Source organism: Micromesistius poutassou (genome assembly GCF_964030765.1).
Source record: "Micromesistius poutassou genome assembly, chromosome: 19".
NCBI lineage: Eukaryota > Metazoa > Chordata > Actinopteri > Gadiformes > Gadidae > Micromesistius > Micromesistius poutassou.
Window position 1 is genome coordinate 13,794,297 of NC_140289.1, and position 64,969 is coordinate 13,859,265.

The 64,969-nt window shown below is 46.1% G+C and overlaps 4 protein-coding genes across 4 annotated transcripts in view; all 4 read right to left on the reverse strand.

The window, feature by feature from the left end:
• Positions 1-28,297: 28,297 nt before the first annotated feature.
• On the reverse strand, positions 28,298-30,008 carry tmem18 (transmembrane protein 18). Its single transcript, XM_084484172.1, has 5 exons — positions 29,878-30,008; positions 29,625-29,742; positions 29,343-29,397; positions 29,012-29,105; positions 28,298-28,933 (listed from the first exon to the last, which is right to left on the reverse strand). Exons 1-5 carry the CDS (start codon positions 29,968-29,970, stop codon positions 28,835-28,837), a joined length of 459 nt encoding a protein of 152 aa, XP_084340298.1. The 5' UTR covers positions 29,971-30,008; the 3' UTR covers positions 28,298-28,834.
• Positions 30,009-31,948: 1,940 nt separating this feature from the next.
• Positions 31,949-34,196, reverse strand: LOC311363758 (uncharacterized protein; the record flags this gene model as incomplete). The annotated part of the gene is made up of 2 exons (XM_084483726.1): positions 31,949-32,371; positions 33,906-34,196. The coding sequence occupies 2 exons, from the start codon at positions 34,194-34,196 to the stop codon at positions 32,237-32,239; spliced, it is 426 nt and encodes a 141-aa protein (XP_084339852.1). The 3' UTR covers positions 31,949-32,236.
• A 513-nt stretch (positions 34,197-34,709) lies between these two features.
• LOC311363729 (structural maintenance of chromosomes protein 6) lies at positions 34,710-52,603 on the reverse strand. Its single transcript, XM_084483694.1, has 27 exons — positions 52,546-52,603; positions 52,090-52,209; positions 47,390-47,522; positions 47,186-47,291; positions 46,551-46,687; positions 46,312-46,373; positions 46,145-46,225; positions 45,916-46,017; positions 45,644-45,763; positions 45,460-45,558; positions 45,021-45,167; positions 44,668-44,756; positions 44,394-44,558; positions 43,990-44,168; positions 43,523-43,724; positions 41,041-41,155; positions 40,801-40,955; positions 40,460-40,595; positions 40,288-40,368; positions 39,915-40,085; positions 39,553-39,690; positions 39,285-39,430; positions 38,844-38,969; positions 37,534-37,639; positions 37,238-37,390; positions 36,199-36,296; positions 34,710-35,146 (listed from the first exon to the last, which is right to left on the reverse strand). Exons 2-27 carry the CDS (start codon positions 52,186-52,188, stop codon positions 35,050-35,052), a joined length of 3,243 nt encoding a protein of 1,080 aa, XP_084339820.1. The 5' UTR covers positions 52,189-52,209; positions 52,546-52,603; the 3' UTR covers positions 34,710-35,049.
• Positions 52,604-62,621: 10,018 nt separating this feature from the next.
• The window catches only part of ak9 (adenylate kinase 9), a gene marked incomplete at both ends in the record, with an annotated part of 19,238 nt that continues 16,890 nt past the window's right edge, over positions 62,622-64,969 (reverse strand). The window contains 4 exons of the mRNA XM_084484320.1: positions 62,622-62,824; positions 64,078-64,266; positions 64,348-64,462; positions 64,838-64,940. Coding sequence (XP_084340446.1) covers positions 62,622-62,824; positions 64,078-64,266; positions 64,348-64,462; positions 64,838-64,940 — 610 coding nt within the window. The remainder of the gene's footprint in view (positions 62,825-64,077; positions 64,267-64,347; positions 64,463-64,837; positions 64,941-64,969) is intronic.

The window sequence follows — 64,969 nt, forward strand, 5'->3', positions numbered from 1 at the left end:
ATGTTGATGATGATACAATCCTTATAGGGGGTAACCACATTTTCACGACCCCGGCTTCCTCCATCACCTTTTTAAATAAATCGCCGTTTCTCTTTTTCAGACGGTGACAACAACACGACTACCGTCTCCTTCTAATTCCGGCTCACGGCCCCCGGAAAAGATCTTAAGCAAGCACAGAACGCAAAATCCAATTCCAATTCGATTGACCGTAAACATGCACGCTTAATGCGACTATCAATCGAATAATCTTAATCCGACTATAAGAAACCCAACTCGATTAGATTTTAGTTAGACTAAGGTGTATACATGTATCTTAATAATCCAATCATAGTTGGACTAACCCAATAATTTGATTTTCTTGAGTGTCATGTAAACGCAGAGTGTCTTTATCCAGATGTTATGCTCTTGTTCAAGTGCTTTGCTCGCAAGAGATTCTCTATATATGTCTCTTATTTTAGTTTGTTGTTGGGGATGTTGTACTTGGCGATCTCTTCTGGATATGTTCATGTCCATGCTTGGCATACTTGGAAGATGACCCTGGTCCAAGGCCTTTCTGACCTGCTTCGTCACTCTCCTCTGATTGGCTGTCTGCTTTGTCCTCAGTCGATATTGACCTCCTCTTATCTTTACCTTTAGCTAGGCTTATACTCATAGACGCCAATGAAGAAGCTGATCTTTTGAAGACTCTTTAGTGTCCGGTGTGTACTGGGTCAGCCTGCCCGACGTCCGAGACATGGGAAGCAGGACAGCCAAGCAATGAGTCATTGTCTGGAACAAGAACGTATCAAATGGAGACTTCACTGATTGAGATGTCCCAGGGCTCTGGACCCGAGACATATGAGTGAACCAGAGGCGACTGGATTCCAGAGCTCACTGAGTGAGACTGAATGATCCTCTCTAACTGGGACAGTTAGCTACATATCTGCTACAGCAAGAAGGACACATCGATGCGGTCAAATCCCATCGTGTTGGGCTGACATAGCCTGCCTATATACAAGTGGGATGCTGAATCAATGCAGTGAAATGATTATTGCATCTCTATCAATGTAAACGTTAACATGATGACGTGTTTTTTCACTAGCTAGGGGTCGGTCCATTTTGCAAAAAGCCTCAAAACTCGTAGGGTTCATTACATTCTCATGTAAACACTTGAATCGACTGTGAATATGTCTGATACATATAATTGTTATTGTCTTGTATAAATTAGACATACACATCATATACTATTTTAATTGTTTTTTGTCAGATTTGTCTTTTTCATTTTGTTCACATTCTGTCAATGATTTTGTTCCCCAGTGCACCTTGGGAGCCCTGGTCAGAAGAGGAGTGTGTGACGCTATGTTCCCAGTCGATGTGTGTGCAGACACGTGTGTGTGTGTGTGTGTGTGTGTGGGGATGTGTGTGTGTGGGGATGTGTGTGCATTTGCAGTTTGTAGAAGAGTGTGTCTGCGTTTGTTGGTGTGCGTATCTTTTTGTTCTTGTGTGGTTTGTGAAAGTCTGGGAAATCTTGGTGTGGAGGAATGCATTTTGTAGACAAATGTGTGTGTGTGTGTGTGTGTGTGTGTGTGTGTGTGTGTGCAACGCGCACGTTGATTGGAGATGTGTGTGTAGAGGGTTCTCACAAGTATGAGGTTCCCTAACCCCCTCTTCAACAAGATGTATGAGATAAGTCTCTGCATTAATTCAGACAATCTAACAATCTGTCCCCCCCACAGCTCATATCAAAGGCAGCGTTGTCACAGTGGAGGTGTTCCCCCAGAGAAGAGATGAAATGATGACCCCAGCCACTCGGCCAAACTTCAAGAACCACAACACAGTTTGGGTGTAGCAAGACTCAACTTTATTTATTCTACTTAAAAATCTCTCTCTCTCTCCCGCTCTCTCCCTCTCTCTCTCTCGCGCTCTCTCCCCCCCCCCCCTCTCTCTCTCTCTCTCTCTCTCTCTCTCTCTCTCTGTCTCTGTCTCTCTCCCGCTCTCTCCCTCTCTCTCTCGCGCGCTCTCTCCCCCTCTCTCTCTCTCTCTCTCTCTCTCTCTCTCTCTCTCTCTCTCTCTCTCTCTCTCACAACAATGCACTCTCCAAGGAGGCACACGGAGGAACCCTCATTTTCAACACTGTTTAATTCTGACGGCTGCGCCCACATGAACACAATATGAATGTTGATCAATCATGGATTATGGCCAACCAGGCCATAATCCATGATTGGTGAAAACTACTCCATCTGGCAATCAGTCTTGGCAATCATTTCCAAATAAACCAAACACAATAATGAGTCTGCTGTTTGTTTCTTTATCGCATATTTGTCTTTCCATGTGTATCTAATCTCGCACATTGCGGTGATATTGACATTGATCAGTCTGTATTCTTATTTAATCAGTTACAGTTTTTCACAATTGTTTAAACACATTAATTAAGACTCAGATTCCCATTCCAAACCACACCTTTTTCACAACACTACACACACTTATCTATATCTTGCACACTCTTCCTGGATTCCCTCTCTTGGTGTTCACACAGAACACACTGCCAATCACATTTCTAAACTCCAAAGCTGTTGTGCAATTAGCAATCTGCAATTTGCTATAGAAGGGTCACAGAAGAAAGACATGACACTAAAGTACAGACATTGAGTAGTATCACTCTATGAGAATGTTGATAATGGTGATGATGATGAACATCATCATGATCATTATTTAGGATATTATCCATCTTATGGTGGAAATGTACTGGATATAAGTATTGACCCTTATGGGTATGTGTATGTGTATGTATTTATGTAGGTAAGTGTATGCATGCATATGCAAACACACTGTATGTATGACATTTGTTTGTTACTCTTAAAAATGTGAGAAGGGGGGGCTTGATATAAGCTGAAGCTTCTGCCCTACCCTTTGGTTACGACCAATAAAAATTCATTCATTCGTTCATTTATTCATTCATTCATTCATTCATTCAGATGTTTTGTTTACAGTATTGCCTATTTTCTATCTCTTTCATTTCATCCCGTTTTCCTCCTGTTTGCTGTGATTTACAGTAGACTGCACATTTTGGATACAAATACAGTATTTGTTGTTACTGTAAAGTATTGTGTTGTTTTCTATTTGAGTATCGAAAAACATATAAAAACAGATATGTATGTTTGGTAATATGGTAATATTTTACACCCTACAGGTGACCGTGTAATACTGAACATGCAACAGCATAATACTGATGAAGCATTCATATAGTGTTTTCCATTCATACTATAGTGTTTTCCATTCTGCACACCAGTGTTCAATGGGTGCTTAGAAATGTCTACTCATATGATGTATGTGTTTGTCATTTGAAAAATATCATTTAGTGAAGAGTTAACACTGTTTTCAGGGCAAAAGTGTGCTTTTGCAAGAGAAGTGTAGGATTTTGCATTTTGTGTGTGAGTTTTGAGATTTGTGTTTAGGGTTTTGGGAAAGTGAGGGAGTCTATCAAGAAATGTGTTTACAGTTTTTCTCGATTGTATACACACAAAAAATGGAACTATGCACACAATTCTGAAAACTTGAAGCTCATGTATCAACTACAAGACCCCAGACTGCTAAACTCTAAGCACAATTCTCATCATTTAGCACACTTGGTTCAACTGGAAAACACTGGCCTTCAAAACACCACAACCAATTACCAATTGGTCTCACTCACTTCTCACCTGTTCAAACTCATCTGGCAAAACACTTCAGTCATGTGTGAGAGCATAAGAGAGGCCTAAGGTGAGCTGTTTGTAGAGGAGTCCTCTGGTCTGCTCAGGGTCCTAGGTGGGATACAGACTGATTTATATGTAGATGTGTTTCACCTCATTTATATTCTTATTTATTTTGCGAAAAGCTTTTTTTGCAGTCACTTCATCTGAACATTTTTACTGTATTACAGTAACAAATAAATATTTGCTTCGTTCCCTTTTTTGTACTTGTGCTCTGATTTCATCATTACATCCCTGAAAGTCTTTTTCTTACTGTAGTGTTTTTCATTTTACTTATCAGTGCAATTACTGTACTGTGAGTTTTGCCAAAATAGGTAACATTTGGTGTATTCTCAGAACAATATTGCAGTATCAACTAGGGATTACTAGCTGGGATTGTGAGTTTAGCCCATTGGAGCTCATTGGATAGACAAATTAGCATTGTATCCTATTCTGATACGATTGTGTCAATGCAATATTTATATGATATCTTCACAGTATTGTATTACAATATGGCAACAGTCTTTATACTGTATGTACCACCTAATTACAACTTTAAAAAAGGAAGCTATTTCTAAACAATTGTATACATTAGAATATGTAACACACACCAGTGTTTAATTGATGCTCTCTAAGAGATATTCATATATAGCTGTGTTTATCGTTTTGGTGGGAAAAAAAATCTGTTTTGAGAAGCGAGAACATGGTTTTGAGTGCAGTTTTTCTTTTTGAAAGAGATTTGTGGAGTTTTGACAAAATGGTTAACTCTTTTCAGTTTTGTGTTTAGAGTTTTGAGAAATTGATCTATAGTTTCAGAAAACGTGTTTAAATGATTGAGAAAAACTGTAAGCAATTGTGAAAAACTGTAATCAGTTTAATCATAGTTATCGACCATATTAAATTATCATCCTTATTATTATTCACTAATGTACAATGAATATGATTTTAAGTCTTTATTTGTTTATGTCTTCATAAATATGAGCAGATTATCTTCTGTTATGCAGAACACAGAACCATAAACCGTCGCCTGACTCTGCCTCCTCTATTCCTGTAGGTCACCTGACCTCTGACCCACAGGTCACCTGCCCTCTGACCTCTGACCCACAGGTCACCTGCCCTCTGACCTCTGACCCAAAGGTCACCTGCCCTCTGACCCAAAGGTCACCTGCCCTCTGACCTCTGACCCAAAGGTCACCTGCCCTCTGACCCACAGGTCACCTGCCCTCTGACCCAAAGGTCACCTGCCCTCTGACCCACAGGTCACCTGCCCTCTGACCTCTGACCCACAGGTCACCTTACCTGTGACCTCTGACCCACAGGTCACCTGCCCTCTGACCTCTGACCCACAGGTCACCTGACCTGACCTCTGACCCACAGGTCACCTGCCCTCTGACTCAAAGGTCACCTGCCCTGTGACCTCTGACCCACAGGTCACCTGACTTGTGACCTCTGACCCACAGGTCACCTGACTTGTGACCTCTGACCCACAGGTCACTTGCCCTCTGACCCACAGGTCACCTGACCTGTGCCTAACAGACCTCACAACGGCAGGGACGTCGAGCCGAGGAGAACTAGCAGAGCCAGGGCTATTCATATCCTTCCTGGTCATTGAGGAGTTAGACCGGACCACCACTCAAGAGGGACCTCAGCAGTCTGCCGGCTCGGTTTGGGTCACAAGGTCTGGGTATGACTGACCCGACGAGGTCCAGCGGTTCTGCCCATGTCATATCTGTAAGAGGCAACCAGAGAGCATCCACTGGGACTGCGCTAGGCTGAGGTCATCTGCGGTGAAGGCCTCAGTGAGTCAGTGAGTCACGCTGTCCTCCAGGAGAGATGTAGCCATGCTATTTTTCTCTGCTTCCTAGGGTGACCTTTATATCATGACTTTTGTAAAGTTGATCCTGGTAGCATTCCTTGGTGGCACTGACCATAAGCAGACTTTGTTTCACACTGTTAGATACCATATGTTGCACTTCATGTGCCTTATGGGTACAGGCACACCTGGAGCAGCCTCAACCCTGGGTATATAGGCTTTTAACTGGGAAGGTGTAGGCTCCTGTACTGGGAGACAGCCCAGGAAGTGGCCTTTATTGTAGCAAGGTTGACACTTGTTGATGCTGCTCTTAAGGGGGGTGAACTTCTCAGGTTCCTTCCAACTTGAGGACGTGGTTGTGGGGTCGTGGATGTTGAAGTCTGTTGACCTCCAGCCAGCTGACCAGTTCTTTGAAGACATCATTGATCCCCAGGGTCCTCCTTCAAGATCCCTTTTTTCAAACAATGTTGGATGAAGCCATCCAGCAGGGGCAAAGTCTGCACAGGAGCTGGACCCACGGTTCTGTTTGCTTCCCTTCTCTCCCTCGACCGATTGGTGCATTGAGGTAAGTGATAGGACGATCAGGGTAAGGTCCTGGAGGCTGCATGGTCTCCTGCCTTGACTGGAGACCATTCAGGAGGCTGTTCAGCTTACTTTGGAAGAGCTGATTTGGTTCACCATATATGGTCTTCAGGGCCTGGAGAGCGGAAGAATATGGAGTTAGAGAGTGCATGTAGGATTTGGCCAGCTTGTATTTGGTGGGGAGCGGATCCATCAAGACCTGGTTCTTATATTGTTCAGATGGATGGTTGTGGCTCCCCAGTCGACTCTTCAGTGCCATCTTCAGGAAGATAAAGATCTCCTTTCTACTGACACAGCCAGACCCTGGCCTATCGTTTCTAAGCTACATTCATCCGGGATTACTTGCCAAGCCCACAAGACAGTTAAATGGCAGGGGTCATGACAATGGACCCACATGGTAAACTCTGCCTCCTCTATTCCTCCTATCCGTGGTCACCTGACCCATCACCAGCTGACCGTGACCTTTTCTCTGTCGCTGTATGAGTGCCTGGTGGATGCAAGGGAATAGTGCGCAGCCCCAACCCCCTGGTGCTCCACAAGCGGCAGGTGGAAAAGGTGGAATGGCTCTTTTGGGATTCCATCCTGGAGAGCTCATCTTTCTGATCTGAATCGACGTCCTCATATGCTTAGTTCACATGATTTGATTGATTCATAAGTCAACAGATTTCAGTCAACAGATTTCCTACATTCCCTGCCATATGATTCACAGGATGACATGACTCATAATTCTTACACTTTTTATTCTAATTCAAACCTTTTGAACTGGTTTCTCCAACATTTCTAATGTATGTGATGCCTGTCTACCTCACCATCATGTCGAAAGCTTTGGATGTTAGAACAGAAAACCGCTGTGTAGTAGCCGCAATAGTAGTCACCATCATGGAACTTGGGGGATAATTGTCTTGGTTAAACCACTTCCTCTCATAGTTTGTCACTCCTTGTGACAAACCACAAGTCTTTCTTGCCAGTTCCACCCAAAGTCTGTGTGTGTGTGTGTGCGTTCTGCGTGCGTGTGTGTGTGTGTGTGTGAGAACACACAGAACAAACAGAACCGACTAACTAAGGTCAAACAGGACACAAAATACAAAGCACCAGTGAACAAAAAAAAAAATTATCTAGAATTTTTATTGCTTGTTTGTATTGTGATTCAAGTGGCTTTAATGTGGTCAGATTGGCCTGCGACCAGTTTGTCAGACAATAATTCAGATGACTAAAAATCATAGAGTGTAGAAACATTTTAGCAGCTTCTGTAGACATGGTGTACCATGGTGGACCAGAGTACCAAGACCAGAGGACCAGGACCAGAGGACCAGAGGACCAGAGGACCAGGACCAGAGGACCAGGACCAGAGGACCAGAGGACTAGGACCAGAGGACCAGGACCAGAGGACCAGAGGACCAGAGGACCAGAGGACCAGAGGACCAGGACCAGAGGACCAGGACAGAGGACCAGAGGACCAGAGGACCAGAGGGCCAAAGGACCAGAGGACCAGAGGAGAGGACCAGGACCAGAGGACCAGAGGAGAGGACCAGGACCAGAGAACCAGAGGACCAGGACCAGAGGACCAGGGGACCAGAGCAGAGGACCAGAGGACCAGAGGACCAGAGGACCAGGGGACCAGAGTACCAGGACCAGAGGACCAGGACCAGAGGACCAGGACCAGAGAACCAGAGGACCAGGACCAGAGGACCAGAGGACCAGGACCAGAGTACCAGGACCAGAGTACCAGGACCAGAGGACCAGGACCAGAGGACCAGGGGACCAGAGGACCAGAGGACCAGGACCAGAGGACCAGGGGACCAGAGGACCAGGGGACCAGAGCAGAGGACCAGAGGACCAGGGGACCAGAGGACCAGGACCAGAGGACCAGAGGAGAGGACCAGGACCAGAGGACCAGGACCAGGGGACCAGAGTACCAGTACTAGAGGACCAGGACCAGAGGACCAGAGGAGAGGACCAGGACCAGGGGACCAGAGGACCAGGACCAGAGGAGAGGACCAGAGGACCAGAGCAGAAGACCAGGGGACCAGGGGACCAGAGGACCAGGGGACCAGAGCAGAAGACCAGGGGACCAGGGGACCAGAGGACCAGGGGACCAGAGTACCAGGACCAGAGGACCAGGACCAGAGGACCAGACCTTAACAGACGGCTGGAGAAGCCGTCCTACGCCGCCCTTACCCTAATCCTAACACAAGACACCCCCTGGTTGATTCTTCTGATGGTATAGTTCCAATCTCATTCCAAATAATTTATGAATTTAGATTCATCTATAGCAACGTCAGTGGCACTGACACCAGTGGTGATGAAGTGAACGTCTGGTACTGGGACACTTGAAGAACAGCATCCCCCCCCTCCTTAGACCACCACCAATTTGCCTACAGGGCAAACAGGTGGACGGAGGACGCAGTGTCACTAGCCCTCCAGTCCACCCTGACACACCTTGACCAGCGGGACAGTTATGTGCAGATGCTATTTATAGACTATAGCCTTCAACACCATCCCCCCCATAAACTTGCCACCAAGCTGGACCACCTGGGCCTCAACACACACAGCAGCTGGGTCCTGGACTTTCTCACCGGCCGACCACAGACGTGTGCGCATGGGGAAACAGGTCTCCTCCAGCATCACCCTGAACATTGGTGCACCACAGGGTTGTGTGTTGAGCCCCTTCCTCTTCTCCCTCTACACTCTCGACTGCAAACTCACACACGAGGCCAACACCGTTAAAGTTTGCAGACGACACCATCGTGGTAGGCAGGATCACGACTAACAGCGAGGCTGCCAACAGGACAGCGGTAGAGCAGCAGCATCACGGCCGCTGACAGGAAGAGACTGAACACACTCATTAAGAGCCAGCTCTGGCCCGGGTGCTCGCTCCACCCAGCGGAGGTGGTTGGTGACAGGAGGATGATGGCTATCATCCATGTCGGAGAACACGTCCCACCGCCTTCACGGGACACTTACATCACTGAGCAGCACCTTCAGTGATAGGCTGAGACCCCCGCGGTGTGTGACAGAGAGGTACCGCAGCACGGTCTTTCCTGCAGCAGTCAGACTCCACAATCAGCACTGCTCTCACTGACTGACACACACACACACACACACACACACATATTGTATTTTTGTATTTTATTGTATTTTGCACGACTGTCGTCTTTATTTCTTTATTTGCACTATCGTCTTTGCTCTTTGCTGCTGTAACACTGCAAATATCCCCACTGTGGGACTAATAAAGGCTTATCTTATCTTATCTTATCTCAGAGAACCTGGTGAGCTGGAGCCCAGAGAACAACCTGATCCTCAACACAGCAAAAACCAAGGAGATGATCCTGGACTTCAGGAGGAGACGGAAGCCCTTCGTCCATCACCCCATCACCATCGACGGCGAGACGGCGGAGGTTGTGCAGAACATCAGGTACCTCGGGGTCAACAGCAGCCACGACCTGACCTGGACCGTCAACATCACGGCCACGGCCAAGAAAGGACTTGAAAGGCTTCACTTCCTGAGGTGCTTGCAGAGGGCCCGTCTCCCACAACAGCTGCTGGTGAGCTTCCTCAGGTCAGCCATCGAGTCAGTCCTCACATGCTGCATCACAGTATGGTACTCTGGCTGCACCGCGGAGAACAGAAACCTCTCCAGCGCACCATTAAGACTGCTGAGAGGATCACCGGCACCCAGCTCCCCGGACCGGAGGACATCTACCGGACCCGCTGCATCCGGAGGGCCAAGGGCATCAGCAGAGACGGCACACACACCCTGGACCCTGCCTCTTCACCCCCCTGCCCTCAGGAAGACGTTACAGGACACCGAGCGCCCGCACCACAAGACTGCAAACCAGCTTCTACCATAGAAGCTGGGACAATACTGAATTCTACCCCCCTCCCACATTGACAGTCCCCGTCTTATACACACACTGCACTACCAGCACTTGAGGACTTGGACTTTTGAAAACATTCTATTTTTATATTGTTGTTATTGTTGTTTTTATATTATATATTTATAATTATATTTATATTTATATAACTGTGCAGCTGGAGGACTGCTCCAACAAAATGTTGTTGTCTTGTACAATGACAATAAAGATTAAAGGAGACATATTATGGTGTTTTCCCAACAAGTAAAAATAGTATATGAGTTTCAGAAAGTTTTTGAAGCGGTATTCTGGAAATAGCTTTTAGGAAAAAAATCTTGCCTACCGCTATTCCCCTCTGTTTCAGTCCCTTCAGAATGTGCTGTTTCTGGTGTCTGTAGCTTTAATGCAAATGAGCTGCTGCCCATTGACCAATGAGCTGTCAGAGTGAACCACAGCATGGAGAAGAAGTGTTTGTTGTCGTTTGTGGACCCCCGGAGCTCTCTCTCTCTCTCTCTCTCTCTCTCTCTCTCTCTCTCTCTATATATATATATATATATATATATATATTTATTTATTATATATATATATTATATAATAAATAATAACAGTAATAATAATATATTATATATACTAGGTATCTATATAATATAATATCTAATATTACGGCGAAAAGCTATGTGCGCCTCGGATGATATTATGGATCATAAAGACGTGCGTCTGACGTCTCTGGTACTTCCACAAGTAAATTCATAGATTCATAGTGGGGGTTATCTCAGCCATGGTGGAGAAGAATTGGGGGAAAGGAACTTTGGCTTTGACTCCCTGAAGTCCAGATTGAACTGCCGCGAAATGGAGGAGAAAGGGATTGTACTCCCGGAGCTGAGCTGCCAGACTGCCGCCGAAGCTCTGGCGGCAGTCCAGCAGCTCCGGCGGGGGGAGCTCAGCGGCAGTCCGGCAGCTCCGGCGGACTCCCTGCCAGGCAGTCACACCGTGGCAAACTGACAAATGAGACATCTATTTTTGTATGGAATCTCCCTGCTTCTGAAATGCCTGAACATCTCCGCCCAGTGCTCGTCCACTGGTCCACAAAATCGTATCTATGCTCTGATTGGGGGGGAAGTGGGTAAAAGAAAACAACACCTAAATCCAGGAAAAGTGTTGTTTTCATAATATGTCCCCCTTAAAGATTAAAAGATTAACATATTTTATTTCCAATACGTTTCATTGTGCATTTGATCACACTTTGTGAGTCACTTCCTGTCGGGCTCTGCTGATCCCAGGGCTGCGTTTGGCAGACCATAATAAAGACGCTCCCGCTCAATGCCTCCCTAAAAGTTAAGTTAAACTAAGTATAATCAAACTATAAGAAGTTACCCAAACGGGAACGATAAAGAAATGTCATCAGGTGGGAAGGGAAAACAACACAGTGGAAGTGCCAGTCGACAGCAGGCCAACAAGGAAATGACCCACAGCGATTCCCAAGGCTCCAACGCCACCTGCCCAGTTGACGCTACTAATCTGGAAAATCACCAGAAAATAACATAGAATTTGTGATAACATCGAAATTCGAGCAGAACTCAGAGCGCATTACTGAAGCTGAAAATCGCATTTCAAGTGCAGAAGATATAATTGCTGATTTGGAGACCAAACGATCAGATGTTGAAGGAAAAATAGACGCTCTTACTCACCGGGTGGACGACGAAGAAGCAAAATCACGGCGAGACAATATTTGCATATTCGGGGTCAAGGATGGGACTGAAGGAATTGATGCACTGTCCTTCTTCGAGACCTGGCTGCCCAAAGTCCTCAACTTGGAGAACAAGAAGGGCCGGATCCACCTGGACAGGTGCCACAGGGGCCTCGGTCGACCCAAAGCTGATTCACCCTGCGTCGTCGTCATTAAACTCCACAACCCGAACGACAAGATGAAAATTCTGACAGCTTACAGCAAGACCAAAACGCTGGAACTTGATGGAACTAAAATCACTATTTGTCAGGATATCCCCCCAAGTGTAGTGCAGCAGCGCAGGAGTTTCAATGCCGTGTGCCAACAGCTGATTGAAAAGAATATCAGATTCAGGATGCACTACCCAGCCACTCTTCGATTCTCTTTCAACAAGAAGGAATACTCGAGGCTGTGGAGACAATTACACCGGTGCCATAGGTAACGTTAACCTTAAATTGCCCACAGTGAACGAACAGAACTTTCCTCTCTTCTTTTTCTCTATATGCTATTAATACTGACTGACTCAGGTGATTTAAATGTGTCATTTACATCGGTCAATATAGGCCAAATAATGAGCAAAGATGAGATGTTTACTTTAACTGTTTTATTTATTATTTTGATTTTTTCATATTAAAGTCAGATAATTAATTAACTTCTTTCTTTTTTTTGTGTTTTCTTTTTATAGCCTATTTATTTATTTGTATTCAGCTGCGGTAATCAGAACGCAGATATAAGGATAAACACTGTCGTGTTAAATGAAACTATAGCCGATGAAACGAAGGTCTACATATTATTTTCTTTCTTCTTTCTTCTTTTTTTTTGGTTCCACCTTCTTCTTGTTCATTTTTCAACTATGACCCTGAATGGGCTTTACATGAACAAAAGCGATACGTTTTGGAGGTGTGTGACGGGAGTAAGGGAGCGTTGGTATGTTCACTTGAGGAGGAATTGTGAACAGCAGCTGGACCTCTCTCATTGACTGTGAACTATTTCTCAGCCTCACGTTGAAGAGAACTCTTCATCCAAGAACAAGGATTATATGTACTATTCTAATAGACAGTCTACATATAATAGACTGGACTACTTTCTCATGTTTAAAAAAGATATGACAAATATTACAAAATGCACTATTGGAACAATTACACTATCAGATCATGCAAGGGTCACCTTAACAGTGAACTTCAATTCAAACAAAGGGAAATACTTATGGAGAATGAATAACTTGTTCCTACAAGATGGAGACCTAAAAGATACAGTCAAAAAAACACTTGGAATTTGGAACATTTGGAATTTGGAATTTAATGACACAGGATAAATTAACAGTATAATTCTATGTGAAGGAGCAAAAGCCGTTTTAAGGGGAGAACTAATAAGATACTCATCTGAAAAGAAAAAACAAAGAGAACTATTTAAAACGGAACTTGAAATACAAATAAAAGCTCTGGAAGATAAACATAAAAAATCACTCGATATGAAACTAAACAAACTTCTAAAGAAGAAACGTGGTGAATTTGATAAATTATTGACACAAGAAGTAGAGAAATCAACACAATCACAATAGAAAAGAAAAAACAAAGAGAACAATTTAAAACGGAACTTGAAATACAAATAAAAGCTCTGGAAGATAAACATAAAAAATCACTCGATATGAAACTAAACAAACTGCTAAAGAAGAAACGTGGTGAATTTGAAGAAATTAATACTACTTACTACTCACTAATCTCATAAAAAGTATAAGAAGAGGAAATATCACAACAAATTAAGAAATTAGAAAAGGCTCCAGGAGATGATGGGTACACCAATGAATTGTAGTTCAGAGAATTATTGGTACCTCTATTACTAAAAGCCTATAACTTTGCCTTAGAATCAGGTGTGTGGGCATCAACATGGAACTCATCTGTAATCACAGTTATTTATAAATATGCAAAAGCCTTTTTGGATACTTTGGATAAACCAGTGTTTGTCAGCTTGCCTGCCATTAGTCAGCGCTGGTTCACATGACACAGACTCATTTATGAAACATGTACAAGACAATAAACTCCAAAGAAATAAACCAAACAAAAAATAGGATTTTAAAACCGGGCGGGGACGGGAGAGGAGACAGGAGTACATCTGAGTTACGTTTTAAATTAGAGCCTATTCTCGAAAATTGAACATTTTAGCTATTGTGTTTTATCCCCCTACATTACCCCCCCCCCCCCCCACTGGTATCACTGAGACCAGTAGGAGGGGGCAGCCCCCCACTGGTATCACTAACCTAGTGATGGTTAGTGTGTACGGGGAATGGGTTAACCTAGTGATGGTTAGTGTGTATGGGGAACGGGTTAACCTAGTGATGGTTAGTGTGTACGGGGAACGGGTTAACCTAGTGATGGTTAGTGTATACGGGGACTGGGTTAACCTAGTGATGGTTAGTGCTTGGCACTTGGTTCTAACATCCTTACTGTACCCACAGTGATAGATTGTTTCACTTTCTTATGACAAATGTACATATTGTAAGTCGTTCTGCTCCTTGTGTTGCTGTGGGACGCCCCGTGGTCCACGCTGTGTGTCCTGTAACCCATTTTAGTGGTCCACCTAAAACCAAATGGGAACCACTGACATAGAACCACTGACATAGAACCACTGACATAGAACCACTGACATAGAACCACTGACATAGAACCACTGACATAGAACCACTGACATAGAACCACTGATATAGAACCACTGACATAGAACCACTGACAGAACCACTGACATAGAACCACTGACATAGAACCACTGACATAGAACCACTGACATAGAACCACTGACATAGAACCACTGACATAGAACCACTGATATAGAACCACTGACATAGAACCACTGATATAGAACCACTGACATAGAACCACTGACATAGAACCACTGACATAGAACCACTGACATAGAACCCAGCCAACTCCACTTCCAGTGTACAAACCCACACTGAGGCTCTGAGGCACTCTGGGTGACAGGGCGATGAATCAGAACCACACATCTCAGAGCCCCGAAGATGAGTAAGTGAAGATGAGTGCTGTGCAGACAGACAGACGTGAGAACACAGGACACACAGCCTACTGCTTTAGCTACTGCCATTATCAACTTAGACTGAAGAAAACAACCAAGATAGGGAGCAGCTCGCGGTGTCAGCTCCTCATCTGCTGGTCAGAGGAAGAGTCAGGGTGATGAAGGGGTGATGAAGGGGTGATGAAGGGGTGAGGGTGATGAAGAGGTGAGGGTGATGAAGAGGTCAGGGTGATGAAGAGGTCAGGGTGATGAAGAGGTGATGAAGGGGTGATGAAGGGGTGAGGGTGATGAAGGGGTGAGGGTGATGAAGAGGTGAGGGTGATGAAGAGGTGATGAAGGGGTGAGGGTGATGAAGGGGTGATGAAGGGGTGAGGGTGATGAAGAGATACTCATCTGAAAAGAAAAAACAAAGAGAACTATTTAAAACGGAACTTGAAATACAAATAAAAGCTCTGGAAGATAAACATAAAAAATCACTCGATATGAAACTAAACAAACTTCTAAAGAAGAAATGTGGTGAATTTGATAAATTATTGACACAAGTAGAGAAATCAACACAATCACAATAGAAAAGAAAAAACAAAGAGAACAATTTAAAACGGAACTTGAAATACAAATAAAAGCTCTGGAAGATAAACATAAAAAATCACTCGATATGAAACTAAACAAACTGCTAAAGAAGAAACGTAAAGAAGAAACGTAAAACGTAAATTATTGACACAAGAAGTAGAGAAATCAATACTACTTACTACTCACTAATCTCATAAAAAGAATAAGAAGAGGAAATATCACAACAAATTAAGAAATTAGAAAAGGCTCCAGGAGATGATGGGTACACCAATGAATTGTAGTTCAGAGAATTATTGGTACCTCTATTACTAAAAGCCTATAACTTTGCCTTAGAATCAGGTGTGTGGGCATCAACATGGAACTCATCTGTAATCACAGTTATTTATAAATATGCAAAAGACTTTTTGGATACTTTGGATAAACCAGTGTTTGTCAGCTTGCCTGCCATTACTCACCGCTGGTTCACATGACACAGACTCATTTATGAAACATGTACAAGACAATAAACTCCAAAGAAATAAACCAAACAAAAAATAGGATTTTAAAACCGGGCGGGGACGGGAGAGGAGACAGTCAGGATAACAGTTTTTATTTTTACATCTGAGTTACGTTTTAAATTAGAGCCCATTCTCGAAAATTGAACATTTTAGCTATTGTGTTTTATCCCCCTACATTACCCCCCCCCACTGGTATCACTGAGACCAGTAGGAGGGGGCAGCCCCCCACTGGTATCACTAACCTAGTGATGGTTAGTGTGTACGGGGAATGGGTTAACCTAGTGATGGTTAGTGTGTACGGGGAACGGGTTAACCTAGTGATGGTTAGTGTGTATGGGGAACGGGTTAACCTAGTGATGGTTAGTGTGTACGGGGAACGGGTTAACCTAGTGATGGTTAGTGTGTACGGGGAATGGGTTAACCTAGTGATGGTTAGTGTGTACGGGGAACGGGTTAACCTAGTGATGGTTAGTGTGTACGGGGAACGGGTTAACCTAGTGATGGTTAGTGTGTATGGGGAACGGGTTAACCTAGTGATGGTTAGTGTATACGGGGTATGGGTTAACCTAGTGATGGTTAGTGTGTACGGGGAATGGGTTAACCTAGTGATGGTTAGTGTGTATGGGGAACGGGTTAACCTAGTGATGGTTAGTGTGTACGGGGAACGGGTTAACCTAGTGATGGTTAGTGTGTACGGGGAACGGGTTAACCTAGTGATGGTTAGTGTGTACGGGGAACGGGTTAACCTAGTGATGGTTAGTGTATACGGGGACTGGGTTAACCTAGTGATGGTTAGTGCTTGGCACTTGGTTCTAACATCCTTACTGTACCCACAGTGATAGATTGTTTCACTTTCTTATGACAAATGTACATATTGTAAGTCGTTCTGCTCCTTGTGTTGCTGTGGGACGCCCCGTGGTCCACGCTGTGTGTCCTGTAACCCATTTTAGTGGTCCACCTAAAACCAAATGGGAACCACTGACATAGAACCACTGACATAGAACCACTGACATAGAACCACTGACATAGAACCACTGACATAGAACCACTGACATAGAACCACTGACATAGAACCACTGACAGAACCACTGACATAGAACCACTGACATAGAACCACTGACATAGAACCACTGACATAGAACCACTGATATAGAACCCAGCCAACTCCACTTCCAGTGTACAAACCCACACTGAGGCTCTGAGGCACTCTGGGTGACAGGGCGATGAATCAGAACCACACATCTCAGAGCCCCGAAGATGAGTAAGTGAAGATGAGTGCTGTGCAGACAGACAGACGTGAGAACACAGGACACACAGCCTACTGCTTTAGCTACTGCCATTATCAACTTAGACTGAAGAAAACAACCAAGATAGGGAGCAGCTCGCGGTGTCAGCTCCTCATCTGCTGGTGAGGAAGAGTCAGGGTGATGAAGGGGTGATGAAGGGGTGATGAAGGGGTGAGGGTGATGAAGGGGTGAGGGTGATGAAGAGGTGAGGGTGATGAAGAGGTCAGGGTGATGAAGAGGTGATGAAGGGGTGATGAAGGGGTGAGGGTGATGAAGGGGTGAGGGTGATGAAGAGGTGATGAAGGGGTGAGGGTGATGAAGGGGTGATGAAGGGATGAGGGTGATGAAGAGGTGAGGGTGATGAAGGGGTGATGAAGGGGTGAGGGTGATGAAGAGGTGATGAAGGGGTGAGGGTGATTAAGGGGTGATGAAGGGGTGAGGGTGATGAAGAGGTGATGAAGGGGTGAGGGTGATGAAGGGGTGAGGGTGATGAAGAGGTGATGAAGGGGTGATGAAGAGGTGAGGGTGATGAAGGGGTGAGGGTGATGAAGGGGTGAAGGTGATGAAGAGGTGAGGGCAGTATAACTGTAAATTGTTGTGTGTGTGTGTGCTGGTAAAAACAATGTTGTAGTGAGTGGTGTAGACTAGTTAATTAGTTTAGTATTATTTCAATACAAACTATTATTTTGTTACCGTTATACATTATCCTGTTTGTGGTTACTCATAAAAAAATGTTTTTTTTTTTTTTAATGGAAATGATACAAGTGGTGCTGGGGTTAGGTTCTCAATATTCTCAGAAATCTGATTTTGGATTATTAATCTAAAGTCTGATAGCAGACCAGTTCAAATCTGGGTGAACTTGTCATTCAAATGTTTTGTTTCATGTTCGTCTTTTTTAAGATTGAACCACTACCAGTTACCAGTCCTTTCTGGTATTGGCTGGTTTTCATTTATAGAATATATCAGTTATAGAATGTGATAAAGTCATTATAGAAATCGCCTTCAGGGGGAATTCCGCTATGCAGTGTGCAGAGTAGATGCATAGGCAGCTCGCTCCCACCACTGAACTTTTAGTTTACCTTTTAAACCTCTCTTTTTCAAGTTTTTTTGTTTTCATTAGTCTAGTGTAGAAAGCTTGCTATGGAAAAGAAAGTCTCTCTCTCCAAAGATATAGCAGAGCTATAGTCAAAGTGTGTAGACACAATGAATCAGTGAACAGCAGAGGCCCTGTTAAACACATCATCATTTCTACGAGTTTGGAGATAAACCAAGTAAATTGCTTGCTCACCAAATTTGCAGTCCTACTCATCAATGCACATTGCCCAGATTAACACAGATATTGGAACAGCCATTAACCATAGGAGAAAGGAGGGTCTGCACACAGTTTTTTTGCTCCAGAAGTAGATTTATTTATAAACAGGCAACGTTTCGATGGCTAGGGATCTTCAGGCATTGAGAACAATGGGTGAGAGGACTTATGACCCAAAAGGGGACGCCTGTCTAATCAACAGGGCGTACCCAAAAAGTGACAAATGGCACAACATGCACCCGAAGGCACTGGCTTGGAGTCAATGACACATCAAGAAAAGATAAAGAAACAAAAATAAAGAAAAAATAATAAAAAATAAAATATAAAAAAAATAAAGAACAAATAATATAAACTATGCATCACAATAAGCGTTTTTTTTTGTTTTTTTTTAACAAAATACACATTGATACAATATGATCATATATAAGCAGAGAAGCAAGTGTAAATTGCAGGCTATATACCAAACATGAACAATCAAAGAAAAGGTCTAAGGTCAAAATACATATTGAGGCCCTTTGGAGACCTGGTGTTTAACATGTGTATATAAAGCCTCCCTTCTAAGGAGAAGGTTATCTATGTGTCCTCCACGTCTGGGGGTGGAGACATGTTCAATTCCAACATACCGTAAGGTGGACAAGTTGTGTTTTAGCGCATTGAAATGGACAGCTACAGGATTTTTATGATCATTTAATCTTATACTGCTCCTATGTTCTGCGATGCGTGTTTTTATGCATTGCGTAGTCTTACCAATATAAGCAAGGCCATAAGGGTACTTTATCAGGTAAATTACGTTCTTAGTGTTGCAAGTGATAATTCCATTTATTTTGTCTTCCCTGTGTGTGGATGGCAATATGTGTTGCACTTATATGTGAAATTGCATTGCGCAGTGTGCACACCTGTAATTTCCATCAGGTAGTGGAGGGAAAAACTGCAGAGGCTTATCAGGTGGCTGGTCTGCTGTAAGGATCAGATCAGATCCGTTGGGTGAGCGTTTACAGGTAAAAGGGGGGGGCTGTCTGAATGAAGCGTCTTCCATAGATCAGAACTCACAATAACCCAATGTTTGTGCACAATAGCTTCAAATTCTCTGCTGAGTGGCGAGTATTGCAGAACGCAGGATAGTCTGTTATCCATTCTGTTTTTTCCTACCAAGACATTCATCTTGATTTACATTTTTAAAACAATCTGAGGCACATTGGATCCAGGACTCTTCATAGTCCCTTTCTCTGAAGCACTGAACCAGCTGGGAACTCTGTGGAACTGTTTTTTTTAGATAGGTCAGTTTTTAATGTGACCATCTTTGGAGCTCAAAAGATCTAAGAAGCAGATTTCAGTACATTTCTCTTATATCACATACTATTGTCTAGCACCACCACTATTGATGTGCGCACCACCCCTCTTTTTTAAGACAACCATTAACTCTCAATTGATTAACAATCAGTTCAGAGACTTTTATGGTTCATTATACTCTTCTGAGAGCCCAGATAACAAAACACAGTAAAAACACTTTTTGAGTTCCTTAGATATCCCTTCCATCTACTCTGAAGTGGCATCTAGTCTGGATGTACCATTTACAGTAAACTAACTTAGGAGTGCTTTAATGTTTATGCAGACTGGGAAATGCCCTGGCCCTGATACACTGTCCCCACTGCTACTTAACATGTTTAATGAATCGCTGCAAAGTGGCTCACTCCCTCTCACGTTACGTCAGGCTACTATTTCTCTTTTCTTTGAAAAATGCTGGCTAGACGGCGGAGTGTGTCCTTCCAACTATCATCTCCGAAGACCAAACAGGGTTTGTAAAGAACAGACATTCCTTTCATAATGTCAGACGACTGTTTGATATTCTGTAATCACCCTCAACCTCTGACAACCCTGAGCTTGTCATTTCAATGCCGAAAAGGCATTTGACCGTGTGGAGTGGCTCTACCTGTTTTACACATTGAAACGTTTTGGCGATACATTGATATCATGGATTAAGCTTTTGTATACATACCCTCTTGCCTGTGTCCGCACAAATAATGACTACTCTGACTATTTCTCCCTCAAACGTGGAACCCAACAGGGCTGCCCACTCTCTCCATTACTGTTTGCCATTGAGCCCCATAGCAGAAGCCCTCAGATGCTGGGTATCTCAAGAGGTGGCACCGAACATAGGGTAACATAGGGTATGTTAACCCTAACCCTAACCCTGTACGCCGATGACCTCTTGGTCTTTCTCTCTAGTCCAGACAAATCTATCCCCCTTGTACTGTTTTGAAAGAATTTGGGAATATCTCAGGTTATAAATTAAATCTGCATAAAAGCGAACTTATGCCAGTTAATGCGGCAGCCACAGCCTATCCCCTCTCAAAGTTACCATTCAGAACGTCTCTGGAGCACTTTAAATATTTGGGTGTCTGTATAACTAAAAACTATTTAAATTTAACTTTTCCCCTCTTTAAGCCAGGCTGTCCCAAGACGTCCACCGGTGGTCACTCTTGCCTCTGTCTCTTGCTGGTCGGATAAATTGAAATGAATGTACTGCCCAAGTTCTTGTATCTTTTCCAATGTATACCTATTTTCCTCCCTAAAACCTTTGTCCACTCTCTTGATAGCTCCATCTCATAATTTATTTGGAACAAAAGCACCCCTAGAATCAAAAATAAATTCTACAAAAACCTAAACAGTTGGGCGGCCTAGCTTTACCCAACATTCTGCTTTACTATTGGGCTGCAAACATTAGAACAATATTGCACTGGTGCAGCACCAACAGCCAATCTCCACCATGGCTGCAGGTTGAGGAAGCCTCATGTAGTCCCTCTTCTCTGATGTCCCTGTTGTGCCTCGCCCCGACTTCGTCACCAACCGCGCACTCCAGTAGTGTTGTAGTGAAAATCTGCCTTAAAATCTGGAATCAGTTCAGGTGGCACTTTAGGCTACAGGTAATACCTGTCTCGGCCCCAGTACATTCTAACCCTCTGTTCACACTGTCAGTTATTGACAAGGCTTTTTTGATCTGGAAAGACCTAGGGATTGTGTCAATAAAACAGCTTTACATTAGTGGTATATTTGCTTCCATATTTGCTGCTAACTTTCAATTTGCAGCCCACTCATTTCTTTAGATACTTGCAAGTCAGAGATTTTGTTCGCAATCATTTTCCTGGCTTCCCTGCCCTCCGTCCCCCCACTCTTGTTGATACAATACTTGATGTTAACCCCAATCTCAAAGGTACCATTACAATACTGGACAATACTCTTCTCTACTCTTCTCAAAAGTCAGACAACAACCTCTGATGCTTGGCGCTATGCTTGGTCTGCAGAGCTTGGTGAGGATAAAGGTCCGGCCGCCTGGGAGCACTGCCCTGTGGTGGGTCCACTCATCGTCTATCTGTGCTCGCCATGGAGTTGCAAAGTGATTCACAGAGTTCACTGGTCTAAAAGTAAGCTCGCTCGTATCTACCCTGACATTGATCCAAACTGTGACAAATGTCACCAATGACCAGCCAATCTCAGTCACATGTTCTGGTCTTGCCCCACCCTTGCTCCTTTCTGGACTTGCGTCTTTGACTCCCTCTCAGCCATCACATCTGCCAACATCCAACCCTGACCGTTACTCGCTCTGTTTGGTGTCCTTCCCATTGGCCTCTCTCTGCCATCCTATTTTGCTGAACTTGTTCCCTTTCTCGCACTGCCATCAAGACGTGCCATTCTGTTGCGGTGGAAAAGCCCTTATCCCCCACTCAATCTCAATGATAAAGGATGCGCTTCATTTTATGAGATCGGAGAAAATTAAACACACTCTTCATTTCTCAGAACGGAAATTCCATAAAATCTGGCAACCTTTCCTGGATCATGTCAGATCTCTCCAAATATACAATGACCCTGATGTCTAGACAACCTAGTTATACCCACCCCCCATAAGCAGTAGTTTGTAGCACAGTAAGTGTTTTTATTTTATTTATTTTTTATTATTTTTATTTGTATATTATTTATTGATATAATTAAATTTTTTAGTGCTGTTAGTGTTATTATTATTTTATTTTGTGTCTTTGTAACCAAATGAACATGCATGACTTGTATACGTATGTCTCTGTATAGTAAGGCATGCATGGCCAATACTACCATTAATACATGTGTCAAAAGCCATCCTACCCGATCTCATTGGTACTTCTCTGTAAGGGAGGGAAGGGGTGGGGGGTGGGGCTAAACTGTCTCTTTGTTAGTACCTTGTTTCACACAAGGTTTCAATTTCACTTTATGTATGAGGAAATGTATATATGAAATGTATCTGTTATGCTCAAAATCTCAAAAATAAATCATAAAAAAAAAATGAAATCCCCTTCAGTTTTGAGAGGTTGCCCACTGCAGAGCCAATGGATTGGATTGGAGATTGCCTCGTCCAGCTCCACCTCTAGGTCCTAACCCTAACCTCGGTCCAGACACGATCCCAGCTCAGGTCCATACCAACTCACTCAAACACCTTGGTAGCATAAGCTAGCATCTTGTGCAGCCACGGAGAAGCTCTTGGTGCCAATTGTCACGCCAGGAAATTAGTCAGAGCACGCCAGAAGCCCGGCAGATGTGGTGAATTAACATCAAACTACTGGATCCAACATCAGGTTCTCAAATACACACAAAAAGTACTTTGCTTGGATAATGCATTTATTAATTACAAAAGACTTTATTTTATTACAAAACTTAAACCTTAACCAAGGCACAAACACGACACCATGATATTAACTACTTTTGGTACTTTTTTATTATTACATTGGATTGCACAATAAAAAAAGAACCATTACTATTACTAATAATAAGAAATATACAAACAAGCATGTTCCTGTGAGGGATATAAACCCTGGAAGTATTATACAGTTTCCTCACCTCTTAATAACCAGGATAAAGAAAAATGAAACATAAAAATAAACATGTGCACAGATGAATCACAGCTCCAGTCTCAAAGTGCTCACAGGCCTGATACGATGAAAGACATTTGAATCATTTAATAGAAATAGTGTCGATGGTAAGGGGTGCTGGCCGGTGAATCGAGTCATCGTCACTGCAACACTCGTAAAAAACAACCAGAACAAAGAATTAGAAGGGCAATGTGCACACAACATGTAGACAACTGCTAATGTAGTGCCTACACAAACACTCATCCACACAATCAGAACCATTCACACACACACACTGACACTCATCCACACAATCAGAACCATTCACACACACACACTGACACTCATCCACACAATCAGAACCATTCACACACACACACTGACACTCATCCACACAATCAGAACCATTCACACACACACACTGACACTCATCCACACAATCAGAACCATTCACACACACACACTGACACTCATCCACACAATCAGAACCATTCACACACACTCACTGACACCTACACTCATGCGCATTCAGCATCAATCCCGTTACCAGCAGCCCATCACCCCTAGGTGTCCATGAAGGACTGGAGAGAAGGTCTCCAGCTGGATGTGAATATCTCAGCAGTCCTCTGGTTCCAGACTGTTCCAGACTGTTCCAGGGCGCTCCATAGGCCAACGCTCTGTTTGAGAGGAGGCCAGCTCCCTACTTCAACAGTTAGTTTTCTGTTTCCAGTCAGCCCTATCCCAGCCCAGCCCAATCAAACTAAATGGATCCATAGAAAAACGATAAGAAGGAAATGGCTCCTAATCGTCAGTGTGGGGTTTAGTGATGAGCTGAGTCAGGGAGCAACGACCAGCGCTGAGTCACCTGCTAGGCTGCTGGGACGTCTGAACTGATGGATTCATATAAAAGAACAGTCCCGGTTTAGTGGTTTGCTGTTCTTCAAAAGGGGGTCAAAACATTTCATTGAATCAGTCACAGATTTGTAAAGACGGAAACATGAGTCTGCTTGAGGAAGGATATGGAGCTGTGTCAATGGGGGTCGGGTGTATGTCAGTGTGTCTGTGTGATGGGGGTTAGAATGAACTGAGACTATCCCACCATATTCTGACCCAGGCAGGAGAGAGATGTGTTCTTCTGACACACCAACCCCCTCCTCTGAGACAGCTCTGAGACAACTCTCTATATAGGACAGACGCAGTCTCAGCCAAGATCAAATATTATTTGATCTATTTGATCTGTTTTTTAATTATGACAGGACAGGACATGTCTGTCCTAATTAGAGATTAGGACAGACAGTGTGGGTGGTAGCTGTCCGCAGTCTCAGCCAAGATCAAATATTATTTGATCTATTTGATCAGTTTTTTAATTATGGGATGGTATCATACTTAAAAGAATGGACCTCAATAAGACCTTGAAAGAAATTGTAATACAGTTTGTCACACACAGTGCCTTACTTCCTGAAGATCCTCCTGCATTAATGTTGAGGATACTGCATAAACACACACGGGAACAGTACTGGAACCCACAGCAAAGGTTTACTACTCTTACAAAAAGGTTTAAACATTAAGTGTTGAATTATGAAAAAGCATTCATTTTGCCAAAGACGTCGCCAAACGCTCATGGCATTTAACAGATCCAGGTGTTCCTCGCGCTGATATCAAGTAGCCCCTTAATGTAGTATAGGAGTATGGCGGTCGGATAGTGAACTACATTACTCAAGGATAGGAAATTGCTTTCCTAACTAAAAGAAGGACTACTAAAAGCATCTCAGATACATCTAGCGTTCTTACCGTGCTGTTTTGACGCAGGCTTTATAAACGTTGACATCACATTGAAAAATGATACTTTAATGCTGCTTTTGGAATCAGAAAAGAACCATAGGCAATCAGTCAAAAAAGTGAAATTAAATATTTTCCTATTGATAATTCACTCTCACACTCCTGTCCCTCATATTTATGGACATGGATCCCAAATAGTATGATTGGATGAAAATAATTGGGAGCCATTAGGGAAGAAGCCAGCGTTGTTATTGGCCTTCATTCGTTGAGCCTAGCGGTTACTTTGCACATGTTGCAACATGGCCGCTCCAGACTATTAGAGCCATTCAGTGTTTGCCGGACAGTTTCTTTTAACAGGTGATATTATAACAACATGTATTGTAATAGTAACCTGTATTAATCTATTTAATTTGGACAAAAGTTGAAGCTGTAGTTAACTATACAGTCTACTCTAGCTCCTATTTCCAACATGGATAAATTCACATTACAAAACATATGTATGTTTTTATTGGACTATATTATTTGTAACCCACAAATCCACAAATATTGTGCACTTGTATGGGATGCCATTTGAGTCAATCAAAATAAATATAATGATATGGAAATTAAATTAATAATTGAGCCAATAAATCAATCTGACATAACCACACTCATTGGAATATACCAGATGGAAATGTGGCATTATGAAATAAATGTGGCATTAAATAAATAAATGTGCCATGATGAAATAAAAGTTCCCTGAAATAAATAAGTTGTTTTGAAAAAAACATGATAAAAAAACATATAATTCAATATATTGATACATTTCTATAATTATATAAATTATACTATAATTATACTTTATATATTTATTTCCTCATTTATCTTTTTCATAGATATTTATATATTTAATATTGACTCAAATGGCATTCCATATTCCTGTGGTTTGTAAAATGACATCCGCAGAATATTTCATGATCCACAAACACAAATTGTTTACTTGTATTGAAAAATGATTCAGTTGTTATTATATGGTTGATGAGTTAGGTTAAGGGTTAGGGTCAGAGGTCAATGCCAGGGTTATGGCGGCTTACAACACATTTGTTTTGTGGTACAAGACTGCAGTTAGCTACCGAACCTTTCACCACCGAGGGCTGGAGTGGGGCTGGACTGGGGGACGGGGGCTGGGCCCACTAACCCAGAGACCAACCCACAGCCAGAAACACTGAGCAGCCTCTCCATCTTTTAATTCAAGGGAATACGCAATTATGTGTAATTGGGTTTTTTAGGGTTAGTGAAGCAAGCTAACAAAAGTATCTCCTGGGATTGTTAGTTGGTACAGCAGGCCCCCGGCGCGGGCCCCCGGCGCGGGCCCCAGGCTTGCTTCATGTGAGGCTCAGAGCAGGAGTTGACTCATTCTCTGCTTTTCCTGATTTCTGACTTAACATATCCGGTTAACCTGGAAATGCAGTGAAATAGTGCCCTGAACATTACACAGAAATGTTGTGTTGTTTAAAAGGGAAAGTTCTGTCATTCACTTTAAAACCACTCATGAATCAGATACGTTTCTGGGTAGTCTTTAATGTGTCCAGCTTTCTGGGTATTCTTAAGTGAGTTCTTCCCTGCATGTTATTCAGAAAGGGGCTTAATGAAAGACAAAAGGATTTGCTTACTGATGATGGCTTACAGATGCCGGCATAGAATGAGATTCACAAATTGCACATAGTTTCCCTGTCTGGCTTGAGCCCATCCTGAAGAGTCAAAGCATACCTCAATGTACACGCTGCACTAAGACCCCTCATACATGGAAGGACTTCCAGCAGCAGACCGTGTGGACCAAGGAGATGAATTGTGTCTTGTTTTGTCACAGACAGGATCCATAGCAAAAAACATGAATTATTAATTAAACCCATTGCTTTGCATTATTGCTCCAGGAGAGGGGGTGGGGTAGGACAGATTTCCAGATTGCAAGCAGAGTGAAAATTCAGGCACATGCCAAAAGCTCCATTAATACTCAATACTCCCATGAAATTCAGCAGTGATGCCCTGGAACACGTTCAGAGCTGTGGATGTTTTGTACCATGCTGAAAGCTGTCTCCCTCCACAATCTCCCTCAATCTCTTTCCCAAATGGAACGTGTCTGCTCAAACTCCCTATGAGAACACACTGGTCCTTGACAACTGCAATGCATTCAATGCTTCATGACACTCACAGGCAATGCTTTAACCTGCACACAATCTTTAAGGCTAAAGCCCTCTAGCTGATGGATGACTGCTGCAATACTTTATTTATTTTTCTATTTTATTACTTTTAACATTGTATACTAATGCACTTCATCCCCTTAATGGATGGGTTGGCTGTAAACCGAATTGCCCCTCTGGGACTAATAAAGTAATCTGAATCTGAATCTAGTGTGTGCAGTAAGGCGGTATGATCCCATTTCTACCACTGCATGTTGATGTTGATGTGGAAGTAAATGCATCTAAAGTGAAAGTTGGGGTCGCAATCATTTTCAGAGCTGGATACGGGTCACAGGCCGAAGCCACTGGGAACACTGGGCTCAGGCAGACTCCCATTCCCCAGGACCATAGACGGATGACAGGCGGGGGAGGTGTGTGTGTGTGTGTGTGTGTGTGTGTGTGTGTGTGTGTGTGTGTGTCAGAGCCTTCCTGCCGCACTCCTCCACAGATAACTCCATCACTCAGGTCGGCAGCGATGCACCAGGGAGGACGGGCAACACCGAACGCATCTGGGAAAACAAGTGAGAGAAATAAGAAAGAAAAGAGGCCAGCTGCAGTCCTCTCTGGGGCCGTAGAGATAAAGGCTGAGCCATGAGAAAACAGAAGTTAAATCAGCGTCAGTGTTGCTCCTCTTAATGCTGCTCAGCTCCTCCAAACATTCTCAGACAGAAATCACTTGACCTCCGGCAGATCTGTCCCATCTGCTCGGTAAGAAAACAATAATTGTTGACAAGCAAAGCAAGATATTACTATATGAGGGTTTTCTGATTTTAGTCTCTGTATAGGTGATACTATCACCATATTTGTTAAATGGTGGTGATACATTTGTTTTGTGGAAACAGATAATAAATAAAGCTATTTTTACCATATATTTGTTATGTGGTGCAGTTAAGGCCAGATTTTTTTTAAATGAAGCAAATTACAAAAAGAGGATCCACACAAATCTTCCAACATCATTAGTGCGTAGAGGCTTTCTGGATATTGATCAAGTCTGAAATATATGTGTCATTGACTCCATGTATCCCGATTCTTCTGTTCTGTGTTAGTATTGCTCATGAAGGCTCATTTAGGATTCACTCTCAAGTTGCTTCCGTCCGTGGAGACTGATCCTCTGCAGCGGGCTCTGGTTCAGCGCTCAGGACACATGTTGTTCACACGGCCCTCCACTAGAGGGGCTGTTACGGTAGCGGCATGTTCCGGTAGTTTGATTAAGTAACAGTAGCAGAATATTAGTCATTAAATCATATTTACCCATATGCTTTATTATAATGGTTTAAAAGAAAAACATGAATACAATAAATTATACAAAAGCAAAGTCCTTTTCTTAAGAAATCCTTTTATAGGATGAGGCCGTCCACCTAATGAAAAAATCCAAAATAAAACCACCATTAAACCCTATAGCCCGTGTCCTTTGTTGACCTTGTAGTCAAGTCAATTACAGTTCTGGTACCACAATAAACTGCATGTGGTCCTTTTTCAACACAGGCTTTGGGTCCCACTGCTTTGTGGAACGCGTCTCTCCCATCTCCCACCCGTCCAGAACCGGGGGCCACGCAGTCTCAAGTAACATCTCCGTAGCAGCTGGGAATCACTCCGTCTTCTTCCTGCCCTCTCTGAGGGCTCTTCTCTTGAGCTGCAGGGTCTTCAGTTCAGTCATGGTGGAGAAGGTCCGGTACACCCAGACCACCTAGAAACAGACACGGGCACATACAGGCTTAACATACGCTAGGGTTGGGAGCATTAGTGGTGAGATAACAATACTGACCACAATGAGGATGGTGTTCAGCAGCAGGGGGATGGAGAACACCAGAGATATGAACATGCCCGTGGAGTCAAAGTACTGGAAGTTTGAAAACGACCTGTGAAGAATAAATCATCTGTCAATAATTATGGCATTACATTTTTTGCAATCACAGGCCGCCCTACTTGTAGGAGGATTAGGATTGTTTAATAAACATTCCTCTTTGGCATCTCCCCTAGGGCTGAACGATTTTGGAAAATAATCTAATTGCGATTTTTCCCCCTCAATATTGCGATTGCGATTTAATATGCGATTATTTTTTCAAGGTCCTCTTCTCGTGTTTGTAACAGCTTACCTCCAGTTATTGGCTGCCAACTCGTTCAGATATTCAGCGCTATAAACCATTGCAACTATGAAAAAAGACGTATACAACTATGTTAGTATCAGACGCAATATTCAACAGGAAAGGCTTTATTCTGGGCTGTTTAAATGATATATCCTGCTTAAAAAAACATATACACATAATACACGTAGGTGCCTACTCATTCACTGGAGAACACACACACACACACAAAGTATTTAGATATGAACTATGATTGAATAATCCCGCAGAATGCCGACCTGCTCATCCACTCACCCATGAGCAGGAACTGGCAGATCTGCAGCCGGTAGAAGCGACACGTCAACAGAGTGGATCCCAGGCAGATCGCGTGGAAGCTGAGCAGCCCGAGCAGCCAGGGCTCCGACCACTGGACCTACGACACGAACCACACAAAAACAACGTGTCGATACGGCACCGACAGCCCATTGAACTAGAGAACTACCACGAACCACTAATGGCACACTGGTCGTGATATTCTGAACAAACCCATCCTTAAAACAAGACTTACCGACATAAGAAACGTCCATATCGACGTTATCCTCACATTACTGAAACCATCTATAGGAATTGAGCTGGCATTGTGTACTTTCTGGTGTGTCATTTTTATAAAGTCACACTCGCTAGTGTTGGATGCCTGGGGTAAACAAGAGTGCGGAAATGAAACTATACGGGCGCACAGGATGACGTCACCCGAAGCCCCCCCTGCTGGTCTGAAGCCCTCACTGCACCCTGAAGCACTCGACCCTAACCATAACCCTAACCCTAACCCTCACTGCACCCTGAAGCCCTCGACCCAGTGGCGGTTTTAGGTACAGGCGATACGGGCAGACGCCCGGGGCGGCATTACAGGGGGGGGCGGCACGAGCACACACAAAAAAAAAGATCCACGCATCGATCATATTGATCAACCAACCTGCTATTGCCTTGGGGCTTCCTGTTTGAGGGGGACACACCCGGTACAGACTCCTCCTCCCCCTCCCGGTCCCCACCGCCGCCCCGGACTGGTACAGCTCCACTGACCTGCGGCCTCTACTGTGGACCCCCACCCAAAGAGCCGGAAACCTAAAGGCGCCCTGGTGCGGGCCCCCCTCTCCACTGGTCTGAACCATGAAGGCCCCCTGGTGCGGGCCCCCCTCTCCACTGGTCTGAAGCGCCCTCTCTCCACAGCAGAGGCTTTAACCAGAGGAGGACAGCAGAGCGTCTGAACAGATGATGAAGTACCCTCACCCCCAACGAGAGAGGGGAGTCCCCCCCCCCGGGGTCCCCCTGTATGGCGACGGGTCCAGAATGTGTTTTATTGTGTTGCATGTTTCCTTTTTTCTTACCCTCCAGCACTTATTTTTTATGTACTTATATATGCACCGTTTTTATTAAAGTCTTTACTTATTTATTCTGGTTGGAGTTTTATCTTGGGGTGCCCAATGTGTGTGTGTGTGTGTGTGTGTGTGTGTGTGTGTGTGTGTGTGTGTGTGTGTGTGTGTGTGTGCGTGTGTGTGTGTGTGTGTGTGTGTGTGTGTGTGGAACTTTATTTATTTATCTTACCTATGAATTATCTGTTATTGTCCTTATTTTACTATTTATATTCTTATTTATTCGTACCTGCTTTTTATCCACTTCTTCACTCTGTGGTTTTTAATACTCCTTCTTAACGTGGATTTTTATTGCATGCACCTGCATTCTTCCTAAAACCTTGCAATGTGCCCCTGTTCCTTCTCCTTTTAAACCCTTTATGTATTTTATTTATTTACCATGAATTATTCCATCTTCATGTGTATGAGAGAGAGACAAACGCATCCTTTCCAACCAGTTTATTGTAAGTTAGACTTTTATTTTCTTATTTATCGTGTTATAACTTTTATTTTTGTATTGCCCCGTCCGCGGCCCCTCTAGGACCCGTCAGGCCCCACCGGCTCCGGCGCTGACCTGCTCTGATTTGACCTCCTGGGGGCGCTATAACACAACTTAACAAATGACAACGTCAATCTAAAGATGTCCCTTGCTCTGCTCCCTCCTCCCACCTTTTTTTAACCTAAAGTGAAAAACAACAAAAATATAAAAATAACACAAAAAAACAATTAGATAGGAAAAAAATATTTAAAAAAAATATACAAATATACAAATGAAATAAAAGGTATGGGGGATGATGTGCCAGTGCACCCAGAGTCATTTTGACTAACACAAGCTGAACAATACATAAAAACCTAACCTCTAACCCTAACCCTAACCCTAACACTCACCCTCACCCTCACCCTAACCTAACCCTGACCCTGACCCTAACCTAACCCTGACCCTGACCCTGACCCTAACCTAACCCTGACCCTCACCCTAACCTAACCCTGACCCTGACCCTGACCCTCATCCTAACCCTGACCCTAACCTAACCCTGACCCTGACCCTGACCCTGACCCTAACCTAACCTAACCCTGACCCTAACCCTGACCCTCATCCTAACCCTGACCCTCACCCTAACCCTGACCCTCACCCTAACCCTGACCCTGACCCTAACCTAACCCTAACCCTAACCCTCACTGCACTGGGGAGAAGCTATGGATGCACTAAGTTACCCTAACTCAGTTACATGGGGCAACTTCTAAATAACTTGACAGATTTCTGATACTTCTGAATTATTTTGCATTTAAATTAATATTTCACAAAACAACACATTGTAAAACAATTATATCAACACAGATTAATACATTTGAATGTGACAATAGTATATTCAAGAGGTATGACATCAAAACAGCGTATACAAACTTAATCAAAAGTTTTCCTTCAATCTCAAGAGGACACTCATGTTGAGAGTGTTGCTATGGCTCATGTTGAGAGTGTTGCTATGGCTCATGTTGAGTGTTGCTATGGCAGCGCTCTCATCCTCTGCCCGGCTGAAACTCGGGGATGAAGCAGGTGGCCGCCGCTGTGAGGGGGGTGGTGTAGGCCAGGGCGAAGTGGTGCAGACCCAACATGAGACACTTCCAGCCGCCCCGCCATGCCCGGCCGGCCCTCTGCAACGCAGACACACCGTCACACCATCACACCGTCACACCATCACACCGTCACACCGTCACACCGTCACCGTCACACCGTCACACCGTCACCGTCACCGTCACACCGTGACACTGTCACCGTCACACCGTCACATCGTCACCGTCACACCGTCACACCATCACACCGTCACACCGTCACACCGTCACCGTCACACCGTCACACCGTCACACCGTCACACCGTCACCGTCACACCGTCACACCGTCACCGTCACACCGTCACCGTCACACCGTCACCGTCACACCGTCACACCGTCACCGTCACACCGTCACCGTCACACCGTCACCGTCACACCGTCACCGTCACACCGTCACCGTCACACCGTCACCGTCACACCGTCACCGTCACACCGTCACACCGTCACACCGTCACCGTCACACCGTCACACCGTGTCACCGTCACCGTCACACCGTCAGGTCTCTGTGGACCTGTCTCACTCCCTCCTGTGTGCTGGTGGTGGGGGGTGAGACAGGTCTCTGTGGACCTATCTCACTCCCTCCTGTGTGCTGGTGGTGGGGGGTGAGACAGGTCTCTGTGGACCTGTCTCACTCCCTCCTGTGTGCTGGTGGTGGGGCGGGGGAGTGAGTGTTTTCCTGTCATAAACATGAAGCTGGTCCACACAATAGCAGCCGGATGTTAGTACTGGGAGGCTTTTGTCCAGCGGAGAGGAAGCCTCCTCTGAAGGCATGGAAACAAACCAAACATAACCTGTGCTCTTCATTTAGAGTCAATCAGGGATTTATAATGTTGAGTTTGAAAGTGTTCATTTGTTAATGAACATATCAACATTTGATGATGTCCTCACCGTTTCTGCACCTCATGTTTGGCCAAGGTTTATCATCTGCTATCGGCTCAGGCCTATAGCAGATGACATGTTTATAGCAGATGACATGTTTATAGCAGATGACATGTTTATAGCAGATGACATGTTATAGCAGATGACATGTTTATAGCAGATGACATGTTATAGCAGATGACATGTTTGAGCTGTCAAACATGTCAGTGAACAGGCGGCCCTCACATGTGCTGTTATTCTACTTTTAAACCAAATTCCCAGCATTTTCTCAACACCATGTTGTTCTAATGCGATAGAACTTAATAATTGGTATTAATAGGTGTAACAGATTAAATGTGGGCTTATGAACAGATTAAACTATTTAGTTGAATTGAGTTAATGGTTGTGATCTGAGATCTGCTGTAAAACACATGCCTTTGTCCACTACGAAACTTCATTCACGAGAAAATGATTGAATTACTCTGAAACAAAATTAAAATGGTAAATGCATTGTAAATATTTTTTCATTTTTGATTATAGTCATTGGTATTTCAATCCGACTTAATTTATTTATAATTTATTTATTGGAAGCATGTAGGCTACAATAAGACCACAAGCAGTAGACAAGAGGTGATACATTGACACTGATACTCAATAGTTAATCGTATCTGGAGGTTTTACAATGTAATATTTTATCTCATATCCACTCAGTTCTCACCTTCTTTACTTTCTTGTATTTCTCCTTTTTCTTTTGCCTCCTCGCTTCTCTAGCTTCTTGCTCTGCTTCGTTATCCACCAAAGGCTGGTAGCGCTCTGAGAGGAAGGCCAGGTGAACGTCTCTGAGGCCCCTGGCCGGCCGCCCGGAGGTCTCCTCCTGCCGGCCGTCGGGGGCTGCGGGGCGCCCCTGGAGGTCTGCTCCGTCTACCTGTCGCTCGTAGCTCGCTGCCCTCAGACCCAATGACTCTACATTCCTGTCAAACAGCTGTGTGGCAAAAGACTTTGGCTTCATCTAGGCCCTGGTGACTCCGAGTGGATGGAGACGGGCCGTTCCCTGGTGACTCCGGAGGGGAGTGGATGGAGACGGGCCGTTCCCTGGTGACTCCGGAGGGGAGTGGATGGAGACGGGCCGTTCCCTGGTGACTCCGGAGGGGAGTGGATGGAGACGGGCCGTTCCCTGGTGACTCCGGAGGGGAGTGGATGGAGACGGGCCGTTCCCTGGTGACTCCGGAGGGGAGTGGATGGAGACGGGCCGTTCCCTGGTGACTCCGGAGGGGAGTGGATGGAGACGGGCCGGTCGGAGGTACTTTATCAGGCTAAGTTCTGTGCCCCTGAGTGGGTGTGTCGAGGAACTCAGGGCTCATTTCAGACCTTAAAGGCACAGTCCTCTTTCTTACTAACTTGGACAAATACCAGTATGAAAGTTAATGCCCTGTTGCTCAATGTGTATTTATGGAAATTTTTTATTATCATCTCTGAAGGGATGTTAAAATCAAAACAGAACAAAAACAATGCAGAACAATAATAAAGTGAGGGGCCAGATTTATTTTACAATTTTATTTGAAACTTTCCAGCTAACTTGTAAGCCACTTAAATTAAACAGAATACACAACTTTAAATTCTAAAGCAACTTGTAACGACAAACTGAGGAACATTTAAAACTGCTCAACATTCAAAGTGATCGGCCCATGGGCCGCTTCCTGAGGCTGGACGCCTGGTGGCTGGACGCCTGGTCTCTGGACGCCTGGTCGCTGGACGCCTGGTCGCTGGACGCCTGGTCGCTGGACACCTGGTCGCTGGACGCCTGGTCGCTGGACGCCTGGTCACTGGACGCCTGGTCGCTGGACGCCTGGTCGGGACCCCCGCTATGCGGGGTCGTCCCGGCTGGAGCCCTGGTCGCGGGACCCCCGCTCCGGGTCTTTCATCCTCAGGATACGGATGAACTTACTCTCAGGAAGCGAGCTGGGAAACAACAAAGAGAACGAGTGAAGAGGAGGTGAGGGAGCAGTGATCACTGAGGGGGCCTCAGTCTCTGAAGGCCTCAACAAGAACTGCACATTCAGGCCCTCATATCTTGCAAGTAGCCTTTGAGCAAGCTGGAATACAACCATCAAAACAAATTGATAATATATGTAATAATAACATGACTACTTTGACATTATCCACAATGGTGGTTTAAGCACTAACCATTTCCTAATCGTGTGCAATATTTACATTGAGGGCGTTTAGCAGACGCTTTGATCCAAAGCCACTTACAATGAGTACATTTGTCAGAAGAAGGAGTAACAACAATATATCACTGTCGGTACAGTAAGGATGTTCATAGAACCAAGTGCCAAGCACTATCACTATGTTAACGCATTCCCCGTATACACTAACCATCACTAGGTTAACCCATTCCCCGTATACACTAACCATCACTAGGTTAACCCGTTCCCCGTATACACTAACTATCACTAGGTTAACCCATTCCTCGTATGCACTAACCATCACTAGGTTAACCCATTCCTCATATGCACTAACCATCACTAGGTTAACCCATTCCTCGTATGCACAAACCATCACTAGGTTAACCCATTCCCCGTATACACAAACTATCACTGTTAACCCATTCCCTGTATACACTAACCATCACTAGGTTAACCCATTCCTCATATGCACTAACCATCACTAGGTTAACCCATTCCTCGTATGCACAAACCATCACTAGGTTAACCCATTCCCCGTATACACAAACTATCACTGTTAATCCATTCCCTGTATACACTAACCATCACTAGGTTAACCCATTCCTCATATGCACTAACCATCACTAGGTTAACCCATTCCCCGTACACAACAGAGATAGGTAGGATAAGATACTACACAACTAAGTACTATAACTAAGTACGACATCCAATAAGTGTGTACATTAAGTACCAGGACCTATGACACCCAATAAGAGCGTGAGAGGGGCGTGGCTATGCAGAGTCTGGGGGTCAGGGTGAACGGGGTGAAGCGGAGGCCTGGGTCACCTCATGCTCTGTGGGGTGAGGAAGATGAACTGCCTGTAGCGCTGGCTGTCCGCTATCTTCAGCATCATGTCCATGGAGATCCTGCGGTTCACCATATCCTACAAGTTAACACACGTTTATACAGAAATTAATATAGGACAGAGCGAGTGACTAGAGACTAACTTTCTATTTATAATAACGATATATTACAATACAACCCCAGGCATGGAAAGCATTCATAACATGTTGTTGTTCTTCTTCCAAAAGGCTCCAGCCAAATGTTTGGATAAAACACAACTTCCCACTTGAAGTCTTGACTCAAGACAAGTCTCGTCACTTGTCTTGAGTCACACAACACACTCTTACCCCTTACTTTATTTGTTATATTACAGTCTATTTTAGCTCATTGAGAGACAATTTATTTCAGATTAGTCTTGTTTACAAATTGGACAAGGTTTCAAACATATTAGTACCCATCGTGGAAATATCAATCATAACTATAATTTACAGTTATATACAAATGATATTAACCTTGTTTATATAATTACTAGTCAATTTAAAAAGGAATTGTATACATTCTCCCTGTACCAAGAGATAGCGCCCTTCCTCTGACAGGAGTGAAGAAAGTCCCAGTGGAGCCACAAAGTCTGATACTCCACCGCTTCCCCCATAGTATAGAACTCACTTGGCCTCTCCCGCCAATCCTAAGCTCTCCACGATGGTCACTCCACTCACCTTTGTATTAACCCACGAGGTTGAAGTTTCCCTATAAGAATCCTGTTCACCCACTCACTGAATGTATCCTTGGTAACTTTGCTGTCTGTACTTTCCCCTGATCATACTCCAATATTAAACAAATATTTTGCTGGCCGACGTGTCCTAAAAAGTTTTCAGTACCGCACAATTTTATTGATATTTAGAAAGAAACCTGTAGAACATGAATGATGTAATACTCTAGTGCACGGCAACGCGTGCATACACAAGAAGGCCCAGTGTGTTTCTATAGATCTATATTCCTGGCCTTGGCCCGCTGTGGGAGATGAACCGCGGTAACGTTTACCATGTAGACGTCAAACTCATCCAGGCAGCGGAAGGGGGCCTCGGTGATGGCCCAGAGGGAGAGCACGAAGCACACGGTGGAGAAGGAGCGCTCGCCGCCCGACAGAGAGCGCATGTCACTCAGCTCCGCCTTGTCTCCCTCGCCCGGCTGCACCTGCACACACACACACAGAGAGAGCGAGAGCGAGAGCGAGAGCGAGAGAGAGAGAGAGAGAGAGAGAGAGACAAGAGGACGCTTTTAAAGATATCCTTTCCTCTAGGTAGAGAGTTTTAAAGGAGAGGAAAAAGCTTTCTTACGGAGATGGAGAGTGTCTCGTCGTTGTGGTTGAAGGTCATGCTGCCCGTGTAGCCCCTCTGGGACAGCAGACTATCAAAGTAGTACTTACAGCGAGCAGACAGCATCCTGCAGACGGGGCGGTAGGGAGAGAGGTTTATGGTGCGATCCTTTTCTATGGCACGCCCACCTTCCCAGTGGGATCTCCCACCTTCCCAGTGGGATCTCCCACCTTCCCAGTGTGATCTCCCAGCTTTCTTGCGGCCTTGAGGCACGCCTCAGGATCCGACCAGTGCCCCTGGTCGCGATCCCCGTCACACTCGACGAACAAAGATGGCCGCGCCCCTAATTAATAAAGTTGAGATGTATTTTCTCTCTCTTTGTTCCACGTTGGTGTCTTTAATGTCGATGTACACTGCTCTTACACACTTTGTTACGTTGCTGCTTTAATCCGGTCACCAATGTATGCATTGCACGGTCTTGCTGTGCGTGCAATACAATGTAAAGTTGTTTTCGAGCTGGTTTGCTAAAGAGCCTAATGTTGCTAACAACAATGACTAGCCTGCTACTACTGCTACCACCTCCAGGCGTCCATTATTCTCCCACTCGTCGCACACAAAAGACTACTGGAGCACGTTTAAGGTGGGCAGAGAGCCTGGAAGCTACGTCACGTTCTCGTCACGCAGGTCGGCGTACCAGCACGAAAGGCCCAAAGGATAGCACCACTAGGCAGAGCAGGGCAGATCTGTTTAAGGTTGAGTGTCATCCTCATCTGGTTATTATGCTGCCTGGTCTTTACAGTTGGACGACGACCTGTCCGGCCCCATATCAACATTCAAGAACACGAGTCTCTAGGCGCTAAGGGTCAGCCGGACTTGGGACTGCTACCAATAGAGGAGTACCTAGATGAGCTGTGACTCACTCACTGGCTCTCACTAAAGTCACGTCAGTGTGTGAAATCTCCAAATAAAGACATGAATCCAATGCAAATTAGATGAGACAAACAGGTGGCGATCTTGTGAACCCATTGTAACATTTGGACATTTGACCCCGCCATTAAAAGATATGAGCCAACCAATCGCAATTGCACCATACAGCCACCAGATAGCGCTGAAGGACATGTATTCTGATTGAAGGACTTCTTTCCTCTGGAACCCTCTCATAGCTACTAAAAATGGATATGATGACACCATGTTTAGTAACAAAATGGTGCCCATTTTTCTTTCAAATTGGGGGTAGGGGCTGACCCCAGTAAGGGGTCATTTGGGGTTGAAGAGGTCAGAGAGAGCCGCCCCTCTCCCCCAGAGGACAGAGCAGCAGGAGGGGAGCTGACCTCCGCAGTGAGTTGTAGGCCTTCAGGCGGTCCGTGATGATCTGGTTGAGGGTCCTGATGAAGCTCTTCAGGCACTTCATCTGCTGGGCCGTGTCCTTGTAGTTCTCAAAGGCCTCTTTGTACTGCCTGGTGCCAGAACAAGGAACACACCGTTGGTACCGGAAACAAGGGCTTCATGCACATCTGAAAAACTGATGATGCAATAGCTGTCTGACGAGGCAAACAGAAATAATCTAAATAAATAATGACAACTTAAAGACTAATCTAATCCATTGCCAATGGTTACCCTGGAAGTCTTAAATGTGCTCTACCAACGATGACAGAACATTATAATACATTATTTAGTTATCTTTGGTCATGGATTAAATCCTATTCCGAACAATAGGACAGCCCTTTGTGATGACAAAGGCATAAGGTCCGGTGGCTGTGGGCAGGACGTACTTGACGATCTCCTCCCGGTTGCCCTGCTGGGCCTGCTGGGTGCTGATCTTGGTCTTGAGGAGGCTGATCTCGCTGTCCAGACTCTTGGCCGTCCGGCGTACCTCAAGGCGCTCTGGACAGATCTCTTTTGCCATGGTAACTGACGCCTGGCCAACCATGTGACACGCAACGTTAAGACTTTGGGACACTAAAACAAGAGGCCACAGACTAGGTCTGGTAACACCTTCGTATTTACTTGTATCAACATTTGTAACGCTCGTCATCGTACCGCCAGCTCATACTCCTGGCCCTCCAGGCTGGCCTGGAGGGCCAGGATGTTGTCCAAATGGGTCTTGCGCTTCTCCTCGTAGTGCTTACTGTGGTGCTTGCATTTCATCACCTCCTGGTCGCTCTTACTCAGCTCCTCCTGCAGGGCCGCCACAGAGAGGAGCAGCTCAGACGATGCACTGAGGCACAACAGAGACTATGGACTTTCATTTGGATAGTTGCAAGGTCATATGGAGATTTAAATTTAGAGAGATTTCAAACATTTGCTGCCATCAGATAAAATAATATGCAAGAGAGAGTTTATAGGCTTAATCCAATAAAGGTAGATAGAAACAAAGCATATACAGTCCTCAGGACTGGTACCTTCATGGAGTCGGCCTCCTCGGCCACGGCGCTGATCTGCTCCTTCAGCTTCCTGTACTGCTGCTCCGCCTCCTCACAGTCGGCCTTCAGCTGGACCAGCTGGGCCCGCGCCTCCTCACACTGCGCCTGCTGCGAGGAGGTCTTACCCACGATCTCCTGCAGGTCCTCCTCCTGGGGACACAAGGAACACACGTGATGCACTCATCTACAATACCAGCCCTCGTGGTTCAGCCCTCATGGCTCAGCCCTCATGGTTCAGCCCTCATGGTTCAGCCCTCATGGCTCAGCCCTCATGGTTCAGCCCTCATGGCTCAGCCCTCATGGTTCAGGGGTCTCTGTGGTTCAGGGGTCTCTGTGGTTCAGGGTCTCTCACCAGGGGCTGGAGGTCCTCCGACTGCGGCTCCTCCGTGTTCTGCAGCTCCGTCAGCTCCTGCTCCAGCTTCCTGCCCTTCCCCTGAAACACCACAGAAGAAGAAGAGCAGGTCCTTCAGACTGAACCCTTCTTCATGAGAGCTCCGTGGTGGCAGAAGGCCCTTTTGTTTCACCTGGGTTTTCTTCTGCTCCACGTGCGCTTTCTTCAGCAGGTCATCGTTCTTCCTGATGTCCTCCTCCACCTTCTGCTTCCTCTGCTGGTAGCGCCCCACCTGAGCCGTCTGGTTCTCCATCTCCCGGTGCAGGTGTCTGGAGCAGGGGGGCGGAGGACGGAGGCCATGAAGGAGAGACAGGAGTGTGCATTCAACGCAGCCTTCTAAAAGGTTAACGTTTGGCAGTTAAAACCAAGCGTAGAATACCAAATATCCCCGATATGAACTGAACAGTAAACATTGTCAGCGAGTTGACAGTTCTTTCATGCACTGGGGGTTAGGATGTGGAGTAGAGATCCCACCTGATCTCCTCCTCCACATCCCCGAACAGGAAGTTGGCTCTGGTCTGTTCAGCAGTCCAGAATCGGTTTTCGAAGACCGTGTCTCCCTCCGAAGAGAAGGCTTGAGTGCAGTTCCTCGGGGGTTTGGCCATCACTGCGCGAGCCTCAGCTGGGTTCTAGTACAACAAAATACAACACACGCTGAAAGGGTTACCTTGACGACAATATGAGTTAACAGCGTGCTTGTGATGGACAGTTTACCTTGATCAGTAGGATCCTCTCGATTCCCCGTTGGTCGATGAGGCAGTTGGCCACCACAGGATCCTCGATCTCCAGAGACTGCAGGACTGATGGATAAGTAGGGTGGTTTACACCCCTGGAAAAGAAACAGAACGGGACCAATGGCATGGAGATGAACGTGGAGAGCAGATATGGACATCCATGTCTACTACAGATCATTTAATACCGGTCCTCTCCAAAGTTCTAGAGAGACTTGGCCTCACATCTCCAGGCACCTCTTTCACAAGGTCAATGCTATGAAGCCCACCAAGCCAGTGTCCGGACCTCACACTGCACAGAACCCACACCCCAGGTGTGTGGTCAATCACCTGCAGGTTAAAGGACCCCATCCCACGGTGTGTTGAACAGAAACAGTGTGTCCGCGAGACCAAAGGCCCAGAAGACGTTTCAAGAGCCGCTGTTCAGCAGGGATCCAACACGGTTTACAAAATGCGGTTTGTGCAAACAGTTCTGGGAAGGAGGGGGGCGTGTCTCAACCTAACACAACTTTGTGATACTGAGTCTTTGTATATGAGCTTCATAATGAGTAATGCTTTAACGCAGCCGCAAGGGCTGTGATTGGTCCGCTCACTACATCATTTCCGGAAATACGCTTTGTATGTGAAAAATCAAAGGCAAAACATGTAACTTTTGCCTTCAAAGATGGAACCCTTTTTTTTTTTTACTCACTAGTAATCGGTAAAAAGTGGAGACGTTTTGTATTCGGTCATCATAGACTTGGAATGTAATGACCCCATGCAGAACCATAAAGGCTCACGACTACGTCCAAGCGACTACGTGGTCATTGCGTTGCGTGAACGTGGAATCATAATCAGCCCTTTAGTTGACCATCATGTATTACCACGTTTATGGGGAACACAACCTAGTAATTCAGCACCTTCAACAGAGACATGCAGCGAAACGGCAGGCTTGTGGAGCACTGACAGAGGCAGACGCCAGCCAAGCCACAAAGAGCAATAAAAAGTGCAATGAAGCAGGTGACAGCAGCAGTGGCATTTGTCTGCACAGCTCCTCATCATCAAAGTGGGTTCTATACAGTGTTTGGAATAACGCCGTTTAAAAGAACTGCGTTAGGTAACGCTGTTATTTTTTCAGTAACGGGGTAATCTAACTAATTACTGTTTCCGTCGTTACAACACCATTAGCGTTACTGAACGTTAAATGCAGTGCGTTACTATGAATTGATTGAATAAACTGTGTAATCCGAACGCACCCCTGGCTCCACACACATACTGCTAGTGAGGAGACCGGGTGGGTTAACAACGAGATAAGCGATTATGATTGGCTAAGGCAGAGTCATGTTTCATGGTAGCCAATCGGAGCCAGTGTTTTTACACACAAGCCAGGTCACACGCATCACACACACACCAAACAGATTTGAAGAAGCAGCAGAGATGGCGAGTCCGGAGCGTTCCGATGAAAAGTTGGCATTTTCAAGGTGGAGATATAAGCACTACTTCCAATTCATTGAGGTCAAAAGCAAGAACGTGCATGTCAAGTGTACATTATGTCCGGAAGGGAAGACTTTGTCGACATCCATTGTAAGCAACTCTAATTTAATGAAGCATCTCACAACGAGTACAAGTACCTGTCTGTTCTACTCATTTCAAATGACTTGTGAAAACTGCTCAGAAAAATCTAAATTCTTTGACATATAGCAACTTTTTTTTTTACAGTAATGTAAATAGTTACTTTTATTATAAAGTAATTCAGTTACTAACTCAGTTACTTTTTGGAACACGCAGTGAGTAACTATAACTAATTACTTTTTTAAAGTAACGTTCCCAACACTGGTTCTATAGTGACATTTAAAAATTTCCCGCACATGACATTTACATTCAGGGGATTCTGCAGACGCTTTTATCCAAAGCAACCATTCATTCACACATCCAGTCCAGTTCGCTCAGGGACACCTCGACACTCCTGACCCACCGCCCTCTGACCAGCACCGCCCTCTGACCAGCACCGCCCCCTGACCAGCGCTCACCTCCCTCTGACCAGCGCTCACCGCCCTCTGACCAGCGCTCACCGCCCTCTGACCAGCACCGCCCTCTGACCAGCACCGCCCTCTGACCAGCACCGCCCTCTGACCAGCACCGCCCTCTGACCAGCGCTCACCTCCCTCTGACCAGCGCTCACCGCCCTCTGACCAGCACTCACCGCCCTCTGACCAGCGCTCACCGCCCTCTGACCAGCACCGCCCTCTGACCAGCACCTCCCTCTGACCAGCGCTCACCGCCCTCTGACCAGCGCTCACCGCCCTCTGACCAGCACCGCCCTCTGACCAGCACCGCCCTCTGACCAGCACCTCCCTCTGACCAGCGCTCACCGCCCTCTGACCAGTGCTCACCGCCCTCTGACCAGCACCGCCCTCTGACCAGCACCGCCCTCTGACCAGCACCGCCCTCTGACCAGCGCTCACCGCCCTCTGACCAGCGCTCACCTCCTGCTGGTGTCGTGGACGCGGTCCAGGAAGCGGCTGGTGATGATGCCGGGCCTCTGGCCGGAGGGGAACACCCGGGACATCAGGCCCTGCAGCACGCTCTCGTCGTTGTGGTTGTCGCAGGTGAAGGACTGCAGCTGGCCCTTCAGACACACCTCCACAGCCAGGGCCATCACGGGGTCCTTCAGGCTGATGCAGTACCCTGCACACAGGACCGAGGGAGGGAGAGGCAAGCTGAAAGTGTTTCATGTGTTTGGATGAGGTCCTTTTTGGCAGAGACTTGATCAAGATATCATGCCAAGTCCACAAGGGGCCAATCACAGAGCCCGCCGCTGCCTCGTCCAATCACCACCTTCGCGCCTGAAGGTTTCAAAGTGAAGCCGCATGTGAGACGGCCATTGAATGGGTGATCCTCCTTCAAAGTGACGGGGGGCATCTGGGGCCCAACAGCCAGCGGCGTCTCTTACCCAGGGGGCCCCGGGGCCTCTCTTTGAGCTGGCCGGCCCGGTGGGCGTCCTGGATGGCTTTGAGCAGCCCGGGCATGTGCTCGCCAAAGCGCCGCAGCCGGTTGGAGCTGCTGGCTTCCAGAGTCTGCAGGTTCCTCCTGTTGGCGTCGATGGACCTCTGGAGAACGTTCTGCTCGTTCCTGGAGGTGAGGGGAAAAGACATGAGCAGGGAGCACTAAGGGCTCCTCTTCCTGACTCACTGTATCTCCTCCACAGCCCTGGTTGATAGACACCTCTATCGTACTGAAATGGCATCAGACTAAAACGGTGTCCAAATGAAGATCACAATTGAGACGGCCAGAAAGGGTAACCGCTATCGTCAACCCCACCACCCACGGACTGCTGAGCACGGTGCGGTGGGCCACCTGAGCTTCCCCAGCTCCTCCTTGGCCCGGTTGGTGGCCTGCTGGTACTGGTCGATCTGCTGGCCCAGGGTGGAGTCCTGGTGGCCCAGGTCCTGCAGCTCCGCCTGCAGCTGCTGCACGCGCCGCTCCTTCAGCTGGCTCTCTGCTCCGCTGGCCTGGCTGATGCTGGGGTTATGAAGGTTATGGTTATGAAGGGCACAAATAGAACATAACCGGTCGACTTTCAGTTATGAAACAAACGCGCAACAACGGGAGAATAAGAAAGCTGAAGTACCTGAGCTTCAGCTCCTCGATCCGTGAGCTCAGCTGGCCCCGGTCCGTCTCCAGGTTCTTCAGGCTGGTCTTACATCGATGAAAGGTCACCTTACACACACACACACACACACACACACACACACACACACACACACACACACACACACACACACACACACACACACACACACACACACACACACACACACACACACACACACACACACACACACACTTTTTAATATTAGCAAAGTGCAGAAGGAAACCAGAACCAAACCAAAGCCTCAGGACTCAGTCCGTGTTTGACAGATAAAACATGTCACAGAGCCCCGTTTCAAGAGCCCAGCCTCAGCAGGGTGGCTCAGGACTGACCTCTCCCGCCTTGCGCAGGCTCTCCCGTCTCTGGGCCACCCCCTTCAGCTGGGTGCACTGTGGCTGCAGCTGCTGGATGCGCTCTGTGATGCCGTTCAGCTGCTCCTGGATCTGCTTGTATTTGCACTCCCCCTCAGTGACCTTGTTCTGTGCACACAGTAGGGAATGGACTAGATTGTTATATGTAGACAATACTACGGGTGATATAACCCAACCAAAACATGAGGTTAGTAACACCCATGTAAATATTGCTTTATGAACTACTAGAGAAGGGGAGCCATTCTGAAATGGGACATGGGTACAATGCCAGGGCGAACTTGGGTTCAACATTGCAGAATCTTCACAGCACAAACAAAAGTCTGAGTCATTCAAAGGCAATACGGTTAATAAATAAATAGCTTGTATTTACTGAATAGTGCCATGAGAGCTATTGTCGTACCTTCCATTCGTCAACTTTGTCATTGAATTTCCGTGTGGAGAGCTGGTCCGACTTCAGCTTCTCCCGCATGGGCAGCAGCTCTGCCTCCATCTCAGCCACCTGCCACACAACAGAACATGAACACACCTAACGGCCCCATCAAGACGACAGAGCAACACGTGGGACCAGAGAGCAGCAGTCCTACCAGGCACCAGGCCATCTGCTTCTGCAGCTCCTCCAGCTTGGCCTGCATGTCGTCCAGCGAAGACAAGCTCTTGTAGCTGTCCTCCTTCTCCAGGTATGTCCTCTTCAGATCCCGCAGACACTGTAAGGCAGTCATACGCCACTGAGCACCAGGTTGCTGGACAGGCCGTTCTGGCTTCATGGGTGACACAGCGCCCAACGGGACACCGGTACCCCCTCGGTGGCCGTGGAGAAATGGATCAGGTTGTTCTGGTTAAATGGTTAGGTGCTCACCTCCCCATTCTGCGACACTTTCTCCTCAGTAAACTGCTTGGCTGTTTTAATGGATATGAAGTCAAATTTCATCTGCTCCAGCTGAGTGGCCTTCATGAAAAACTGAAATGGTTGAAAAGAGAAAGTGTAACAGCGATGAAATCGTATATTCTTATTCATATGTTCAATAAAAATAAGTCTGAAACACAGAGCGTCAATGGTGATGTGATGATATTAGAATGTCCTGTACCTTGTACTTGTCCCCCTCTCCTTTAGAATGCAGGAAGTGTTTACTCATCTCTTGAGTGAGGATGGACACAGGGTTGTTGACCTAAAAAGTACATTGCCAAAAACAAACTAGTCAATCTGGATTCACAAATGAACTAAGAGTATGAGAGAAAAACTAAAGTATTGTACCTGAATATTAAAATTGTCCAGAATTGACATCAGCTCTTCTTTTTTGGTCGACACGATTTGGCCTATATCAGGGGAGAATTTAAACTGCCACGGTCAGGAAGTTAAATACTGACTTCTTAGTATTACTACACTGAATCAGTGATGATCAGAATCTGGTATTAGCTGTGGATTTGTAGTGCATGCTTTATACAGATGTATATGGCAAATATATATATATATATTTCTTATATTGTTGTTACCCGATTTGCTCTTGAGTTTGTAGGTCCTCATGCCGTCCCGTGTGAGCTTGAGGTCTATGGTGACCGCTTGGCCGTAGTCCTCCAGCTTGTAGGCGTCTCGGCCGGTGTTCCGCAGCGTGACCGACACCTCGGCAGAGCTGGGAGAACCATGAGCCTTAAGCTGGGTACACGCTACAGCATCACTCACCCCGCTTTGTGCCCATTCCCCCTTCCGACTCTGTTCAGCAAAGCCCTGATCTTTTACTGGTGTTACATTTTTGAAAAATAATAATAAAAATAAAATATTAAAACCTGTTCAATATTTATGATTGTCACGTGGGAAAGAAGCAAACCAATTGGGAACAGCGCTGACCGGTAAGCACACTGAAGCCGTGATGGAAAGAGTGAAGTGTTACGGAAATGAGATCAGTTGTACTTATGTGGAGACGTTGTCGTGTTTGAAACTGCCACAGCGTTTGTCATGCGAGACAGAACAAAGTTTGGATTAGCCTAGGTCACGGTATATTTACGTTTGATTGAGGAGTTTACGTCACAACATCTCTCCCCAGGCATCACAAAGTGGGGTATTGCCAATAAAAAAGGCCATTATGCGTTGTGAATTCCCATTATTTGGAGAGCTGCGGCGCTTTCTTTACCTCTCTCCTTCCTTAACAAAGCCCTTAAGGGAAGCGCCTCTGTTGGTGGCCTGGGCGGTCCCGCCAAGGGCTACGATCAACGCCGTCAGGACAGCACTCTTTCCACCTGACGCACAACAACACGTCAGTTTAGTTGAAGCATTCGACAATGTAAACCCTTGGCTACGAGTCGCACACATGTTGTAAACCATGGGTCGCACTCACTTCCATTGTTGCCAACGACAAAGTTGACATTGGAGCCGAAGGTGAAGGGGCCCAAGAGAGTGTGGCACATGAAGTTCTTGAGGGTGATGCTCTCCACGATGCCTGCTTCTCCCTCCTCAGCCGTGATCTGGAGCTGAGCACAGAAACCACATGTACCTTTAACATGTCTTACAGGACGCAGATGATCACCAGTGAAACAGGGGCTTAGCTTTTAACATGTCTTACAGGACGCAGATGATCACCAGTGAAACAGGGGCTTAACCTTTAACATGTCTTACAGGACGCAGGTGATCACCAGTGAAACAGGGGCTTAACCTTTAACATGTCTTACAGGACGCAGATGATCACCAGTGAAACAGGGGCTTAACCTTTAACATGTCTTACAGGACGCAGATGATCACCAGTGAAACAGGGGCTTAACCTTTAACATGTCTTACAGGACGCAGATGATCACCAGTGAAACAGGGGCTTAACCTTTAACATGTCTTACAGGACGCAGATGATCACCAGTGAAACAGGGGCTTAACCTTTAACATGTCTTACAGGACGCAGATGATCACCAGTGAAACAGGGGCTTAACCTTTAACATGTCTTACAGGACGCAGATGATCACCAGTGAAACAGGGGCTTAACCTTTAACATGTCTTACAGGACGCAGATGATCACCAGTGAAACAGGGGCTTTCTACACACTTTTTCATTTGGTGGCCGCTAACAGATTTGCTCTCACCCCATTTTGCCACAGTCATCATGGCCTTTGCTCACGTCGCATTCAGGAGTGCAAAATCATTTGAAAAGATGAACTCACTAGAAATAAATTGTCCAATGTTTTGATTGGTGGTTTCTTTCTTTCGTCAAAAATAATATTTTTTCTGGTAATTAGGTTATGTACCCATTTATTATGTTGCTTTTAAAGGGCTGATCCGTCATCCAGAATAGTGTTGTTTGTTTGCGTGCTCTAATCTCAATCAGCACTAGTGCAACAGTGCAATTGAAATTTTGTACAGTACGAAGCACCTTTTGGCTGTGTGTCTTAACTGGAACATACGTATGGGCCGTGGTTCCAATGCACTCATTAATAAAAAGCCTTCATTACAACCCATCATATTAGACACACAACAAGTCCGATCAGATGTTCAGTCCTTCCTCCTACGCAGCACTGCCCACACCCTGCTCCCTGGCCCGTGTGCTTTACACTGAAGCTCTGTTGCATTGTTGGGGAGAACCCTTTCATATCAATATTGGCACTAATATCGCAAAATTATCCTACATCGACATAATAAATGGTTGCAGTCTTGATCCCTTAAAGGTGTCATTGCACCGTTTTTTCATTAATTTTGCGTTGATCAATAGTAGCAATGAATGCCCTGTGAGGCGGTTTTGGTGAAAAGAAATGCTGTGGTGCTCCTGTTTCACTCTGTTCTAGAGGAGGAGGAGGTGCTCCTGTTTCACTCTGTTCTAGAGGAGGAGGTGCTCCTGTTTCACTCTGTTCTAGAGGAGGAGGAGGTGCTCCTGTTTCACTCTGTTCTAGAGGAGGAGGAGGTGCTCCTGTTTCACTCTGTTCTAGAGGAGGAGGAGGTGCTCCTGTTTCACTCTGTTCTAGTGGAGGAGGTGCTCCTGGTTCACTCTGTTCTAGTGGAGGAGGAGGTGCTCCTGTTTCACTCTGTTCTAGTGGAGGAGGAGGTGCTCCTGTTTCACTCTGTTCTAGTGGAGGAGGAGGTGCTCCTGTTTCACTCTGTTCTAGTGGAGGAGGAGGTGCTCCTGTTTCACTCTGTTCTAGAGGAGGAGGAGGTGCTCCTGTTTCACTCTGTTCTAGAGGAGGAGGAGGTGCTCCTGGTTCACTCTGTTCTAGAGGAGGAGGAGGTGCTCCTGTTTCACTCTGTTCTAGAGGAGGAGGAGGTGCTCCTGTTTCACTCTGTTCTAGTGGAGGAGGTGCTCCTGTTTCACTCTGTTCTAGAGGAGGAGGTGCTCCTGTTTCACTCTGTTCTAGTGGAGGAGGAGGTGCTCCTGGTTCACTCTGTTCTAGAGGAGGAGGAGGTGCTCCTGTTTCACTCTGTTCTAGTGGAGGAGGAGGTGCTCCTGGTTCACTCTGTTCTAGTGGAGGAGGAGGTGCTCCTGTTTCACTCTGTTCTAGAGGAGGAGGAGGTGCTCCTGTTTCACTCTGTTCTAGTGGAGGAGGAGGTGCTCCTGTTTCACTCTGTTCTAGTGGAGGAGGTGCTCCTGTTTCACTCTGTTCTAGTGGAGGAGGAGGTGGGAGGGGAGGAACGACATGATTTTGGCTCTTACTCATGACATGCAAATGTACCACTGTGCACAGTGGCCTGTGCCACTGTGGCACAGGCCACTGTGCATGATTGCCTGTACACAGGCCACTGTGCACAGGCCACTGTGCACAGGCCACTGTGCACAGCATGCATATGCAACTGCGAGTGACCTATCGTATTTCAAAAAGGAACAAATACTAACAGTTTCCCGGGGAATGAGACCTTTAACACAGCTATTAACTGATAAGCTGACAAATCAATGAATGCCATCTCTGTGGGGAGAAGCCAACCACAAGCCTTCCTCCGGTGCATCATCATGTGATTCAAACGGAAAGGAGGGGCTCTTCAGAGACACGTCTGTTTACAACGGGTTGGTGATAAGAGAGAAAGCAAAAACCATGTCATGCTGCAGCTGAACAATGAAATAAGAATTTACCCATTTTAAATACTAAAAAATGTTGTTAATGTATTGAAAACACTATAAATCGCAGATGGGTTTGTTCTCTGTAACAGAGACAAATACATAATCATAATAATGATAATTACTACTGATAGCACATAGTAAAATTGATTGATAATGAAATATCCTATCAATGCATTACTGGTTTCTTATTTTTCCCAGGAAGTTAGTGGTTAAAGAGCTAATGGTGTGTTTGAGATGCATCGTACACCACCCACACCAGTTGCTCTTGTGACGTCATTTCCCGGCTTGTAGCACTAGCGTTCCCGTTGGTCTTTGTGATGGTGTCATGTCATTGGCTAGTCGTTATTTTTAATGGTGCCTTCTATTTGTCTCGTAATCGCGACTTGCAGCTCGGGTGTGACATCACATCCGTCTCGTAAAACGAGTGACCCCGGGTTTTTCGTTCTATTTGGCACACAACAAGACGAGTCGGAGCTCTGCTTTCTGCTCAAGAATCGGCATTGTTGTCATAGCAACATGGAGCGTCTCTAGCCAATTTCAGCGGCACAAGCTACAAAATAGGCGGTATTTAACACATAAGACTGTAACGACATGCCTATAGGTAACAGTATACAGTGCTATGTGTACGACTTCATTTGGTTACAACAAAAACACAAGTGCTTAAAATAGTAGAAAACCACAATGTTTACTACATGTGATGCTCGGAGTAGCCATCTTTGTTACTGAACTCGAGGTCCTCTGAGTACAGACGAGTTGACGAGTCGTTTTTACGACCTTGGGGTGTGCTATTTGCAACTTCCGGTTCGTAACTCAGGAATCAGACTCACAGATCGAGTCGGGTGGACAAATAGAAGGCACCATAAGCTACATTAGCCTCTTTAGCAAACCAACTTGAAAACGGACAACACAACTTTACATTGTATTGAACGCACAGCAAGACCGTGCAATCCATACATTGGTGACCGGAATAAAGTAGCAATGTAACCAAGTGTGTAAGAGCATTTAAAATCAACATTAAAACAACCGACATGGCACAAACACAAAGAAAATACATCTCATTACGGGCACAGTCATCTTTGTTTGTCGAGTAGTTTGGTCATCTTCGCTGAACTCGAGTGGGACCGACCAAAAGGGGGCGTGCCTCGGTGAAGTGAAGAAAGCTGGGCAATTTCCCACTTTGCCGGTCGTGCGGGTGGTGTCCACGCACCTCGAACCCACCATAATGACGTCATTGACACGCGACCAATGGGCTTCACAACTCAACAGCATATGCAACATTGCTCTGGTCATTTTTTTTATATTTTAATTCGGAAATACAACATATATAAAAGAAAAAGGGACTCAAAATCACGAACTTAAACAAACATGACTTCTGTGGCATTGATGGTGTGTTCCAGATGCCTCGGACACCACCTGTCCGAGTTGCAACTGGGGAAATCTCCCAGCTTTCTTGCGGCATTTCTCGGAGGCACACCGCTTTTGGTCACGCCCCCTTTTGGTCACGCCCCCTCTGAATTCTGATTGATGACACTCTCAACAAAGATGGCTGCGCCCGTGAAGAGATTGATTTTCTTTGTATTTGTACCACGTTGGTCATTTTAATGTCGATTTTAAATGCTCTTACACACTTGATTACATTGCTACTTTATTCCGGTCACCAATGTATGAATTGCACGGTCTTGCTGTGCGTTCAATACAATGTAAAGTTGTGTTGTCCGTTTTCGAGTTGGTTTGCTAAAGAGGCTAATGTAGCTTAACAATAACAACGACTAGCCAATGACATGACACGATCACAAAGACCAACGGGAACGCTGAGTGCTACAAGCCGGGAAATGACGTCACAATTGCAACTCAGAAGACTCGAACACACCACCAGAATTCCGAGGGGGCGTGACCAAAAGGGGGCGTGCCTCCGAGAAATGCCGCAAGAAAGCTGGGAGATTTCCCCACTTCGACCTCGGAAGGCTGGTGTCCGAGGCATCTGGAACGCACCATGACCCCTGGCTGCAGTACCTGTTGAGCGTGGCTGGCTCTGCTCTCCTCGTGCTGCCGCCGGGCTCGTTTGGGCGGGGTCTCGCCCTCCGCTCCGCCCTCCGCTCTGCGCTGGGCCATCCTCACACGCGCGTTGGTTGCCTGATACACGGAAGTAAATTATCTTTAGATAGAAACGAAAGAAATCGATCCCTCGTCGTTTCAACATACAACGAGGTGGCCTAAAGAGTTGTAAGACGGGCCGTCGCTTCCTAAAGCGGCAGAACGTAACTCCGTCCGGCGCGCTGCGACTTCACACCGACTGCTAAACGACTTTTAGACCATCGCAATGTAGAAGCGATAGGTCATCAACGTGTTGGGATACGAGTCGAAAAGCTTCTACATCAAAACCAATGTCCCCGGTTCAGTTTGTCCCCGGTTCGGCGCTTAACGCGCCTTTGGAAATCAAGTTTTATCCATAGCACGAATTGTACTCACACAACAGCGAACTGGTGGACATCAAACCCCCGCACGATCACAACACAACCAATTCGCGCGTGATGTAATACCGCGAGACCGGACAACAGATTGTACCGACCCACATACCAGTGTTGCCAGATTGGGTGGGAATTCCTGCCCGATCTGGCAACACAGTATTTAGGCGCTTTCCAGATGCCTCGTACACCACCCGCACGAGTTGCTCGTGTGACGTCATTTCCTGACGTCCCGTTGGTCTTTGTGATGGTGTCATGTCATTGGCTAGTCGTTGTTATTGTTAAGCTACATTAGCTTCTTTAGCAAACCAACTCCAAAACAGACAACACAACTTTACATTGTATTGAACGCACAGCAAGACCGTGCAATGCATACATTGGTGACCGGAATAAATTAGCAATGTAATCAAGTGTGTAAGAGCATTTAAAATCGACATTAAAAGGACCAACGTGGTACAAATACAGAGAAAATAAATCTCTTCACGGGCGCAGCCATCTTTGTTGTCGAGTCGTTTTTTTTTGTTTTTTTTTGCTGTTAATTTTATTTTATTACATAAATTGCATTTCTTTTAACACCAATCTCGGTAACCTGTGGCATGATTTTTTTTTTTGAAGGCTGATTCATTTACATAAATCAAGGCAATAGACAACAATAAATACCTCTTAACATACAAGGCACATTAGGTAAGAGAAATAACTTCAATTATATAAGGTGATAATAACTAACATAAATAATATAAAGTAGAAAATAAATAATAGTAACATAAGAGAAATAAATAAAAGTAAATAAGTCCAGTAATAATGAGTCCACTCTTCCATAGTTATTCTAGAGGTCATCAAATATTTTCAGATCTTCATAAGCTCTAAAAAGAGACTGTGCATGTTTTCTTTTCATTAGTCTTAAGGCACTGAGATGATTGTCCACAAGGTCCCTTTTAAAGACAGAGAAAATGGGTTTTGTTTTCCTCCATTTGGATGTGTGGATAAAATCTTTTGCCAGAAGTATGAGGTTGTTCAATATCAAGTCACTCTTAATGTCTTTCATGTTAATACCAAACACAATATTTTCTCTTGTGAGAGGAGTAAGTAGTTGGATTTTGGTTGATAGCCAGTCCTGTAAATCCTCCCAGAAGGTCACAGAGTACATACATTGGAAAAACAGATGATCTGTAGTTTCAATTTCAGTATCACAAAAGCTGCAGTTATTGTGATCAACATTGAATCTCATTATCAGCAGTTCATTGGATGGATAAATATTACTAAGAATTTTGAAATGGACTTCCTTTGTCTTAGGACTTACAGGGTAAGTAATATAGTTAGTTCTCCATTTCTTAATGTCTAATTCTGAGAACAGTTGGATGATGGAGTTTCTATTTGATCGTATTGGGTACAGTATATTGTTCAGGTGATTGCGTAACAATTTGTTTGAAATGTTCTCCAGAAAATCTTTCCCATTACATTGAAGCATGGTTAATTTATCGCAAATTTATGGCTGTGTCTATGTTTTGGACTAATAGTCTTACTGGAGCAGGGATCGCTTTGGTCACTTTATCAAACTGAGCGCGTGTGCAAACGATGTCATACTTTGAGCAAAAGTTTTCATGAGTTAGCCAGTGTCGCTGATCGTTAATTAGGTGGGTTACTGACCAGATATTTTTTATCCATCCAATGCTGTAAGTAGAGAGATTTACCATTACATAGCACATATCTGTTGTTCCAAATGGGGGTTTGATGTGGGGTAAAATTTTGTGTGTAGGCCTACATGAGTTTCCAGCATAACAGCACATGTTTGTGGAATAAGGATAGTTTGACTGGCAATTTTTCTGAAAATCACATTTAAGAACAAAATCCATACCGCCCATTTTTTTTAACAACCCCCTGGGGAGACAATACCAAATGCAGTTTTTGTTCAGCAGAAAGGATTTTAGCCATTTTAATTTTGTTGTCAAGTCGTACGGTCGCGACTGTGTTTCTCGTAGGTGGAATCCGGAAAAAGTCCCGCCTCAAGCGCTAGGATTGGACAGGCAGCCTGTCAGGCAAACTCGCACGCTGACTCCTAACCTAACCCTAACCATAACCATAACTCTAACCCTAACCATAACCCTATCAGAGAAATGTGTTTGACTAACGGTCGTTTAATATACATTACAATTTAAGTTACCTACCCTGCAGTCACTTCACGGATTTTAGCCTTTTTGGATTGGATCAGGGATTTAAACCAACGTGATTGCCGGCTAATCTCCGGCTATCCCATCATTAATATCAGAGCCCGTCTACGGAAAGCCTTCAGGTGGACCTAGCTCCGTGAGAACGACGCGCGTCGCACCGTAGGTCTCATTGGTCGCTGTGTTGGTCTCATTGGTCGCTGTGTTGGTCTCATTGGTCGCTGTGTTGGTCGCATTGGTCGCTGTGTTGGTCGCATTGGTCGCTGTGTTGGTCGCTCGTCTGGCTGCTTGTGGTCGTTGTGGTCGCTGGCTGGCTTGGTCGCTCAAAGTCTCTGCGCGGTCGTTAATAAGTTCATTTGCGTTATTAACGTTTTTTGCGACAGTTTAAGTACCAGAAAGCCATGATCTCTGGTGAAAGCTACCTACAGCTTTTTATTGCTAGTATTATTTTTCTATTTTTCTATTGAAGTACAGTTTAAAATGATGTAATCGTTGCTTTATCAGTATCAATAAAATCTATTAGTTGTAATTTGCGGCATATTCAAATAATGTATTTTATATATTATAAATAGCCTATTTGTTTTGTTAAATGTCATACGCCTAATAAGATACATTATATACAAAGTTATCAGTTATAGAGTAGGCTAATATAGTTCAATATAAGTGTAGGAGATGCCAAATAAATGATAAAGAATGCCCCAGTGGTTCAAGCAGTGGGTAGTGACGCTAGGTCAGTAATCAAGAGGTTGCCGGTGAATGTTCTCTCCTCAGCCAGATTTATTTTTGCTCTTTTAGTCAAACTTATTGACGCAATCGACCTCTTTCAATTGAACATTTTAGTATGATTTAGTACGATAGTATGATAATTATAGGACGTAATGACGGGCTGTGACGCCTGGCTGGTGTCGGCTGGCTGGCTGCGACGACAGCCATGGCTGGCCGCTGGCCTCTGACCGGTGACCTCTGGCCTCTGGCCAGTGACCTCTGGCCGGTGATCGCTGGCCAGTGACCTCTGGCCAGTGACCTCTGGCCGGTGATCGCTGGCCGGTGATCGCTGGCCTCTGGCCGGTGACCGCTGGCCAGTGACCTCTGGCCAGTGACCTCTGGCCGGTGACCTCTGGCCGGTGACCTCTGGCCGGTGGCCGGTGACCGCTGGCCTCTGGCCTCTGGCCAGTGACCTCTGGCCGGTGATCGCTGGCCAGTGACCTCTGGCCAGTGACCTCTGGCCGGTGATCGCTGGCCGGTGATCGCTGGCCTCTGGCCGGTGACCGCTGGCCAGTGACCTCTGGCCAGTGACCTCTGGCCGGTGACCTCTGGCCGGTGACCTCTGGCCGGTGGCCGGTGACCGCTGGCCTCTGGCCGCTGGCCGGTGACCGCTGGCCTCTGGCCGCTGGCCGCTGGCCGCTGGCTGCTGGCCGCCTGCCGGTGACAACTGGCCGCTGGCCGCTGGCTGCTGGCTCTGGCAGGCTGACCGACGGTCGCAACCATAAAAGCGCCGCAACCCTTTTGGCGGCAAATAGGTCGCAGCCAACCAGAGGTACGGCTGAATGAGTGACCTGGGGCTGTGGCAGCCAGCCGCTGCTGTCACAACCAACTGATAACATGTTAACTGATAACATGTTAACTTATAACAGATTTTGGTTGTGAAAGCAGCAGGTCGCTCATTCAGCCCTCTGGTTGGTTGCAACCTATTTGCCGCCAAAAGGGTTGCGACGCTTTTATGGTCGCGACCTAGTCGGTCAGCCTGCCAGAGCCAGCGGCCGGCGGCCAGCCGACACCAGCCAGGCGTCACAGCCCGTCATTACGTCAAGGGCACCAATTCTGAAAAGGGCTTCCATTAAGACTTTTGTGGACATGTTTTGGTACAAGCTGTCAACCCATTTTTGTAGTTAAAAGACACCCGTAGGTATTACAACTTGTTTTCGTGGCCTTGGTCTCTGCGCTTCTCAGACACGTGGCCTGCTGATGTCACAAGAATTGATAGGTGTATGAATGGCTCTACACAGGGGCGGAGTGGGGCACTAAAAGCCACCAGGAGAATTCTGACCGGCCCAGCCCAGCCCACCACCGGCCCACCACCAGCCCAGTGGCGTAGCGATCACGATTGTTGACGGGGGGGGGGGGGGACGAGCGGACGAGCGCTGTTACGGTCGCGATTGTTGACGGGGGGGGGGGGGTCGTGGACGAGCGCTGAAGTAGAATAATGATGTATAACGCATAGGCCAGGCTTACACACGTCTCGCGGCAGCTCACATTAAATGTGGGCTGGTCCACCTGACCTCGGTGGCCGACTGGCCGACCGGGAAAACTCTGATCGTCCCGACAGCCACTCCGCCCCTGGCTCTACACATGAACGGATGCCTCCCTAGTCGCCAAGGACATATCTGGCCTGATGCATGCTAGAATATGCTACAATGCTAAAATATGCTACAGTATCTGCTTCTTCATGTGCAGCCCGTAGGTGGGAAACATCAATCCTAGCTGCTGATGCCACTCTTTCTGCATCATCAAATCCCCCACTTATTACAATTACGACAGGGGGACTGCACACCGTTCCTTTTGGAGAAGCCCATCTATGTTAACCTCTCTGCCACTGTCCATGGATACAATGATGCGACAGAAAATATCCCTGTCATCACTCCGTCGATTATCTCGGGAGTAACACCTTTCACTTTGACACCCTTTCACTTCGGCAGTGGGTCTGCTTATAGGTTTGAATATGGTCGGAATGAAGCGGCCACCGATTATTGACAGGCTGTGTACTTTATTCTTAGTTTCACTAACTTTACAGTAGGGCCTACACGTTTGCACAAACACAACTGGACTCGTTCATTACTTCACTAAACTGACACACGCTACCGCTCGCTCTCCTCACTCGTCCACTCACACACACACACACACTGCCATTCTCGCGCACACACATGCGCTACTCTCGTAACAATTATTATTGACAGTTAGCTGAACATTATAGGGTCCCGTCCTTCCACTCCCTGTTTTCTCAGTTAAACACAGAAATCAACTACATGTGTCCCAGTGTTTGTTAGATGTGAAATGAAGCCAAAAAAGACGCTCTTCCTCCGTCCTCCTTCCTTCCTCCGTCGTTCGCGACGCCTTTCTTGTTCGTCGTTTCTTCTATTTGTCTGTAACTCATGCTCCAATCTTTCATCGCCCCTTCCAAGCCCGCCCCCCTTAAGCAGCCAGAGATTCTACTGACACCGATGTCCGCATATCGGGCATCAAGTGTGAATAAGTGTGAATGACCCTACCAGTCGAACCTCCTGCTCCACAAATGCGGAGAAAAGACGGAGGTCACATGTGAAAGCAGCTATTGATTATTATTTTTTAAAGATCATGCTTGCACATAAATTGGATTATATTGCACATTTGCCCAAAACGACAGGAGGTAACATGGAAGGAAGAGGAAGCACTTTTTTTCTTGATTTTACCACTTTTAAGAATATAGTGTTAAAATGGACCAAAAAAACTTTTCTAAGCTGACAACATGGCTAGAACACATGTTAAGGGGTTAAATAATAATACTTTTGTATGCTTGTACCAAAGTGTCTGACAAAGTTTTAATATCAGTTTTGGCCCCCCGACTAATTACGTCGTATAATTATCATACTATCGTACTAAATCATACTAAAATGTTAAAATTAAAGAGGCCAATTGCGTTAATAAGTTTGACTAAAAGAGCAAAAATAAATCTGGCTGAGGAGAGAATCAAACTAGCAACCTCTTGATTACTGACATAGCGTCACTACCCACTGCTTGAACCACTGGGGCATTTCTATATAATTAATTTGGCATCTCCTACACTTATATTAAACTATATTACTCTATAACTGATAACTTTGTAAATAATGTATCTTATTAGGCTGATGACATTTAACAAAACAAATAGGCTATTTATAATATATAAAATACATTATTTGAATACGCCACAAACTTGATCTGAAGGCATCTGAAGCTGAAGCAGATTCAGAAACATTATCTTAAGGAGGACTTTCCGTCAAAGTTAATTGTTATATATTATATGTATATATATATATATAATATAATATATATTTATATATTGCAGAGTTTACCACCGGCCACTAGGGGATAGTATTGGATTACAGACCGCTTCCGGCTGAGTTACGAGTCGACCTTATTGTGTTTGCCAGCATTACAGACGTTCCTGTTACAGAGCATATTAAGCTGTTAATATCATTCATGTAAGTCATTCTTGATTACTATAGTTGTTGTTGTTAAGGTTGGTCAAGTTCCTGAATATATTTATGTTAGACATATTTATGTTAGACATATGTGCATGTAGGAATTACTGGTTGTAGTTTATGTTGTTATTTTGTGTATTGCTGCAGGGCTTCTTCATCTTTGTCATTAAATAAGAACTTTGACATCGAGGAGTGTATTTCTTCATGAAGAAGCCATGGTTGTTGTTGGATGTACTGTTCCTGGCTGCGCTTAAAAGCACCTTTAAGGTCTTCACGGAGGGATCTCGGAGGTTGGAATACCAAGCCTCACCAGATTTGTGTCGGCTGCTATAGGGCCCGCCGACAGAAGAGGCAACAACAGCCATCGACCAACAGTCAGCAGGCTGCTATGGAATCGGTGCCGATCTCCCAGATTTCATCGGTTCAACTCAGAGCACGCCCTGGCCGAAGCTGCGGGGGCCGTCGCCGCGCTCGGACGACACACAGCACCGTCAGTAGTCCCACACCCATCAGGCTCGGGCACCACATTTTCTCCAGGGGTGAATGGAGGAGGGCCAAGCTAAGAGACCACCCCCGAGTCTTAATCACCATCTTGGTTGACAGGTCAGTCGGACCGTGAGACAGCATCAACCACCTATCTCTCAACAGCCCCCAGCAACAGTGGTGTTACGTCCTGCCGCTCGATGATGTACGTGAGCAGCTAAGTTTGGGCGATGTACCGCTCCCCATCGAGTAACAGTGGAGGAGTACCCAGAGACGAGCATGGCCCTGGTGCACATGACACACCGATCAAGCCTTTGTATGTGAATGCTACAAGGTCTGCCGACAGTGGCTGCAAAGACCAAAGTGATCCCCAGGATGCTCAGTGCTCATGCCCCAAGCATACAGTCCCTCCACCACGGCCTCAGGCAATACCGTTCCCCTGCTCACCGGAGAACAATGGTCGGATGAAAGATTGGCTACTAGAGAGATATGCCTCATCTACATTCAACACTTGCCCTCATCAAGCTTTGCCTTGCATGGAGGGGCCACCTATCGAAATGCACGTGGACCCAGCAGCCACGCCGAAGGCATGCCACACTGCGGCCGTTGTGCCTCTGCACTGGCAGGAAAAAGTCTATGACGACCTCCTTCGGGTCGAAGCCCTTGGAGTCATGGTATTATATGGTAGTCACAAGGAAGCACTGCGGCTCCCCCCGCAGGACCGTGGACCTCTCACCTCTCAACAAGTTCTGCCAACGTGAAACCTTCGCCACTGAACCCCCATTCCACCTCGCACGTCGGATCCCGGGGGACACCTGGAAAACCGTCACAGATGCCTGGAACGGCTTCCATAGTGTGCCCCTGCGTGTATTGGATCGTCGTCTGACCACCTTTATCACGCCCTTCGGTGGCTGGCGCTACATCAGGGCGCCGCAAGGTTTCCTGTCATCTGGGGACGGCTACAACCGTCGTTTTGACGTTATCCTCTCAGACTTCGAGTGCAAAGAACGTTGTGTGGATGACACTATCCACTATGACACTGACCTAGAGCCGACACGTGTCGGCCAGTCGGGCATTGTGTTGAACCCAGATAAGTTTCAATTTGCGGAGAGGAGCGTAGATTTTGCTGGGTTCAGGGTGTCAGTAGCCACCATAGAGCCACTTCCGAAGTACTTGGATGCCATCCGGGACTTCCCCACCCCGGACTCGACGACGGATATCAGATGCTGGTTTGGCCTTGTCAACCAGGTGGCGAACTACACCCAGTTGCGCGACACTATGGCACTTTTCAAGCCATTCCTCAGCCCACGCTGCTAATTCTCATGGTCCCCTGAACTGGAGGAAGCCTTCCAAACGTCCAAACAGGCCATAATTGGGGCCATCCGTGGGGGCGTGGAGATCTACGACATGTGGAGGCGCACCTGCCTCCTCCCTGACTGGTCCAGGCGTGGCATTGGCTACTTCCTGTTCCAACAACATTGTAGCTGTACTTCAGGCATACCTGACTGTTGCCCAGGAGGATGGAGGATCACCCTCGCCGGTTCACGGTTCCTATCCTCGGCGGAGCAACACTATGCGGCCATCGAAGGAGAGGCCCTGGCCGTGGCCTGGGGCCTGGAGCAGACACGATACTTCACACAAGGATGTGACAGCCTCGTCGTAGTCACCGACCATAAGCCCCTTGTGAAGATCTTCGGCGACTGCGCGCTAGATGAGATAACAAACTCACGCCTGTTCAGGCTCAAGCAGCATACCCTCCCATGGCGCTTTGACATTGTGTACCTACCTGGCAAGAGCAACCATGCCGCTGATGCAACTTCGAGGCATCCTTCCCTCTCGGGCTCTGCAAACGGCCTCTCATTGGGATCGCCAAGCGTACCTGACACTGTAGAATCAGCACTTATGGCTTCCATCCGTGACGATGCACAAGAACTAGGAGCCATCTCATGGTCCCTTCTCGCACGAGAGACGGCAGCTGATGCGTGCCTCGGCCACCATCACATACCTGATCGAGCATGAGGGTAGGGTTGATGTTAATGACCCTGTCCTAGCGAGTCTGTCACCAGTCTGTGGGTCCATCTACACGCAGGACGGCGTCCTCCTATATCACGACCGTGTCATGGTTCCGCCGTCCCTCCATGAAAGAGTCCTTCGGCACCTCCATGCCGCCCACCAAGGAACTTCGGCGATGGAGCAGCACGCCCGTGCCATAGTCTTCTGGCCCGGGATGTCGAGGGACATCCGAGCCACCAGGTATGGATGTTCAGACTGTAACCGCAATGCTCCGTCACAGGCATCCACGCCCCCCCTACCATCCTCACCACCATCCACCCCATTCAAGGCGGTGTTTGCTGACTTCTTTGATTATGGAGGCCGCCACTACCTGGTTGTTGGAGATTGACTCTCGGGCTGGGTGGAGGTCCTCTGCTCCACAGCAGGCACTGATCTAGGAGGCTCGGCTGGCTTGGTTCGCCACCTCCGCATGTTCTTTGCCACCTTTGGTGTGCCAGAGGAACTTTTGAGCGATGGTGGTCCAGAGTTCAAAGCTAGCCATACAGAGGACTTCCTCAGATTATGGCACGTCAGACATCGCGTGTCCTCGGTCGGTTTTCCACAGTCGAATGGGAGGGCGGAGGTTGCAGTGAAGACTGCTAAGCGCCTTCTGGTGTCCAACACTGGCCCAACTGGCGGTCTTGATCATGATCGTTTTTTGCGTGCCATGTTGCAGTTGCGCAACACACCTGACCCCGACTGCAACCTCTCACCGGCGCAGATTATATTTGGTCTTCCCCTTCGAGACTCATTTTCTTTCGTCAACAGACTAGAAAAGTTCTTGAACCCTCATATCCGGCCTCTTTGGCACCAGGCATGGGCGGCGAAGGAGGACGCCCTTCGGACCCGGATGTCCCGCACCACTGAGTCTTTGAGCGCTCACTCGAAACCACTCCGCCCATTGGTACTTGGTGAGACAGTATTCCTCCAGAATCAGCAGGGCCCGAATCCACACAAGTGGGACCGGTCAGGGGTCGTGGTGGAGTCGCTGGGTCACGATCAGTATCGGGTTAGGGTTGACGGGTCGGGGCGCCTGACTTTGCGCAACCGGCGATTCCTTCGCAGCTACACTCCAGCCACCCCCTATGCCCGACAGCAGCCAGCTGCCCTGTTGACGCCACCCGCGACCCTGGACCGCCAGCCCCTTGCCTGTCCACCCCGGGCTAGTGATGCCCCAGGGTGTCGTTCCACAGGCAGCAGATGGACCCCGTGACGCGGCTTTGGACACCTCCCCGCCGGAGCCCCCTGGTGAGGTATCCTCTGGTCTCGGGGCCCGGGATGTCCCCGTTCCTACAGGCGTCGACCCGGATGCATCGCTGTCGCCCCATCTTGGACAGCCGTGCGGCGCGAGGAGGCCACCCAGATGCTACGAGCCCGAGACGGGCCATTGGATACAGGACTGAGTCCGTTAACCTATTCCCATTCATAGCTTTCCGGACTGGGGGGGATGCAGAGTTTACCACCGGCCACTAGGGGATAGTATTGGATTACAGACAGCTTCCGGCTGAGTTAGGAGTCGACCTTATTGTGTTTGCCAGCATTACAGACGTTCCTGTTACAGAGCATATTAAGCTGTTAACATCATTCATTCATTCAAGTCATTCTTGATTACTATAGTTGTTGTTGTTAAGGTTGGTCAAGTTCCTGAATATATTTATGTTAGACATTTATGTTAGACATATGTGCATGTAGGAATTACTGGTTGTAGCTTATATTGTTATTTTGTGTATTGCTGCAGGGCTTCTTCATCTTTGTCATTAAATAAGAACTTTGACATCGAGGAGTGTATTTCTTCATATATATATTATATATATATTATATATGCGGAAGTGCCAAAGTGACTCAGAACTTGCCGTAAAGCAGTGACGTCATCATCTTTTTGAATGGATTTTTAGAACAGTTAAGTGAACTTAAAAAACACAATATTCAGTGTATATTCAGAGTGTATTCTTTTAGCCCCCCCTTTTGAATGTGGCTCTCAAATTACTTGACAAAAAATGAAACCCTGAGAAAAGTGTAATTTGAGGGTGAAACCCCGTCGACTCCCATTCATTCTGCACTCACTGGCGAGCGCCCTCGCATGGACAGAGATGTCAGTTCAGAAACCGGAAGTCACCAGAGAGTGCCAGTTCTCTTCATACAGAGAACATTCATGATTCTTCCGGATTCCGCCTACGAAAAATACATTTGCATACGGTCGGCCTCACTGAACTCGCTCTACTTTCAGAACTACGAGTGGGACCGACCAAAATACCAACACAGCCCAGTAACTCAGACACCTAATAGGCCAAAGTAAATAAAAACATACTAAAGGAATACTAATATCAATAGAGAGCAATAGAATAGCATATGAATATGCATACATTTTTGGTTGGGAAACTGGTGAGAAAATATATATATATATTAAATGTGTATAAACAATGTGTTGCTATTATGCTCCTTCAGTAGTAGCAACATTATTATGAATGGCAATAATTGTGCAAATGTTTCCTATTTTATTAGGTACAGAGAACCATTCATGAATCCAGGAGATATAGAAACTTCACACCGATCCAGTTGAGCGTCCATTAACAGCCCTCAATACTGTAGCTCATACATGTGACACCAAAGCAGCAGTGCCTGGCTGGTCTCTGAGGGCCAGGAACCTGTGCAGTTTAAAGTCAAAGTCAGCAGGCGTTGTACTGGGAGGTCTGCAGCTCTTCCCCATGATGGAGTCCAGGTAGGGAATGAGCTCACAGCTCTCCTCAAACCCGGCCAGTTTCTTCCGGTACTTCTGGCGGACGTAGACTGAACTACGGGGGTTAAAAGCTGTGGGGAGAAGTTATTATTTATTTCAACTTGATTACTTGATGCCTGATCAGGGCTTTCTTTTTCATTGGACTTGTTTACCTTTCAGGTAGAAGGGGATGTAGAGGAGAGCGGAGGTTTTCAAACTCAGGAAGGGATACTTTGGTTTGAGACAGCCAACAGCGGTCATGGCCTTGATGATGGCTTCAGCCACCCCCTGACCAGGGAGAAGAGCAGCCCTGAGTCAAAGCACATATCTGCTGGACATTTGATTAAACACCTTTCTTCATTGACACCCAACAGGCATCTGCACCCTGTTCTAGCCAACCTTTCTAACCCGCCTGCCACTGGGAACATCAACACTTTGAACGTCAGTTAAATATACATAAAGTTGGAGCATAATGAATGCAGTTATTTGTAGCATGTTTTAGAAAATGTGTAACTGACAACAAAAAGCCATGGGTGAAATGTGAGTGTGATACAATGAAACACACATTCATATCTTTGATTCTTGTGGCCATCCCATGACTCAGTTGGTCGGCGACTGCGTCCCACACTTGGCTGTTGGTGAGGGTTTGCGTTTGGGTCTTACCTGTTCCAAGTAGCCCAACATGGGGAGTGAGGTGAGTCTGAAAGGCTCACAGACAGGAGGCAGCCTGAGGGGAAGCTTCTGGTCCCAGTAGGTTTCAGGCAGCCTTAATCCATAACAGATAAATGCTGATCG

Excerpts from the sequence above, each read along its gene's own strand:
- tmem18 (XM_084484172.1), bottom strand. The coding sequence starts at position 29,970 with ATGACACACCAGAAAGTACACAATGCCAGCTCAATTCCTATAGATGGT. Across the intron at positions 29,743-29,877 it reads TATGGACGTTTCTTATGTCG|GTCCAGTGGTCGGAGCCCTG; the intron begins GTAAGTCTTGTT and ends TTCGTGTCGTAG. Across the intron at positions 29,106-29,342 it reads TTGGCAGCCAATAACTGGAG|GTCGTTTTCAAACTTCCAGT; the intron begins GTAAGCTGTTAC and ends TATTCTTCACAG.
- LOC311363729 (XM_084483694.1), bottom strand. The coding sequence starts at position 52,188 with ATGGCCCAGCGCAGAGCGGAGGGCGGAGCGGAGGGCGAGACCCCGCCC. Across the intron at positions 45,168-45,459 it reads ACAAAGTTGACGAATGGAAG|AACAAGGTCACTGAGGGGGA; the intron begins GTACGACAATAG and ends CTGTGTGCACAG. Across the intron at positions 39,431-39,552 it reads GCCAGGAGTATGAGCTGGCG|GCGTCAGTTACCATGGCAAA; the intron begins GTACGATGACGA and ends ATGGTTGGCCAG.